Raw genomic sequence first — 59,666 nt, 5'->3', positions numbered from 1 at the left:
CCAAGGGTCTACTGATCACTTATCTCAAGATTGTATTATTGAAGGGGTAAACTGGATGTTAAAAGTCACAAACTCCGGTAATATTGGGCTCTTGATTAGTCTTGCCTTCATTTGGTAAACAATTGCTATATGCCATTATATAGAAGAATCATCATGTAATTCTTTGTTCTTCTGAAGGACGGTTATTTCAGGATTACAACGATGGGTAACTTCTGGACCATAGTTGTGCAACCATTCTCAGAGTTAGTAAACTAGGATTTAACATTTAATCTACGCATTGAGCAACTGAATATCCATTCATCTATATTTATGTTTGTTCTACACAGTGTAATGTTATATACTACTAAATAGCCAAGGTAGTATAGCAGTGTGAGATGCAACTAGGCCTGGGGAAACCCAAATTAATACTCTGTCTAGTCTATTTTAAAGCAATGTTTCAAGAATAAAATAGGGAAAGGCAAACCATGCTATCCTGACCTGTGTGTCAGATTAAAAATGTAAGAGACAGTACAAAGATAACAGGGCATAGATTTATGTTGTGGTACTACTCTCACATTAGCTAGCCATACCCTGTGCCCACTGAAGCAGCTTACATGTTACAAAGAGGCCTTAATATCATGGTCTTAAGTATGTGTTTTCTGCCTCCCCCACTCCAGTTTTTAACATGCAGTCTAATGAAGAATTCTGGAGAACTCAAAAGTTTGCACAGTTGTGTGTCATTTTGATTAGTATTTATTACGTAGCTTTTTGGGAAGAGGGTATATACTATGCGGGGAACACATGTTTATAACCTACATGTTTATAACCCACCCTGATCCTTGAAATAAATAACTTACATGCAGTTTACATGTTACATAGAGGCCTTAATATAAGGGCCTTAAGTATATGTTTTCTGCCCCCCCTCCTGTTTTTAACATGCAGTCTGATGAAGAATTCTGGAGAACTCAAAAGCCTGCACACTGTTGTGCGTCATTTTGATTAGTAATTATTATGTCGCTTTTCTGTGGCAGGGGGAAGGGGTTATTATACTTGGGAACACGTTTGTAACCTACATTTTAATCAGCTACACAGATGTGTTTTCATTTTTATCTCATCTACAACAATAACCAGAAGAAAAGGAAAGTCACGTAATACCCAAGGCATATAATTTTGAATTTTAATTTAATCCAATTAAAAACTAATCTATACAAAGTATGGGTGGAACAACATTTTTCTTACAAATATTGCATTGGAGAGAATATACATCACTCTCGTTCCAGACCAAAGATATCTTGGTAGTTATACCGAAAATTTCTGAGGGGGAGGAGGAAGAGCAGGAAATATGGTATGAATGACCTAAGCAAAAGTAAATTAAGACCAACAACTTTCATGATATTAAGTGTCCTTAAATAAAACTAAATTCTATTAAAATCAATAAGCAATATTTCCAAGTAAATGCCTTTAGAAATTAAACGCACCATGATTTTTTTTCTTTATGTGAAACTGCCCTGTACTGAGTTAAAGAATCATCTATCTCAGGGGCAGCCAATGGTAGCTCTCCAGATGTTTTTTGCCTACAGCTCCCATGAGCCCCAGCCATTGGCCATACTGGCTGGGGCAGATGGAAGTTGTAGGCAAAAAAACATCTGGAGAGCTACCGTTGGCCACCCATGATATATCTAGCTAGCACTGTTACCCTGAGATGCTTTTAACTGGGAAGATTAAGACAAACTATGGACTTTCAGCATATAAACCAATGAACTCAGTTATTGACATGATTAATAAAAGACTCACGTGGTAATACTTTGTTCTATACAAATCCTCAAGAGCAAGTTTCATTTATGAAACAGAAACAATTTCACACATTATCACTGATGATATAAGATAATTTTGCGTAAAATATGCCTTATCCATTCCTAACATAAGAGTGAAGAAGTGTAAAGTGTTTTTTTCAAAGATTAGATTGGTAATACTGAACTTACTTAATGAACCTGAGAAATGCCCAATGAGTTAGTTTCATTTGGATTATGGACAGTGAACAGAATTCCACGGGGCCTGATCCAACTAAAATGAGTCCTAACTAAAGCTGAAATCCTATGCTCCTACTTGGAAGTAAATTGTACTGCATAAAGTTGAATTTACTTCTAAGCAACACATTATCACTGATGATATAATTTTGCGTAAAATATGCTTTACCCATTCCTAACATAAGAGTGAAGAAGTGTAAAGTGTTTTTTTCAAAGATTAGATTGGTAATACTGAACTTACTCAATGAATCGGAGAAATGCCCAATGAGCTAATTTCATTTGGATTATGGACAGTGAACAAAATTCCACTGGGCCTGATCCAACTAAAATTAGTTCTAACTAAAGCTGAAATCCTATGCTCTTACTTGGATTAAATTGTACTGAATAAAGTTGAATTTACTTCTAAGCAACCATGCACAGGATTTCACTGTGAGCCACATTAAAAGCATCGGGGCAACTTGTGCCATTAGTGTCAATGAGATTTATTCATGGCAAATGGTAGTTGAATGAGACCTACAGGAGCTAGTGGGACAGCATATGCTTTGACGAAAGTATTGTATTTTAGTTCCTCTATTCTGTACCTTGTCTCATAAAAATTCTGCACTGAATATGGCAAACAATAAATGAGGTACAAGATGAAAAAGCAGTAACTTTGAGATGGTGTCACAGTGAAGGGCCACTGATGCTCCCACAAAAAACAGAGAAGCTCCAACTGATCAAGAAGTTATTACTGACACTGTATAAATTCCCAGTCAATTAAAAGTTGGTGAGAATACATGAGCCCAGCTATGTCAGACCAAATGGTGACCAATAACGGCCAACCAATCTTCCCAAAAACAATTCTACAAGTATTTCATGCAAGCAAGAGCTCTCCATCATTTCTTCATGAAGCATCCGGTATTCATCTCTGAACATAAAGGTTCAAGTCAGCTATCATGGCTGTATGAATATATTACTAAGTATCAGTAAATGCATAATGACAAAAATATGCAATTACAAATTTCAATCCACAATAAATTACCACTTGTTCCCAGTCTATTATATAACCTTACCATCTGAAAATTTCTTCTTGAAATATGCCAGTTGTTCTCCATTTTTTCAGCACTTTTAATTATCTGAATCTTTTAAATGACTCCTGGGCCACATGGAACACTAAGGCTGTATTGTAGCTCTTGGTTAAGTGTGGCTTTGCTAATAGTGATTGATAAATTGAACTCCAGATATTCTGAAAACTCAAGAGATCCAAAACAAAGAAGCGTGCAATCCAAGTCTAGAAGTCATTAGGCTCAGTGAGTTGCACTGCACACCATTTTATGTCAAGGTTGTGTCCCCTGAATCTACCACCTAAAATAAGATATATAGTAAATTAAAATTAAGATACATTGTGTTGGTTAAAAATGTAAATAATTATGAAGAGACACAAAAATGACCTTTTGATCACTGATGATAGGCAAGCCCACTTTAATGATTGCAGCCTATTTCCCAACTACTCTTAGCATAAGGAGCTGCTGTTCTTTGATTTTAAGTGGCAATGGAGATCAGTAAGGCAGACAGCACTGTTTCCTGTGACTATTCTTATAGTGGTCATGAGAAAGAGAACAGGACCCCAGAACTATAAGACAATTTTAGTCTCAATATGCTGGGCATTTTCATAGCAAGTGTAGGAGACCCTAATAAAATATAAGAAAGCAACTGAAGGGCAGTTCATTTGAGCATGGAGTGATTTTGTGAAAATCCTGTACGAGTTGTATTCCTTCCTGTACAAAGCCAATCATGAGCACTTGCTACTATTTTAACGTGTGTTCACAGCTGCTCAAAAACCAATGTTTGGGGTTGTGTGTTAAAAAGCAAAATTCTGTATATGGTAGTCGCCACACCATAGAAAGAGTCAACATAAGGAGTTTTCTCAGATAGGCACCACATGCTTGATAGTCTTGTTAGGAGGCCTCAAAATGAGCAAGTGGAAAACATTTCACTATTTTATATGAAAAATGGTAACTGAAGGCAAATGCCATTTAAAATTAGTTTTTAAAATGAAAAACTACTCCATCTAGAGGTAGAAATCTGTATTAACAAAGTGGATTGTACACCACAATTCTCTCATTTTTCTACAGACGCCTGTCTGTTAACCTTATATACAGCTCTTAGTTTCTTGAAATGATGAATGATTACAGAAAATGCCCAGTTTTCTAGAAACAAAAGTAGTTGCAATTTTTCCTGTAGTGAAGCATCTTTGTAGACTTAATGGTATTTTTAAAGGAAGAGTTCATCTACTCCCTCTGTACTAGGTTGTCAGCCTCCAGGTGTGATATCTCCCACAATTACAGCTGATCCAGACTACATGGATTGCTTGGTTATTTAAAACATTTATTCCACTTCTCCTGGACAAAACGGCAGCATTAGGAGATGACCTATATGGCATTATACCCTACTAAGGTTCGTTCCCTTTCCAAACCCCACGTTCCCAGGCTCCACCCTGAAAACTCCAAGTTCTTCTGAACCCAGGCTTAGCACCCTCCTCACTACGGAAGACCCAACCACTGGAAGGCTAGCTTACAGGAAACAGGATTTTGAAGTTTTACTTTGCTGCTGCTGCTGCTCTTAAAATCACCATCACTAGGGATCTGTGGAAGCGTTGACTGCAAGGATCTCTTTACCAACCCCCACCCCACCCCCACCCCACTCTGCAACATGGAATAAAATTGTGCATTCAGGAGACGCATTATAAGAAAAAAGTGGGCTTTAACTGCTGAAAAGTCTTTTGCTGTTAAGGAACTTGATGGGTTTTGAGATAAAATGGCACAACCAAGTTGTTCGCTCTTTATTACATTATCTAAACCTAGTCAAATACAAAGCCATATGAAAAACCTGCAGCCAGCTTGCTGCTTCATTAAGATATCCACCTGTAAACAATTTGTTTTTTCAAGGACTTACATATAAATATTCCCAATATTGGTGCAAAATGAATATTTCAGCTGAAACTCAGTGTATATCACCTGAGAATTCCTGCTTGAAACACATACTTGATTTTGAAAGGAATGTTTTACAGCGGGAAGCAGACTGGTTTGCCCAGGAAAACACAATAAGTGGTCTCTGATAATTCTGAAAATATTTTTATCATCTAAAGGACTCACTTTCGCAGCCTACAGAGGGCTGAATGCAACTGGTAGGTTATGAAAGGAACAGGGACAAAAGTATCCCCTTGGTAGCTGACTTGAAAGGGAGACATCTGGCTGACACAATTCATTCAGTTCATCATAATGAAGACAGCTGAATCAGTACATCAGACACAGGATGTCTATTGAAGCTTCTTACACTGGTATTCTTGGTCATCTGTAAACAGGTTTCCATCTCTCTTTTCTGCAATTATACTTGTTTAAAATGTGCAGGATTTCTTTCCATCACAGGCAGCTTGGGTTTGATTTGGCCTCCAAGGGATTGTCAGAACCCAGCAACATTCAGTCCTCAGTCCTAAGACCCCTGTTTACAATTGTTGGCACTTTTACATAAATGTCAAAGACCTTGTCCCTGTTGTACAAACTTGTTTGAAAAGCTCCACAAAGGAAACTTCTATTTTACACCTTCTGGAAACAGGGACAGTTACTATAATCAACATTTACAAAAATTATAAGCATTTTGTTCCCTTTAACTTTCCTCCCAGTCAGTCTTCTGGGTACTGATAAAATCCACAAGTTAATATGAAGGTTTTCAAGACAAAAATGGCAACCAGGCAATCACACAGAAATCAGACAACAGGGTTCATGCAGGAATACTATGACTGCATTCAGATGGGTGATTTGGGCCAACACAGCTATCCCCCCCATCAATTAAAATGGCATGTTTATATGCACACATCTGGGCCCTGCTGCACACTTGCCCTTACCTCACCTCCCAATGCCTCTCTGCCACTTCAGAAAGCCACCAGATACTTCCTGGTGGCAAATAACTGGAGCACTTCCCTAGCACATTTCTGGGCTGTCTGAATGGCCAAGGTGTGCCACGGAAGCACCCTGAAAGTGCATGGGTGGTGTTGCCACTCCTCTGGAATGCAAGCAGCCCAGGCCTCTCTCAGAGGCCTGGTGTGCACCATCAGCTTGCGGCGGGACACCTCAAACTATGACAGCTTTTTTTTAAAGCTGAGAGGTTGCCACTGCAAGCTGCAGTCTGAATGCTTCCTACGATCCTATTATTTGTTTTCTTCTAATGACTAAATCAGAATATCTTTCCAGACCTTATAAAGCCTACAACCATATACGCTTATATTGTGTTATTTGTCTCTCTGAAAACCTTAATATTGAATTGCAAATTTAAGTTAAATGGAGGAAATAAGAGAACATTGAATCACATTTCCAAATTTGTTTTTAGTATCAGGCCACTACCCCCTCTCCCCTCCCAAAATTATGGTATAAAGTTGAGGCACAAGTGGTTAAGTGTGAGACTGGGCATGATCCGATCTAGCAGCAGCTTCTTGCACTGGTATAGTTCCTGGTGGTAAAGGCTGTTTGCTTCCTTCAGGATTGTTTTGAGTATTACCAACTGGTTGTTCCCCTGCTGAAACACAAAAACATGAAGAACTCTGTCAAACAATTGTTTGTTGTGCTCTGCATTTGGATTATATCTGAGAAAAGTGTATGGGAGCTGCAGCACAATTTGATAGGTATGCTGCAGAATGGAATAATTGATCTTCTCTCACACACCTTATGTCCTGCATTTTTCAGAATTTTTCCTAATTCTATATTATACCAATATTTACCTGAAATTAAAATGACAATAAATGCAAGACAGCCCTCTAAAAAGGTTTTGCTACAAAAAATTGTATTTCACTACCTGTAACTTGTATATGAACTTAAGGCTACCCCCTATTTGTCTTAACTGTACTCCAAGGGGGAAAACCTAGTCTTTCCTTCAGGTAAATAGGATGTTTTCTTTATCATTTATCACCTGAGGGGGGGAAAGAGAACATACTCTAATGGCACAGAGTTCCTCTATTTAATCAAAGGCAACCCCCACACATGAAATGTTGCTTCACATGACAGGGCTAGTCCACTGAGGTAAACTGAGAAAGCCCTCTTACGCAGCATCACTGTGTCCCTATTACAGCACAAGCAGAGGTCTGGATAAAGAGTCATATTTTGAAAAGGTAAAAGTGAATCAGCTTATCACCCTCCTTGATTAAGAAAATACATTAACTGAACATCCAAATATAAAACACACAGATCTTGGTCAATAGTCAGGCACAAACTTTTGTAAACATCTAGGGAAAAAGTTCTTCAAGAAACAAATCACCAATTGAGCCTTTTTACATGTCCTCATTCAATAATATTACATGGACAATACTTCTAGACTATAATTCCAAGTGAGGGCATGTACAGATTTGCAATAAACTGGATGTAAATCCTCATTCACTGTCAAATGTACAACTTCTTCCAGAGAAATGGCTTAGGAGCAACCTAGAATTCCATTTTTCAGTAGATGCTAGTTAAGCAGGGCACCAACCGGATAGCAATTAAGATGATCACAAACATTCCCCTTCTCCCACCAGTCCCAACCTGAGCAATGTTTTAGGTGCTTTCCACACAAACACAGCTTTCCCTGTGGTTTCCCTGCCCCAGTCCCTTACAATGGCCACTTCCCACACCCCCTGCCCAGTGTCACCCACGTTTTTCAGGGTTTTGTTTTTTTAAATCAGTCACTGAATATTGTTGTAACAATATGACAATCTGTGAATCAGGTTCTCTGACTTCTCAGCTTATCCTGGGGGGAAAGTCTGCAGAGATCAAAGGGGAAACAAAACAGACTAGAGACTTACTTTTTTTTTTCAAAATGAAAACAGGGAATTCAGAAAACTGAAAACCAAGTGATGGCTACTGTGGGGACTAGATCAGGGAAAATGAGTGCTGTATGGGCAGGACCAGGAAAACCCAAGCTTTCCCATCCACATAGCAGCCAAGCCATCCAGGCTTTACTGTGATATTTCCCAAAACTTTACAGTAAAACGGGCTTAGGGAAGATGGAGAAAAGTCATGGAAGCCTCGGGAGGTGCACAATGCAGAGAGGGAGCCCCATTCCCAAAATCAAACACAGGACACATAACCCATGTTGAAACTGCCTCACTAGCAAAACTGATAAGCTTTTAAGAGTATCTGGATCAACAAGTTAGAGACATGATTTTTAAAAGCTGAATACTTGCAAGAGTGCTGGATTTGGGGCCAGCACAGATGTCATTACAGGGAGAAAAGTGCGGGGGGGGGGGGGACTGACAGACTCCTGTAGACAGATCCTGACACATGCCCTTAAACACTGCAAGAAGACATATGGGCAAGTATTTTATGTAGGGCTCTAAAGGTCAAAAATAGCATCTAGTGTAGTAGGGTGTAAGAGACAATGCCTGACTCCCTGTGTCTTGAGTCCTCCCAGCTGCCACATTCTACACCAACAGCACAACAATGCTAAGACTTTGGCTCACATAATATGTTTAAAAAATTACCTAGAGAGGGGAGTCTTGGACCTCTGACTCTTAGTTTACAGCTCACAACTGGTGCCCTTGGATGAGCCAGTTACTGAATTTCAGACAAACTAAATAGTTTTTTTGTTTATTGTGAGTTGTTTTGAGTGCCGCTTGGGAGAAAAAGCAGGATACACATTTAAATACAGAGAGAGATCCCTCCCTTTGAACTTTTCTCCTTTGGTAGACAGCAAATAAACATGCTAGCAGTTGGTATTCAATTACACATTACAATACATGTGTTCATCGCTTTGGCAGAATCACTGCATATAGATGAGATAGCTTTGAGAGTTTGGCTAGACCCATCAAAACATCTATTTGAAATACATTACTGAACCAACTTACAAGATAGTTTGTCTGCTTTCTAATGGGTTCCTGTTTATAAACCTGCAGAAGACTGACATGAAGAGAACTCTGTACTTACACTGTAACATTACCAGTGGTGATCTGTTTTACTGTTGGGAGATTCACTGATGATGCATCCATATAACATTAATTTCAAAAGAAAACACAGAAACCATTCTGTGTATCCCATTTGTAAACCTGCTTTAGTTTTTGGGGAAATATTTTGAAGCTAAACATAAGAAATTCTTCAAATAATTTCAAAACAAGACCCGTAGCTATAGTGGGGCCCGGGGGGAACAGTTCACTCCATTCAAACCTCCCTTCCATCTGTATGGGCCCTCCATTTGAGGGCCTCGAATCTACCCCCTTTGCTCACCACCACTTGCCGCCGCTCTGAACCAGTCAGAATTGCTACAGCACGGGCTTCAGATCGGCATGCTGGGGGGGGGGGGGAGCCTGCTTGCATCTGGATCCCCCTGGAAAGTTTATTGAGTTAGATGGGGTGGGAGGGCTGTTGCTTTACTTAAAAAGCAGAGAAAGTGTTTAGGGCCAAACCGGGTGGCCCTTCCCCCAAACAAGAATTATGCTGCAGGTCCCACCAAACATGAAATCTTGGCTATGGCCCTGAGAATCCTTTTGAGTTATCTTCTTCACATGCATGGGCTCACACAGATCCTAAAATGACATCAGCTTCCATTCTCTGGCAGCAAGATAAATGGCTAAACCTAGGACACCACTCCCCTAAACTGGAACTACTATTCCCCCTTGTGGTGACAGCCACAGATTACACATTTCGTGCAGTTTCAATGGCCCGACAGGGATTTGATGTTAAATGCTGTGATGCTGGTGCCAGCTTCAGAAATGTGTTTTCTGAAAAATTGTAAACTCTGAACATTTAAGTAGCACAGGGACAGAGTGCCCCAGAGCTCCCTAATTAACTAACAGCACAATCTTAAGGGACAAGGGAAGTGCTTTGGGAGCCAACTTACCCTCATGTTGGTATAAATTCCAGTTATGCCAGCATAAGTCCAGTTATGTTGGCGTAAATGGCACTTGCAATGGTGCAGGGACACTGGAGTGGCCTGTCGCTCATGGGCACCAGCAGAAGGGTGGAGCAGCTGTCAACATGACAGAGGCATACGCTCCCAGGCCAGTGTAAGTGGGGGCAGGGTTGAGGGTGTGGCCAGAGTTAGTTGGCTTCCTGAGCTCTTTCAGACTGGGAACACCCCCTTCAAGTGGCGCAAAGTTACAACAACAAAAAACATGGCATAGTCCATTAGCACCCATGAATCATGAAAATAAAATCTTCCCCCGCTACTGAATCCCCACCCATTAGCCTCAGAAGTCCTCAGGGAGCCGACTGCGGGCTCAGCCAATCCCCTCCTTCCCTGCGAAGGCCAAGCACCCAACCGCAGGCCCGTCCCCATCCTACAGAAACTTCCACTTGCACTTCGCCCAACTCTTTAGGCAGGGTGCACAATACGGGACTGTCTTGGAGCTCCCTGCTGTATGGACTTAGAGTGAGGAATGAGGCACTCAGGTGGTGGGTGATGCACAGAGAGGGCACTTAGCACTATAGGGCAAGCACTTTGACATGTAAGGAGAAGAGCAAGGTCTATACACTCTGGCTAACTTCTCCCATTTCAGAATCCCCTCAGGCACCCAACCTTTGGAGGCTCAATGCACAGGAAGAAGAAGAAGAAGAAGATATTGGATTTATATCCCGCCCTCCACTCCGAAGAGTCTCAGAGCGGCTCACAATCTCCTTTACCTTCCTCCCCCACAACAGACACCCTGTGAGGTGGGTGGGGCTGGAGAGGGCTCTCCCAGCAGCTGCCCTTTCAAGGACAACTTCTGCCAGAGCTCTGGCTGACCCAAGGCCATTCCAGCAGGTGCAAGTGGAGGAGTGGGGAATCAAACCCGGTTCTCCCAGATAAGAGTCCACACACTTAACCACTACACCAAACTGGCTCTCCGCAGGACATGCACTCATGAACTGGTAAGTACAGGCAAGCACCCCAAACTTGCCTCCCCTCTCCCTTCGCTTGAGGCTGGGTGGCATGACAGCATTTCTGGCACTCAAGCCTGGCATTCAGCTCATCATTGCCACAGCCTCTACATGCCATGGGGAAACCTCCCCAGGAAGTGTTCCGTGAGATGGTCTGTCCTTTGTCTGGTTCCCACCGTCGGCAGGACACAGGGTGAGTCTGGGCGGGAGGTGTCTGGCAGCTGCTCCGCTGCTTGTGGTGAACCAGCTCAGCAACTGTCCCTTTCAAACACTCCCTTGCTGAGACACAGTCTTGGGCCACAGTTGCTGTGGCTGATGGATTGCAAGCAATCCAAGAGCACTTCAACCAAGGACAGGTGAGTGTGAGTTGGCTGGTTCCATCATGTGCCTCAAAGGGGGAAGTTGTAGCAGCCCCCTCCTGGGCTGCTCTTGCCAGCACTGTAAGGACAAGACATCCATGGCTGAGGCTGGTGTGGCACTTCTGTCCGGATCTGTTTCACTGTCTTGCAGGGGAAAATTCAACGGAGGGGCTTCCAGGTGTGGTGAGTCCTGCTCTCCTTCACTTTACTCAGTCAGCTGTTCCAGCCCTCCTCTTGGAGTGGAGCCTCACACCCAGCAAGCCTACCCAAGTTCCACTTAGGACACTGTCCCACTTAGGCTCCTGCCATGCCAGCCATCCTCAGTCCCCAGAGTAGAGGTGGATGGTGGCATCACCCCTTACCATGGATTCCAGTGCAATAAAGTCTTTGTTTGGGCCCAACTACATGGCCAGAGCTCCAGACCCCTCCCTGCCCCACTCCCTTCCCACCCCATCAGCCACTACTCCTGCCTGAGGGAATGTCTAAGAGGTTCGCTCGCCTCACAGGCTTCTGTGTAAGGGGGGAGGACCCAGAGGCTGGTCTAGGTGAATGAGCTGCCTGAGGCTGGATGGGGGAGTCTGAGGGTCTGTTCCCCACATGTACCATGGGAGCTGGGACGGGGGGGTTGCCTTGGGGCAGATGCATACCCTCAGCCTGACCGACCTCCTGGGGTTGTTGTGATTGTGGAACAGAGAAGACAGGAATGATGCAACCAAGGGAGGGGGGTTGCTAATTGAAAGGTGCATGGCTGCAGCTCTTAACTCTGTGTCTGTTCCAGGACGAGGTTCCTCTGGCACCTGGAAGGGAGGACATCTGCACTCATAACAAGGCAGGCACTGGATCACAGGGGTTCCCTGAGTCAGTGTTGGGGGAGCCATTGCAGGGTCAGACTCAAAGTATTCACCAGAAGCTAGCTCAAGGAACATGCTGGTGTGCAGGGAAAGCAGATGACTATGATCATGTGCCTATCATTGGCCCTGGTCTCGATCAGTGGGCAGGATGGGAGCTGCCTCTCTGCCCCCAAAAGTCACATGTAATGGTACCTGCCCCAGGACTGGCCACTCCCGTTGCTCCAAAGTGTCCCTCCCCTCCTGCCACCCCTGCCTTGACAGTACGCCAAGAGACCACGCTGCAGTGGGATCACCATGAACACCGCCTTGCAAGCAGCCAGCTCTGCTTCCCCCCTTCCGCCCCAGTGCAACTTGGCCCTAGTGGTGCCTGAGTTCCATGGCGGCTGGACGCTCCACTGTAGGTGTAACTCAGAATTGCTCTGCTCATATGGTGCCTCCGCAGTGTGGGGGAATTAGTATTCTAATCAGTCCCTATTCTGTGACTAGCAGTTGTCCTAATCCTAATCCAGGACCCATCAAAACCAAAAGACTCAGATTTCAGATAAATTCCAACCCACCCACCCTGCAAAACCAAAAATGAAAAGAAAAAAAGCTGAAGTCCTTCATGTTAGACTAGAATGTGTATCAGACAAAGATTTTTCTGACTTTTTCACACTTTAAAGGGCTTTCAGACACTAAGCATAAAGATCAACTGCTTTCAGTTAACAAAACTCAGCAGTTAGAAAATGCCTTCTTTCATGTAGAATACTTATATCCATACTGATAAATTCTGCAGAATATTCAGAGAACATTCAGAGAACAAAACTACTTGTATTTGCCTATTTGTATACAGCTATATTTTAATACTGTCATACAAGAACACTCATGTGTACACTGTATCAGAATATATTTTTCAAATTCTAGTCATAAACTACTAAAGCCTTATGCTGAGCTTGTATATGGATGATTCTGGGTTTTTGCTTTATTATCTGACACAGAAGTATCAAGTTATCTGTTTGGCTCTGAATCATACACAAAGGAATGAGCACTATTAATAAATTAAAAAAACAATCCATCTTCCCTATTCTGTAATTACCATGCACTTTATATAGTTTCTGTAGAACAGCAATTGACTGTTCCACATACAGCACATTCTAAAGAACAAAAAGTGTTCCTTGACTGAAATCAATGGCAAGTTTATTTCTGAAGCAAGAGAAGCTCTAAGAAAGAATAAACTATCCTCTGCCTCTTGTTCTACAAAGTTGTTTAAGCATTTATTCTTTTAGCAAAAAGTCCTGATATGCATTAAGATCAATGCCTGCCTGCCTTAGAGTGTTGTAGAAAAGAACAAGTCTACCTAGTTCTCCAAAAGTGCACTAAACAATTGCAAACATATGCCCTGTTCAATGCAAATCATAGCCTATGCTCGAATGAACCTCACTGCCCAGCGATGGTGTTTGAGCTAGACAGTTTTATCGTTAATACTGCCATTGTTTTCCTGAGCCTATGTGTAGGAATGAGCTGGATAATGTGCTGTAGTCACAGATAGGACATGGTGATGGCACAAGATCCTGTGGACCCCCATTTGGCATGGCTTGTTTCCCCATCTTGTGTACTCCCCACCTTGTATACTTCTGTGTGGGCCTAGGATTGACAGAAGGCGTCTGAAATAAACTAATATCAAATGGCAGTTGAGTCATACCACGAAAAGAATGAATGGAAGCTCCTCTATCAATCACACAAACACCCACACCGTGGACCGTGGAGTCTCTTCCCAGATAATTTGATCTAAACTATTATCCAATAAGCAGTGGGCCAATTCAACCAATTTCCTCCATATCCCATTGACCACACAGGAAGATTCCTGCCCTTCCTCAATCATGGCAAGTATATACTTGCCTATTTAACTTTCAAATCTCTTCAAGGGAACATTTTTGACACAAGGGGAAATTTTCCTCCACAATGCAGACAAGGAAACTCCTTTCAGGACGATCCATTTCCAGAAGATTGAATTTTTATTACTCATTCCAATGCCAAAACCCCTTTAGCAAAAGGCTATAAAGAGTTACCCTTCAGCCCCACTCTTTGCAGCTGAGTTGGAACATTGGTTTGGATGGGCTTTACCTAGAATGGATCACTAAACCCAGGAATTTCAAACACTTGTCTCGTTAGCTTGTCTCAAGATTCCCCCCCCCCATCAATCCCTTCACAAGTCACTGAAATGCTATTTCTCTGAGGTAACCTAATCTGCCTGTCACAGGATATCTAGCCTAATCCTGCCTTTCTATAGATGCTTGACCCATAACCACCTAGCTCTACATCAGAGCCCTGAGGAATTCTTTCCATTATTAACCACTTTTCCGTTCACTTCCCCCCAACACACACACACTTCTTTCTCTGACATCCACAGCCTCCCAGTGGTTGGAAACTTTAGAGAGCTGTATACACAGAAGGGAATCAGGGACTAGTTGTGAAGCTGGAAGGGTGGAACTAGAAGGTGGTTCTGAAGTATCTTACCACACCACTGAGCAAAGTTTGAAGCCTTCCACCAGCCTAAGGAAACTTCCTGCATTAGAAGTGCCTCTAATATTGGAAGCAGTCTTCAAATCTTGCTCAGTGAAGTGGTAGGTAAATACAAGAATTTTACAAATTATACAGCTAGCATTTAAAATATGGGAAAAGAATGAAGAGGTGAAAGACCAGACACTGGAATTCACTAGTCATACATAAATGAAGAAGAATTATTAGGGGGGAAATGCTTTGCAGAGCACTAAGTGCAAGCTCTACCCAATTTTGATTCAGGCTTTCAACTGGATTCACTTAAAAGTCAGCAAGCCATCTACTGGAAGAGGTTAAAGTATATCCTAGCTCAAGACAAGAGCTGACCTAGCTGACCCCCTGGGTTCTTTCCAAACACATAATTCTATCCAACTTGCCTCTCATATTTCTAATGTTTTCTTCGATCATGAACCCTAGATAAAATAAATGCTGATATTCATTCTGGTAGACTGGCAGGCAACTAGAAATGGCTTGCTTATTGGCAGTGAATGGCTGACAAAGGAAACAAGGAAAAGACACATGCCCAGTGGATTGTATCCTTGGATGTTAATGGCTTTAGTAATTTCTGGAAAAGGAAATTCACATAGTTATTTTTCTGAAAAATTAGTTCACATACGTGGCTGGAATTTTAGCTCTCCATTGGGTTTTGAAGGAGGAAGTCCTTGCTGTAACTTCTTGAGTTCCATTTGTTGTACAGCCTGTCAGACAACAAATATTTAATATGAGATGAAAAATCTACTAGCCAAATTGTAACAGAACTATCATACAACGCAATTACATTCTACTTAACTCTGTTATTAAGTCAAAGAGGAAATTTGAACACACATATTAAGACTATGCCTAAAGAAAATACTTTTCTACTGGACAACAAAAATAATTCAGATTCTCAGAAAGTGAACAAATCAGGTTGCTGTTCACAAAGTATTGGAACTAGGCTATGCAGATGTCAGCATCTAAAAAACTAATCGACTGAAAAAATTAATCACAACCCAAGGGTTATAGTGACCGAAAATTACTAAACACTAATATGCTTTACTAAATACACAACTGAGCACACAACAATGCAATACAACAATTTTCATAGAGTATTGGTTTCAATAAAGGCAGATGCCAAACATCTGAATGGAAGTAGAGTGCCAATGTACAGGAGGTTGACTTGTATTCCTGCTTTGAAAGAGTCTTCCAGAAATGGTGTACTCCACTTCTTGTTGCCTCAAAACAGAAAGCTTCAATCAATGAAATTCCTATATCTTTTTCCATTTACATATTAAACACAAGCATGAAGGTGCCAGTCTGAGCGTGTATGCCAGTAAAAAGTCATTTTGAGACTATGTGTCCTTTTTACTGTACATTAATTATTGTGTTTAATATGTAAACAGAAGAAGATATTGGAATTTCATTGACTGAAGCTTTCTGTTTTGAGGCAACAAGAAGTGGAGCACACCATTGCTGGAAGACTCTTTCAAAACAGGAATACAAGTCGATCTCCTGTACACTGGCACTCTACTTTCATTCAGAAGTTTGGCATTTGATTTTATTTATTATTTATTTATTACATCAGGTTTATATCCTGCCCATTCTACAAAAGACTCAGGGTGGCTAACAACAAAAATAAACAGAGGCAACTTTAGTAAACAGTATTGAAACAATAAAACAAAATCACAATGGTGCTACTACATCAGTTATAGGTGGAATCAGGGCTTTTTTGGTAGAACAAGCCCAGCAGGAACTCATTTGCATCTTAGGCCACACCCCATGATGTCACCACTGTTTCACTTTTTTTTAGAAAAGCCCAGCAGGAATTAATTTGCATATTAGGTCACACAACCCTGACGCCAAGCCAGCCGGAACTGTGTTCCTGTGCGTTCCTGCTCAAAAAAAGCCCTGGGTGGAATCATATAGCATCTTCCTCTCTTCAAAGCCACTGAATTCTTGACAGTTAGTATTAATACAAAGAACAGGTTCAGGTGGGATGGCAGCCCTCTCCCATTCCGATGTCATATGCCATCTGGAAGAATTCAGTCTTGCAGGCCATGCAGAACTGCGATAAGTCCTGCAAGGCCCTGATGGCTTCTGGGTGGGTGTTCCAGATTATTGGGGCTGCCACTGAAAAGGCTCTGGCAGAATTTAGCCTAGCCTCTTTTAGCCTAGGGACAACCAAAAGATTTTGGGAGCTTGATCGAAGTGCTCTCTGGGGAACATGTGGGGCAAGGCAGTCCCGCAGATAAATAGGTCCTAGGCCATATAGGGTTTTGAAGGTTAATACCAGGACCTTGAAACAGATTCGCTACGCAACAGGTAGCCAGTGCAGTGCTCTCAGCACAGGCTGAATGTGCTCCTGCCGTGGAAGCCCCTTTAGTAGCCTGGATGCAGCATTCTGCACCAGTTGCAGCTTTCGAATCTGAGTCAAAGGCAGCCCCATGTAAAGGGCATTACAGTAATTTATTCTCGAGGTGACCGAGGTGTGGATCACCATTGCTAAGTCACTACGCTCAAGGTAGGGGACCAACTGCCATATTTGCTGAAGAAAGTAAAAGGCGGATCTGGCAGTGGCTGCTACCTGGGCCTCCATAGTTAAGGAGGACTCCAGGAGTACTCCCAAGCTCTTAACCCTCAGCCCTGGCATCAACAGCGCCCCATCAAAGGTTGGTAAAGGGATCGCCCTTCCCGGGCTGCTGCAACTTAGAGAACGTCCGTCTTTGTCAGATTCAGCTTTAGTCGACTCAGCCTGAGCCATGATACCATGGTTTGCAGCACCGCGTCCAAGTTCTCCTGGGCACAGCCAGACTGGCCACCCATCAATAGATACCTCCTGACCATCTGGGCAAGGGGGCACATGTAGATGTTGAACAGCATTAGGGAGAAAACCGCCCCTTGGGGCACCCCACAAATAAGCAGGTGTCTCCGGAACAACAGTTCTCCAATTGCCACCCTTTGTCCCCGACCTTGGAGGAAAGAGGAAAGCCACTGTAAGGCAGACCCCTGTATCCCCACATTGGCAAGACAGCTGGACAGTAGCTGATAGTCAACTGTATCGAATTCAGCCGACAGGTCTAATAGCAGCAGTACTGTCGAGCCACCTTGATCCATATGCCTCAAGAGGTCATCCATGAGGGCGACCAAAACCGTCTCCATCCCATGACCTGGACAGAAGTCAGACTGGAACGTGTCCAGTATGGAAGCATCCTCCAGGAAACCCTGTGTCACCACCACCCTCTCTATAATCTTACCCAAGAAGGGTAGGTTTGACACTGGCCAATAGTTGGCCAAATTGGTCAGGTATAAAGATGGTTTCTTCAAGAGAGGGTGGATCTGTGAGGGATCTGTTGATGATAGTTCGAAGCAGCTCGCATAGTTCCTTCCGGCAAGCTTTTATCAGCCAAGATGGGCACGGGTCCAGAACCCAAGTTGTAGGGAGGACAGAAATGAGAATCCTGTCAACTTCCTCCAGGCTGAGTGGACTAAAGTGATCCAGAAATGGACCTGAAGATGTGCTAAGGGCCTTGAGTTCACTTACTGTTTCAAGTGTGGCAGGTAGGTCATGGCAGAGTGATGAGACCTTATTTGCGAAAAAACTTCACAGCCGATTTCCAGTTCCCTAGCATTTGGTTTGCCTTGTGGTAAGGCAGTTACTTCATCCTGAGTATTCCACCACCGCCTCTCCAGTCATCTAAGCTGCCGCTTCATCAACCGCAATTCCAGGATATACCATGGTGCGAAGTCATGAGCAGGGGTGAAGAGGGCGCCTAGGTGCAATCTCATCAATGGCTGCAGAAAGCTGGCTATTCCAGGAGTCCAGAAGCTCATCTAATGAGTCACCAGGGGGCCAGGGATCCTGCAAGGCCGTCTGAAGCCGTATTGGGTCCATCAAGCTTCACGGGTGAGCCAAAACACACTTGCTGCCTAAACAGGGGTGTGGTGACACATCTATATGAGCCCTCAGGGCATAGTGACCTGACCATGGTACTGGCTCAGCAGTAATCCAGTCCACTACAACTCCCATTGCAAAGATCAGCTCCAGCTTGTGCCCAGCCTTGTGAGTGGGTGATGTCACATACTGAGAAAGTCCAAGTGTCACCAAGGATAACACCAGGTCCGTCATCTGAGCAGAGGCTGCATCATCGGCATGGATATTAAAGTCACCCAAGACAATAAGTCAAGGGTGCGCCAGTGCCCAGCCGGCTACAGCCACCATCAGAGACAGCAGGGCACCAGCTGGTGCATTAGGCGGTTGGGTACACCAGCCAGATTGCCAAACTCTCCCCAACATCCCACACCAGGCCTGCACACCCAATGCCGGTGATCTCCGGGGGCAGGAATGCCCGAAAGGAGTAAGCCTCCCATATCAAAAGTGCCACCCTTCCCCCCACCTGCTAGTTCATGCTTGGTGGTGAACTGAGCACCCAGGGGGAGCTACCTGGGAGAGAGTTACTGTCTCCCCGTCTTGCACCCAGGTTTCAGTCACGCAAGCCAGGTCCATTTTCTGCTCAAGCAGATAGACCGCAGTCCTTCGAGACTTATTTATGGACCTGGCGTTGCACAGCACCAAGGACAGAGATGAGTACTTCCTTCCACTTGGCCCCCATACCTACCATCATTGGAATGGAACACAGGCTGGAAGGAGAACGAGTCCTCCTGTGTCCCAGACCCCTTCCTTTCCCATTATGCCTGTTCCCACCACTATACTTGCCCCTCCCCAGGAGCACTGGTATCCCTTGGGCTAATTCTCCCATGGTGCCGATCTTCGCATAGCCTCAGATCGACGTCCAGATGGAATTACCTCACAGATATCGTACTCCCAATACTTAAATCAATTCTCTATGAAAATTGTTGTATTGCATTGTTGTGTCCTCAATTGTGTATTTAGTAAAGCATATTTAGTAATTTTCAGTCACTATAACCCTTGGGTTGTAATTAGTTTTTTCAGTCTCAAGTGACCTCTCTCTAGTTTGTCCAACAAGATCAGCAAAACAGAAATCTGGGGGTAACCCAAACACAGCATAATAGAAAGGTAGCACTTAATTATTTTTTTTTAATTATGAGAAAGGTGAACTATAAATGAAATCAGCAAACAAACAGGATTTACTGAAAGAAGAACACAACTCAGTATTTTTAGGTTCCAGCTAATATACCAGGGGTGGCCAAACTGTAATTCGGGAGCCACATGTGGCTCTTGAAGCCCCAACTGCTCATTGCCTGACTTGGAGAGGCATTTCTCTCTTTAAATCACTTTGCCAAACCAAACCAGTCAGAGGCTTGGAGAATACATTTAAAGTTGCTTTCTTTCCGACTCCCCCTCTATCTCCCTCCCTTCTTATCTTTCAGCTCTCTAACATCTGACATTCAGTTCTTGTGGCTCTCAAACATCTGCTGGTTATTCAATGTGGTTCTTAAGTTAAGCAAGTTTGGCCACCCTGTAATATACTAGGCAAAACTGCTAAGATTGTCCCTTTCTTTCTTACAATGAAGTCAGTTGTAAGTTCTTTCTTACAGTCAAGTTGCAAGAATCCTTGCATTCAAGGTAACCATACCTGCTGGAGTTCTTGTCTCTGAGCCTGAAGCTGGTCTTGTTGCCTCTCAAGTTCTTCCTTCTGTCTTTGAAGTTCTTTTGCTTTCTTTTGTAGTTCATCTTCTTGCTGGAAAATGTGACTTTCAAATTCCTTCAGCTCCTCTTCAGTGAAGAGCTGCTGTTGGTCAAGAGTCTTAAGAACAAAAGAAATAAACTCAAAGGTGGCTCTCAATGAGAAAAAGGGAAGGAATAATAAAAGCGAACCAAACTACAGGATCCACAAAGCCAAACTGGCTTCCAATACACATTAATGATGACAGAATTCTTTATGCAAACTTTATACTATTTTAGGGCATGAGCACACTAGCCAAACTTTTCTCAGAGGGAGTAGCAAGCTTTCTCAAGTTTGCAATATCTGTACACAATGTCTGTACAGTTCATACAACTAGACAGCAGCATGGCTTTAAAAGAGCAAATTGCAGTCCTTCTCGTCTAAAACTACTCATAAAGATTCTAGCAAGCAGGCCCTAGCATTTCCCCAAAAGTGAATCCACTGGGGAAAGGGAATTTCAGTCTCCCCACTTTTACCCCTAATTCGCAAATCATTATGCAAAGTTTCCCCTGCCTCCAAACAAATGATTAAAACTGTCAAACAAATCTGCATTTACATTACAGCTCTCCTGACCTGAACATATTTTCCCCCCAACTTCCACTATGCACATTCTAGGACCCAGGAAACTGGACATACACAGAAGTTGTTTCTGCACATGTATTATGCTTTTGTAGCAGAGGTGATCTATAATTTGTTTATTCAATTTTTAGCCTGCCTTTTCTGCAAGCAGGCTCAGGGCGCGTTACAACACACTTAAAATAATACATAGTAGAAATATAAAACACAGTTAAAATGTAAATATAATAGTCTGTAATAGTATAAAATACCAATACAAAACATTCCAAACCATTAGTAAAACATTTGATGGCATCTGCTACAGGACTCTAAGCTGTAGGTGAAACAGTACAGTGCAAATAGATGCTTGAGAATCAGCTAAGGTGGGGCAGAGCTGGGAGAGTTGGGATTAGAGATGAATTGCCATTGCCTCAACTATAGGACAGGAGCCCCATGGCACAGAGTGGTAAAGCTGCAGTACTGCGATCTGAACTCTCTGCTCACGACCCGAGTTCAATTCCGGCAGAAGTTGGATTCAGGAAGCCAGCTCAAGGCTGACTCAGCCTTCCATCCTTCTGAGGTCGGTAAAATGAGTACCCAGCTTGCTGGGGGGGAATGTAGATGACTGGGGAAAGCAATGGCAAACCACCCTGTAAAAAAGTCTGCCATGATGTCATGATGTGACGTCACCCCAGAGTTGAAAACAACAGGTGCTTGCAAATGGGACCTTTCCTTTTCTTTCCAACTACAAGCCTAGTCAGGGGTCATTTTGCAAAAAAACAGATGGAGAAGTTCATCCAGGGATTGTTATGCAGCCGCATCTACTATTCAATGGAGAAGGTAGGTAGGTGGTTAGGAAGAGGGGGAACCCTCAGAAGGATTCAGGAGCTGTGCCCCTGTGAGCTCCTGCTGAATTCAAGGCCTGGACGCCTGGTGGAATATCTCCATTTTACAGACTGTGGAACTGCATCAAATCCCACAGGCCCCAGATCTCAACTGGGAGTGTTCCACCAGGCTGGCACCAGAGCTGAGAAAGCTCTGACTCCAGTTGAGGCCAGGTGTACATCCTTTGGGCTGGGGGTAACCAGTAGATGCTGATCAAAGAAGAAGAAGAAGAAGAAGAAGATATTGGATTTATATCCCGCCCTCCACTCCGAAGAGTCTCAGAGCGGCTCACAATCTCCTTTACCTTCCTCCCCCACAACAAACACCCTGTGAGGTGGGTGGGGCTGGAGAGGGCTCTCACAGCAGCTGCCCTTTCAAGGACAATGTCTGCCAGAGCTATGGCTGACCCAAGGCCATTCCAGCAGGTGCAAGTGGAGGAGTGGGGAATCAAACCCGGTTCTCCCAGATAAGAGTCCGCACACTTAACCACTACACCAAACATGCTCTCTGAGGGACATACTGGGGGAAACGGTCCTGTAGACATGTTGGTACCAGCCTGCATAGGGCTTTAATTAGAACCATGATCATGAACTTGATCCAGAATTCCACTGGGAACCGCCTTGTATTCCTTCCTATCATTAAATACAGGATCCTATAAACAACTTCTATAGAGAGAGCACACTATATGGAGAAAAGTTTCCAAATATACATGACATTTTAATGCTTTCTATCCTACCTTAAACTCAGGATTTGGGGAGAATAGCATAAACACTGCTACATGACTAAAGGCAATTTTTAAAAATAAAAGGTGTTCTCACTCAGCTGCAATTCATTACTTGAATCCAGTGGACTGTATGTGTGGGTGGAAGAATTTCCACTCAGGCAGGAAGAACTCACCTCATCGCCTTTCTGCTGCAGGTCAAAATGTCCCCTAAAATTCTGCTTTGCCCCTCTGGGAGGAGCATTTCAAGCTACAGGAGGATGGGGAAGGAAAAACATTTATTGTCTGTGGGTGGTTTCAACCCAAGGATATATTCCACTGGACTCAAGCCTAAATCTGTCCTTTGTTCAGAGATCTATGGCTGAATGTCTCCTTTATCTCCCCTTCCCAGGTGTCAGCAAAAACAGAAATACTGTCCCAACAAATGGATTATGAACAGTGTCCCTGAACTGGCACACAAGGAAGGGGGAGGGGGGGAAATCAGAAGTTAAAGCCGAACAGGCTACTTGGTGATTTTTGTCAGGTTGGCAGTTGCAGAATATTCCACTTGAAAAATATTATTACCTCCCAGCTGTCTGGCTCCAAAAACTCTCTTTTCTCTGTAGCTCTCAAGAATTCATCCAAAGTTACTAACCGGTCTTTATTGATGTCAACCTTTCAAAAGAGAGACAAGCAGATAAAAAAAAACTTTAAGCCACTATACCTGCATTTATATTCAACTTGACCTAATGTGCTTTCTTGGAAATGTATGAAAAAAACAGTTATATAAATAGTAGTAATTAGTAGTAATTTCCAAATCAAATTAAGTGGGAAAGATGAAGGACAAATAGTATAACGTTGCATTGTTTTTGGATTTTCAAAAAGTTTTATTAGTTTCAGAAAGGAAAAGGGATGGGGAATGGGAAAAAATAAAAAAACAACAACCCACAATACATTCTGGTATTATTTTGCATAGGAATACTTCCAAAAAACTTAATTCTACAATATTTTCTTTACATAAATTGTCCCCTATTATTTTGTCTCAACTGCACAGAATCCATTTTCAAATTTTATAGTATAAACCTTCTGTTGAAATTGTCTAGTAATTTTGACAATTCCAGTAAAGATAGATTTTATAATATAAGATACAGGAAAAAAATAAGAAAAAATAAGTTCACATCAGAGAATCTTAAGAGTCTTGGTTATCTAACCAGGCATAGAATTTCATCCAATATTTTTTTGCTTCTTCTTTAGATTTCCCAGCTAACATCTGGGATAAGAAGTCCAACACTGCTGTTTCTAGAACTTTCCCCACCAAATCCATTTTCGTGGGAATTTCCTGAGCTTTCCATCTCTGTGCCAAAAGGAGCCTAGCTGCTGTATTAAAATGGGCCAACAAATGTCTCATCTCTTTGGAATAGTCCTCAGGAAATATATTCAATAAAAATAGTTCTGGTTTGAAATGAATCTGTGTCTTCATGATCTGTAACATTTTATGCACCAATAGTCTTTCCCAATCTGACATGTCCACCACATATGATAAAAGGAACCAATCTGTTTAGTACATTTCCAACACTTGTTGGACGTATTAGTATAAATCTTACACAGTTTCTGTGGGGTCAGGTACCATCTATAAAACATCTTATATAGATTTTCTTTGAAAGATTCTGACCTAGTTAAGTTAACATTAAGTTTCCATAGTCTCTCCCAGTCTTCTAATGCTATATTGTAGCCAAAGTTTTTTGCCCATTGAACCATACAGTCCTTTACAACTTCATCTTGTGTCTTCATTTGAAGTAGGTATGTATATATTTTGGAGATTAACTTTTCTTGTGGGCCCAACAAAATTTTGTCAAATACATACTGCTCTGTATTAAAACCTGTCACCTTGTCTTTGGCATATCTAGATTCAATCTGCATTCTCAACCACCAATTAGTTTTAATATCCACATTTTCCAATTCTTCTTTGGTTTTCAGTTGATTATCTTTTCCCAACAAGTCTTCATATATATAATTCTGATTTGGTTTTAGAAGGTTTGGATGAGTAAATGCTTCTACTGGAGAAACCATCTTGGAATTTTTTGGTAAATTTTCGTCTTTAACCATGACCACATATGATACAAAGATTTTCAAAATCAATGATTCTTAAAATAGGAGTGGCCTTCGAGTCTTTGATACCACAAATATGCGTGCCATCCCATAGTCAAATCATGTCCTTCTAATAGCATTTGTCTCTCATCATTCAAAAGTATCTAGTCTCTTACCCATAAAAGTACAGAAGCTTTGTAGTATAGCTGCCAATCTGGTAGGCCCATGCCTGCTCTTAATTTAGAATCCTGCAATGTCTTCAGTTTGATTCTAAGTTTTTTGCCTTGCCAAGCATTTTCAGCGACCATCCTGTTCAGTTCTTGAAAAAATCCACTATTTAACAATATTGGAATAGTTTGAAATAGAAATAATAATCTTGGTAGAATATTCATCTTTATTAGGGCTATTCTTCCCATTAAAGATAAGTTTAAATCATGCCATTTTTCCAAGTCTTTTTTAATTTCTTTGAGTAGTTTATCATAGTTACCTGCTTTTAGGTTGCTGGATCTATTTGAAATAACCACACCTAAATATTTAAATTTTTTTCATAAAGAAATCCTGATTTCTGCTGGAAAGCTTGAACTTGTTTCGTCGTCATATTCTTTGTCAAAAAATTTGTTTTGTAATAATTAATCTGCATGATGGCCAAATTGTTTGATCTTGTTTATAAGGCAGATTGCGTCCATTGGTTGTTCTAATATAAAAACTAAATCATCAGCAAAGGCTCTCAGTTTATATTGTTCATCTTTTACCACAGCTCCCTTTATATTTGGATCTTCCCTTATTTGGTTATTCAACATCTCTAAAGATAAAATGAAAAGCTGAGGTGACAATGGACAGCCTTGTCTTGTACCTTTTTGAATTTTAATAACATTTGTTAGTTCGCCATTCACTGTCACCCTTGCATTTTGTGAAGAGTATATTGCTTCTACTACCCTCAAAAAGTTTTCACCACACTCCATGCCTTTCAATTGCTGTAACATTAAGTGCCAACGAACATTATCAAATGCTTTCTCAGCATCTAGACACATTAAGGCCAATTGCTTCTCTGGATGTCTCTCATAATATTCCAGAATATTACAAACTGTTCTAACATTATCTTTCAAACATCTTTTAGGAAGAAATCCCGCTTGATCATAGTGTATTATAGATTGTAAAACTTTCTTCAGGCATTGCGCCAATATTGCAGCAAAAATTTTATAATCCACATTTAAAAGGGAAATTGGTCGATAATTTTTAATATCTTCCAAATCGTTATTTTTTGGGGGGATCAAAGATATTGTGGCTTCTTGCCACGAGGCTGGTATTTGACCTTCATCTTGAATCTTTTCAATGAGACGTTTGAATGGTAAAAGCAGAGCGTCTTCATAAGCTTTATAAAATTCTGCAGGGAAACCATCTGGTCCAGGAGTTTTGCCATTTTTTTGCGATGTCATTGCCTCTCCAAGTTTCCTTATTGTTATTGCCTCATTTAAAAAATTTTGTTGTTCCTCTGTGAATTTGTTAAGGTTATTTTGATTAATGTATTCTTCTAATTCTGTTTTCTGAACTGGCTTCTCTTCAAGAACTTGCTCCACCATTTGCGGTATTTCTTGTTTTTGATTTTTCTCTTTTTTGTTCTCATCTTTCAATGTCATAATTGTTCTTTTGGCCTTCTCTTCTCATCCTATACGCCAACCACCTTCCAGGCTTGTTCGCATGTTCAAAAAAGTTTTGTCTAGCATACCTTAGTTTAATTTCCATCTCTTCCAAAAGAATTAAATTCAGTTTATGTTGCATTTCTTTCACCTTTTTTTGGAATTCACATTTTGTTGGTTATTTTTTAAGATTCTTTTCAGCTTCTCTGGCCTGTGATACTAAATTTTGGAAATTTTCAGTTCTCTCTTCTTCTTGCTACTATATCTAATTGCAAGACCCCTATAATAAGCTTTAGCAGTGTCCCAAACTACTTGCATTTTTACTTCTTGTGTTATATTCTGCTTGAAAAAGTATTCCATTTCCATCTTGGATTCTTTAAGAAAGTCTTTATCTTTCAAAATTGAAATATTTAAATTCCATAATTTTCTCTTCTGTAAACCTTTTAGCTTTATCATTACAGTACTGTGATCTGAGATAACCCTTGTTTGAATTTCTACATCAGTTAGGTCTTTAATCAAACTTGTCAAAATCCAACACATCAATTCTTGACCAGGTTTGATGACTGGAAGAATAATAAGTAAAATCTTTAAAATTGGGATATCTTGTTCTCCATACATCTACCAGATCCATTTCTTCTGCTAATTTCCAAAAACTTACTGGTAACTGAAGACCTTTACTATTCATCTGTTTGTGCATTTGTTTTATCCAGTTGTCCATCAGAAACTGCATTAAAGTCTCCTATTAAACAATATTCTGCATATTCCAAATTTGATAATTTAAGACACAGGTCATAAAAAAAAATTCTCTTGGTGATCATTTGGGGTGTAAATATTTGCAAGTAAAAAAATTTTATTGTCCACTGTGATTTCCACCAATAAAATTCTTCCATCTTCAGAGGCAAATTGCAATTGCGGATTAAATTTATCTTTCATATATGTTGCCACACCCCGTTTCTTCTTATACTTGTCTGTTGCTGTGAATAAATTGCCCAATTTTTTGTTTTTCAAAAAATGTTGGTCTTTTGTTAGAATATGAGTTTCTTGTAAACAAATTACATCTATTTCCAATTTGGCCAAATATCTAAATGTCTTCCTCCTTTTAACAGGAGAATTAAGTCCATTCACATTAATTGAAACTATTGAAGCCATTATGGATTTGGATTATCATTATCTTTCTTATCCTTTTTGAGGTGTTGCCTTGTATGGTATCTCCATGGTTCATTTGGGTTTTTTCCCCCGGAGCTTTCTCCCTCTTCCTCCTTTTTTTTACCTTCTTTCCCTTCATTCTTTCCAAAAAGTTCTGAGCTTTAAAGATGGAATTAATCCTGTATCTATTTTCCTGATATGTAAAAAGAAGGCCCTCTGGCATTGACCAGGTATTTCTCTTCTTCTCAAAAAGTCTGTTAAGTCTTGGTATTCTCTCCTCTTTTGTCTCACAGGTCAGGGAATCTCTCTCAAGATTTTCACCATGTTTCCCGCTATCATCATCGGTCTATCTCTTACTTGTTTTAAAATATCATCTTTGGTCCTCTTTCTTGTGAATCTCAAATGAACTTCACTAGGCAGTTTGTTTCGTCTTGTATAACTCAAAGGTACCCGTCTAACTTGGTCAAATTCTTCTTCCATCTTCTCAGGAGTCACCTGCAAAATTTCAGTCAAGGCTTCACTTAGAATTTTCTGTAAATCTTCATTTTTCTCTTCTGGTATGTTTTGAAACCTCAACATATATGCAGCTTTATCTATTTCCAGTCATACGAGTCTAGAGTCTTGTAAACTGTGTTCTTTTTCCAGCTGTTCCACCTTTTGATTATTCTCTGTCACCTGACCCTCTAATACTTTTAGAGCTTTATTAGTCTCAGCTGTCTGTCTGGCATTCTCTGAAAGTTTTTTTTTGGATCTGTGCCATCTGTTCACCAATGTTATCTACTTTGCTTGTTAGTTGTACTATAGCAGTCATTAGAGCAGCCTGCATCTCTTTCATGTCTCCTGGCATGGTTGTAAATTTGACTGGTCCAGATGGGTTGCTAGGTGAAAGAAATGTTTGCTTTCCTTCTTTGTTGTCTTTTTTTTACAGTGTCCTTGAGACCACTCATTCTTGTTAAAATAAAAACACTCACAAGCAAAAATCCAATCGCACCTCTTCCCCGTTTGTTATGAAACTCTGTATTCCTGTTTGTACCAGATAAGCTAAACTCTACCAAAGAATATCCTTATTATAGAGCAGTTCAAAAATAAAAATAACCTTCTAACTTCTATCAACAGCTTGAGTTAGTCAAAACAGTACTAAAAATAATAATAAACACCCCTTTTCAGTTCACCACAGTAGATAGTCAACAGAGAAAACAATTCAGTTCATTTCACTGGAGCTGCAGCCATTGTCTGTTCTATGAAGCAAAGCTAGTTCAATTGTAATCCAAATCAGCACCAGGCCTTTCCATTAAATTCCATGTATAAAAGCTGCAAAGTATAAATCTGTAATCCAGGGCTGATTACCCTATTTGTATTCCAAGAGTGTGACCCAAATTCAAACTGTAAACCAATAATTCAGACAAGGATGAAAAAAAACCCAACACACAAAAATAAAGGCAAAAAGAACAAATGTATAAAACCAAAGATAAATAACCCAGATGCAGAAACTACAAAATATAAATCTGTAATCCAGGGCCAATTACCCTATTTGTAATCCAAAAATGACCCCCAAAAACCGACAAAAAATCAGTAATCTAGACAAAAAAGGAAAAAAGCCATCAAATCCAAAAATAAAAACATACAGGTGCACAAAAAACGAAATCCCAAACCAAATATCTTTAAAACCATATCCAAAAAGTAATTCAACCAGAAATGTACACAGAACAAAAATAAAAAATGAAATACCAGTTAGAATGATTGTATCCACTAAAATAGATAGAAATCCACTAAAATAGATAGAAAACTTTTTTAAAGTTTACAAAATGCACAAAATACTCTTCTTGCAACCAAAGATCCTACTGTGTCTTAAAATCAATATCAGGTACCCACCAGCTTTTAATAGTTTCTTTAAGTATTTATAAATTCAGTCAAAGTGCTTGAACTTGCACTTCAAAAAAAAAAATTTAAGACAGCCAACTTTCTCATCCAAGTGCACTTGTCAGCAAACATCTTCCCCAAGAAGCAAAACATTTTAATTTCCCAAAGAAAGTTTAATACAAGTCAGTTAGGTTCAACCATCCATTACAGATTGATGAAATCTCTTGCTGCAGGTATTTTCAATATATCAGATTAGGCAAACTTTTACAAGCCTTGGAAAAGAAAGAGGGAGAGTTCCCCCCCCCCTTCTCCTGCTTAACTTGAAGTCTGCTTCTGATTCTCTTTTCTATACCTGCAACTTGCTACCAATCCAAACAAAAATATGGGGAAACGCTTACAATATTGAGAAGATCCGTGTCCTTAGTCTTGAAGATATGAAGCTTGAAGGACCAAAATGTAGTGTGTAAGAAAAAAGAAAACTGGTGGCTGACTCTTTGGCCATTTAAAAATGGCAATCGGGAAGCTGATGCTAGGGAAAAGCAGGATCGGAAAGCAGCCGCCTCCGCTGACATTTCCGATTCACTGCTCCGATTCCCTTGCCTTCTGGAACCCTTCCTGGGCCCCAGAGTCGAGTCTACCTTCGAAGGGCAACCCCTCAACGACCCAATTTGAAAGCTGCTCTGGACGCGACAGTCCAAGCCGCTTTCACTCGCAAGCCGCCGAAACCGGAAGTCCGCGTTGCATTGTTTTTAAACTCTCATTACAGACCTTTCATACTATGTACAGTCCTCCTCCAGAATGGCAGAAGGACCCCTCTAAGGCATAAAACCCCTGCTTCCTTCCATCCTGTACCCAATTTAAAATGGCTTCTGATAGCCAACAAAGGAGTGTTTTCTACTGCTCACATCATTCCAAGTAAAAAATTTCACAAAGTGGTACACAGCAAGTAGTCATACCCCCTCTGCACATTTAGAGTGATTATTCCTCCTCCTCCTAAATATTCCTCCTCCATCCTAAAGCCTCAGAAAGAAAACCAACGGGAGAAAGAGGTTCTCCAAAAATGCAAACCATGCTCAAATCAGTGTTGGGACTTTTTGGAGGACTTTTTTTTGCTACTGTCTACAAATATTTTAAATGCACAAAATAACTTTGCCTACCCAAAAGTGCTGTTTTTATGCCCTAATTTGTTACTTGTGGCTTGGTGATACATAGAGCTCACCTCATTCATTACATGCTCCCTCATTCGGAGTCTTTCCTCTTCCATTTCTACCATGTCATCCTCTTCGTTTTTTGGATCATAGACTTTTTCTAGCTAAAACAGAACAAACAATACACTTACAATATTTAATCAGAACAAAACATCCATACCTGGACTTGTTTTGCTATATAAAAGTAATATGTTAGGATTTAATTTTCATACTATGAAATGAGAAAAAAATTACCACTTTCTTAACCAATATCAGTATGTATTCATGTTTATTTTTTCTTTCATCACCAATAACATAACAAATTATCTAAAGTCCAAGCTTATTCTGTTAATACAACCAGTGGAATCTCTAGATGCCAAAGCTATCAGGAAATTTAAACATTAATCCTATACATGAATAGAATACCCACGTAAACCTCCCTTGAATTCAAGAGATTTTTTCTGTTGAGACGACTATAAATGTAAATATTAGCTATATAATGTTCACCTATGAAAATCAGTGACCTAAACAGAAAGTGGTATCTATTATTGGTAGAGCATTTTATATCATCAATCCTAAAATCTATAGGTTTTTCCAAACCATTGTGAAAGACTATATAGTACCAAACGAATATAAGTAAGGAAGTATTTTTACTACTTTGGATCTGAATATCAGAAATATGGCAAAAATTACATTTTTCTGATATTTCCTATACATAACCAAATATATCATTAACATAATACACCTTCAACCCAGATTATTATTTAATTACTTTGAGGTTATCACCATTTTATATTCTCCCTCTTTCTCTCACTCACACAAATGTGAAAAATCAGTAGTGTTGGAGAATGGTGTGTGTATCTTATTTCTCAATTCACCCATAAGCATCTGAAGTAGTCTCCAGTCTATGAAAGAATGTGATGAAATTAGATCTTATTAGGCTTTCAGGTGCCCATGCTTGGAACAGATGACAGCAAGATTGTAGACAACCTCCGCTCCATCCCACAGAATGCCTCAGCTTTTAGCACTGATTGCACTGATGGCAGGAACCATTACCCAATGCCAGTGTCACTGCAGTCATGTTGGTTAGCATCTCTGTGCTGATAAGACTTCTAACCTAGATAGAGCTGTAGTAGGCATACACAAAGCAGTGTCATGGACTTAAAGGATTTCAGCTAACCTTCTTCCAAGCTTTGTAAGGTTCTTTAAGCCAGTAGCAGAATTACACATTTTGGTATGTTTTGTCATAGCAGATATGCAGACCCATACACTGGATTATTCTTAATTCTGCCTCAACAGCTCCTGCACTACCCTCCTGTAGGCTGCTTTTCCTCTGTATTTTTAGCCATATGCACCTCTTACATAGAACATAGAATTACTCAATTTGCCACCATATTTATAGAAAAGGTAACTCAAAAATCATCAGATAACAAATAAGAAAGGTATGCACTGTTATGGATACAACCAATGAAGAAATTAGCAGGCATAGGTACCAGATGTGCCATCCCAGCGACCCATACTGAGGGTTCAATGTGACTTTGTTTATTTTCTTTGAACACATCTAGGGACTTCAGCAGTTCTGAAAATTCCAGTTAGATATATTTACCTCTTTAGTAAACAAGGCTTCTAGCTCCTGCTCATCTAGAAAACCATCATTATTGACATCTATAAAAAAGCACATGCAAATATAAATGCAGAGAAAATTTAGTATTCATGCTCAATAGGTGCCAGCCAAAGACAACTGTCTACAATAGTAACTCTATTAGCATCTGTAATATAATAGAGGATAAAGTGTGGCATTGAGATTTTGCATCCATTGCCCAATAACAGCAAAGCTTCTACTGGCTATTAACAGATATCAGAAAGGACAACCAAAATGAATAAATGACAGATCAACTTTCCTTTGAGAAAAGGCTAAAGAGTTTAGTATTTCTCTGTTAAAGAAAAAATACTGACTGAAGAAGAACACAACAAAAATTGATAAAAGTATAAAGTTATGCATTATCTGGAGCTCCTGTTTAAAATATGAGTACCTGGGGCATCTAATAAAATGGGTTGGCAATCAGTTCTCCATATAATACATAATTCACTACAGTGAGATGGTGCCTAAAGCTGCTAGCTTAAATACAGACAAACCAGATCCATGAAGGATAAGTCCATCAATGCTATTACGGTAGCCATAATGCCTGAAAGTGACCTTGATGTGATTTGCTGGAGGGTGGCAGCAAGCAAAGACTATGGCCTCTGTGCCCATTCTATAGGACTTCTGTGGATATCTGGTTTGCCATTGTAGAAAACTGGTTCTGGTGAGAGGAGCCATTGGTATGGTCAGTCCAGCCAGCTCTTGAATCCCAAACTTGGGAAAATGTGTTCAGTCTTTTCTCTTTTTTATGTATGAAAGAAAGAGGCTTTGAAAGTCCTCCAAACTCACACTCTTTCCAAATGGGATCATAAAACAACAGAATGCTCATCTTAATAAACAAATGACATCTGGACAAATTTTAAAATTCACAATAAGGTCAGAGGGTGTGTAGAGTGAATGAGACGAAGGAAGAAGTGCTTGAAACAAACTGCCTCATGTGCCCCTATAAGAGAAGCTTTCTAAAAGAATAAATGGAAATGATATTGTAGTATTGCAATATAGGGAAGAGGTTTAAGAGTAAATAATGTCAAAATGAACACCTACTCAGAGTGGCAAAAACTGCCAGTAATTTCCAGAGCATTCAGATAAACACAGGCTGGGTCAAAAATGCCAAGCAGAGAACATAACAGAAGCCATGTTGGATCAGGCCAATGGCCCATCCAGTCCAACACTCTGTGTCACATAGTGGCCAAAATGTGTATGTATATATACACATACACACACACACACAAACACACACACTGTGGCTAATAGCCAATGATAGACCTCTGCTCCATATCTTTATCTAACCCCCTCTTGAAGCTGGCTATGCTTGTAGCTGCCACCGCCTCCTGTGGCAGTGAATTCTACGTGTTAATCACCCTTTCGATGAAGTACTTCCTTTTATCGGTTTTAACCCATCTGCTCAGCAATTTCATCGAATGCCCACGAGTTCTTGTATTGCGAGAAAGGGAGAAAAGTACTTCTTTCTTTACTTTCTCCATTCCATGCATAACCTTATAAATCTCTATCATGTCACCCCGCAGTCGACGTTTCTCCAAGCTAAAAAGCCCCAAGTGTTTTAACCTTTCTTCATAGGGAAAGTGTTCCAAACCTTCAATCATTCTAGTTGCCTTTTTCTGAACTTTTTCCAATGCTGTAATATCCTTTTTGAGGTGTGATGACCAGAATTGTACGCAGTATTCCAAATGAGACCGCACCATCGATTTATACAGGGGCATTATGATACTGGCTGATTTGTTTTCAATTCCCTTCCTAATAATTCCCAGCATGGCATTGGCCTTTTTTTTACTACAATCGCACACTGTCTTGTTTCGCCTTTTTGCAAGTCCACCACATATGGTAGAAAGATCCTTCATGGCGTTTACATTTCCAACATCTATCCGATACCTGAGTGTTCATTTTTGCCAATTTCTTAGGTGTCATGTACCACCTATATAACATTTTGAAGCAGTTTTCTTTAAAGTTGTAACATGTAGATATTTTTATAGAGTTCTTCCATAAGTATTCCCATGACTCCATCTGTATTTCCTTATTTATATTTATCGCCCATTTTATCATTTGTGATTTAACTATTCATCTTCCGTAGACCATTTTAATAATAGTTTATATATCTTTGAAATCAGCTTTTCATTTTCCCCGAACTGCATTCTCTCCAGTTGTTTGTTCTTGTCTTATTCCAAAATTCTTGATGTCCTGTTCAAGCAAACTCTTTATTTGTTGCAATTGAAACCAATTATATTTATGTTGCATTGCCTCAGCCGATTTTAATTCTACCTTTCCTCCTTGAATTTTTAGAAGTTGTTTATATGATAACCACTTCTCTTCTTTGATATCTGAATACAATTTTATTACTTCTGTTGGTACAATCCAAAACGGTTTCCTCTCATCCCCATATCTTTTATATTTTAATCAGGTATTTAACAGATGACTTCTGATATAGTGATGTGAGAAGAAGCTGCCCATCTTATTTTTTCCCATAGCACATGTAAGCATGCCATCCAAAAACATTTCCATGACCTTCTAATGCTAGTAACTTTCTGTTTAATAATGTCATCCATTCCTTAATCCACACCAGGCATACTGCATCATGAAACAGCTTTAAATTAGGCAATTGAAATCCTCCCCTTTCTTTCGCATCTATCAGAATTTTCATTTTAATTCTTGGTTTTTTCCCAACCCATATGAATTCTGAACGTTTCCTTTGCCATTTATTAAATTCTTTGTTGTCTTCACTATTGGAATTGTTTGAAACAGGAACATAGACAGATTCAGTTTGTTCCATTTTATCAAGTCTCCATCGATCTTACGCCAGAGTTTCTCATAATTGTTTTTGTACAAATTCATATTTTTCGTTGATATTTCCACCCCTAAATATTTTACTTTGGAAGTAACTTCACACTCTGTTAACCTCTGTAGTTCTTCCTGTTTACTCTTTAACATATTTTTGTACAAAATTTTCAATTTTTCTTTATGTAAAAGCCTGCCAATTCTCCATATTCTCCATATTCTTATATCTTACGAAGCAACAATGGTACATGAGTGGGATTTTCATTTATAAACATCACATCATCTGCAAATGCTCTGTACTTATAAGAAAAACCTTTCACTTTCAGTCCCTCTATCTCTTTATCTTCTTGAATTTGCATTAGCAAAACCTCTAAAGTCATTATAAATATCAGTGGAGATAGAGGGCAACCTTGTCTTGTTCCTTTATTTATTATCATTTTTTCCATTAAATCTACATTAAATCTACAAATCTACATTAAATCTACAAAGCCGCCCTGAGCCACTTCGGTGGAAAGGGCGAGATATAAGTCAAAATATAAATAAATAAATAAATAAATAGACAAACATTAATACAGAGCACCTTGCTGATTGTTCAAAATAGATCGTCTTTACCATTCTTATAGTCTTCTCCCAATCTAAATTTCTCCATCACTGCAAACATAAAGTCCCAATGCACATTAGCAAATGCTTTCTCTGCATCTGCAAAAAATAATGCTACTTCTTTTTCAGGATGTTTCTCATAATATTCGATGTCTATAAATGTTCTAATATTGTCTCTAATTTGGCTCTTGCGAAGAAATCCTGCTTGTTCTTCTTTAATAAAACTGTTCAAATGCTGTTTAAGACATTCTGCTAAAATTCTTGCATATATTTTATAGTCATTGCTAAGTAATGAAATTGGTCTATAGTTTTTCACATTTGTAGCGTCTCTGTCTTCTTTTGTTATCAAAGAAATTACTGCTTCTTTCCATGTGTTAGGAATTTTCCTGTCTATTCTTATAATGTTCATCAATTTCTGAAGTTTTGGTAATAGCGCCTCCGCGAGAACTTTTTTCAAATTTTGCCGTAAAGCCATCTGGACCAGGTGCTTTTCCTAACTTCATTGAGTTAATCGCCTCCTATTTCTCCTCTCTCAATTAGTTTATTCAACACATTCTCCATGTTTTCTGTTAAGGAATTTACCTTAATTTTCTGTAGATATGCATCAGTTCTTTTTCTATCTACGCTTTGGCTTCTAAACAGCTTTGCATAGTATTTATAAAATTCCCTTTTAATTCCTTCATGATCAACAATGTATTTTCCTCACGACACAATTTTGCTAATTACTTTATTCTCCCTTCTTTTTTTCATTTGCCAAGTCAAGTATTTTCCAGGTTTGTTCGCACCTTCAAAAGATTTCTGTTGGAGCCTTTTTAAATTCCATCCCACTTCTTTATTCAGCAAATGGCTCAGTTGGTTTAGTAATATTGTAATCTCGCTTATGATTTTCTTTTTCCCAGGTCACTTTTTAAGCTCCTCTTTTTTTCCAGTTTCTTTCTGAATATCCATCATTTGCTTATTTTTGGCTCTTTTATTTTTATTGTTAAAAGTAATTAAAATGCCCCTCATTACTGCTTTGTAAGCATCCCACACGATTCGAAATTGAGTATCCTCATTTTCATTTATAAGAAGAGTCTTCACACCAGTTCTACTAGAACTATCAGTGTATTTACAAATATTAACAGATAAGTGCAGTATATATACAGTAAATTACAATCCAGAGCTCCAAAGTGTTACGCCAGACAATCATCAATACAGAGAGAACACATACCTTGGCACTCAGCACTTTTTATAGCTCAGCCCACCAATTAGCAAATATGCTGACTCACTGTGACTACAGGCATTGCATCAGCCTGTCCTGTGATCATAGTCACATGACCTCATCACTTCTGACAGTACTCTGACAGTAGATGATCTAGGATGCAGTAACTTTTAAGCTACTCAGTTACTGACACTCTGGGCAAGTGCCTCCCTCCAGCCTGAGACATTTCATCTCCTGTCAGCTTTCCCCCAAGATTTAGTATAAAAACTGCTCTGCCACCTTTTTGATTTTAAGTGCCAGCAGCCTGGTTCCATCTGGGGACAAGTGGAGACCGTCTCTTTTGTACAGCTCCCGCTTGTTCCAGAAAGCACTCCAGTGCCTAACAAACTTAAACCCTTCCTCCCTACACCATCGTCTCCACACATTGAGACTTCTAATTTGTGCCTGTCTCTCCAGCCCTGCACGTGGAACAGGTAGCACTTCCGAGAAGGCTACCTTGGAGGTCCTGGCCTTAAGTCTCTTTCCTTTTATCTAGTAGTGGTACCTTTCCAGGTTGGTGGGAAATTCCTAAAGGATCACTACAGGCCTCTGAGGGAAAGGCCTTTCCTCCTGGGCAACCACTGTTGCCAATCTCAAGGTGAGGGCTGGAGATCACTCAATTACAACTGCTATCCAAACAGATCAGCTCCCCTTGAGGTGGGGGAGGGAGAATGCCTTCATTTAGGCGGGTGGGCAGCAAGGTTGGGGGGCACTCGAAATTGGTGGGAAATTCCTGGATATTCTGTGGTGGAATTTGAAGAGGACATACAAGTTAGCTCTTCAGAATGGGATCTTCCAGATCCAGGTTCTTGCTGTGGAAGCTGACTGGGTGATTTTGGACCAGGCATGGACTTCCAGCTTAACCTGCCTCTCAGGGTTGTTGTTCAGATCACATGGGGGGAGAGGAGAATGATGCAAACTGCTTTGCCCCCCCCCCACTGTAAAGCTGTAGGGAGGGGGAAGGCAATGGAAACCTGAAGTCATAGGGCTAGATAAAGGAAAGGAGTTAGGGTTGTCAATTCCAGACAGGTACAATGCCATTTCCTTCTGGGGAGGCACTGGAGATCACTCAGATTTACAACTGTTCTCTAGATGGCAGACATTAGCTTCCATTGAGGTGGGGGAGGGTCAATGTCTTCATTTGGGTGGGTGGGAAGACAGCAAAGGTGGCAGGCACTTGCCCAGAGCCTCCTTCTAGAGCCTGTTGTATTTTTCTTCACAATGGGCTTTACTACCAGTACAACCATAAACCACACTGAAGATGAAATGCACTATTTAGAACATTACAAAAATCAGCCCAACCAGGCACTGGTATCATTTAGTATTTTCTTCCCATGCAGAGGACTAGTCCTTCAAAACTAAATCAAGATACACATTCCCATCCTATCTGATGAAGGGAGTTTTGACTCTCAAAAGCTCATACTCTCTGGACCAAAATCTAGTTATCCCAATCCTGTGCATGCTTATTTAGAAGTAAGCCCCCCTTGGTCAACAGGACTGGCTTGTTCAGTATCAGTATTCTTAAATCTGGAGAACAAAATACCTATCCGGTGATGTCTGAATACCTAGATCATTCTGCAACTTCCTTTTCCCCAGGAAATCTTATATTTCTTACCATGCAACTTGAAAAATGTCTTTGGATCAAAGTCATTAGGATCTAGCCCGTCTGCTTCTTCCCATACCTCTTTCAATTGGTCTTTGCTTCCCTATAAATTAGGAATCAAAATCACATAGAAATGTTTTATAATTTGGTGCTAAATCCATTTCATCTATCAAAAAAGACTTCAAAAAATTACTTAATCCTTATTCACATACAAAATACACATCACTTTTTAACCAGAGTACATTGTAATGAAATGCAGTCTGATTTCAGCCATCTTTAGTATGAGCTTTTACAATTTCGCCAAAAGTAGGACAAAAATGCAGAACAGATGCTCCATATTTACTGTTAATAATAATAATTCCACAATGCTTTCATATACAATAGACAACCATTATGTGCTAACAGAGAGGAATTCAATCAGCCATCGTTGGCCACAAAAGATTATTGTGAATCTTACCCTGTAAACAACTAAAATTTTAAAAATGCTTCCTGACACCCTTCTGGAACATATTTTCATTAATTTAGATTTTACCAACGAACAAGAAATTATTTATTGGAAGTCAATAAAATGAGACAGAAATTTTAATACTCCCAAGTATTGACCTTTAGTATAACTAGCTTTAATAAAATCTGTTACAAAAATGCTATAAACTCAACTATAAGGTCAACTCCAAGGGCATCTGAATGCTGTGTTCCACATATTCTTCTGTATTTTTCATGCAATAATAGATATTACTAACAGTGAGTTTGGTATACATATGGTATTGATACAAATAGTGCTCTTACTGGATGGTTAACTTTGGGGTGGTCACCATGCTTTTTCTTCATTTCCTCATACTTAGATTCCTCTTGGTGTCTCTTTTCTTCATCCAGTGTTTTTAAGTATTCTCTTCTTTCATGTTCTTTCATCATCTCATACCTCTTAAATTCATCATGCCGGGCCTTGTCATAATTTTCCAAGTCACTTGTGGCCTGCAAATATGAGACTGAATGTATTGAGTAAGTAGTGTTGCTTGAATGAAGCAAACCATTGCACTATGATGCACAAGCTATTTCTCCCTCCAACATCTGTAGTAACCATTTTTATTCTGAAAATGTCCTTGATATATTGAACTACTTATACTTTCTACACTTTCCCCCTCCAATTTACCCATGAGAAAACAGCGGATACAAAATAACTTATTTCATAAACCATTTTTATGCTGCCTTTCCACCTAAATAGTGGATAAGTATTAAGTGTTACAAGTTCATTCCCTGTTTCTCACAAATAAGCAAATATGAAATACCAACAATAAGTGGTACTGCTCGGTGAGGTCCATGTCAGTGTACAGAATAAACGCGGTGGCACAAAACATTGACATACTTAACAATTAAATTAATTGCCTGGGTTTTCTGTGCCTCTAAATTAAAATTCTCTAGACTGACTCCAGGATTCTGTAGATCCCTTGCACAACAACTAGCCCCCCCCCAACCCACTGAAGTGTAGAATACTTTCAAAGGCTAAAGAAACATTCAAGGAGTAAGAGATATCATCTAAATCCCACCTATCCCTCTGAGCAGCACCACTGATCAAGCATTGCATCTATTTGCTAGAGTGAGGCCAGAACTCTTTTTTTTCAAAGTAGCCTGAAATGCAGTAAAATGGTGCAGCTGCCCACTCCTTAGTGCCAAGGTAAGAAATGGATCCAGTTGCATGCTTGAAGTTCAAAACCTTTATTTTGCATAAATTTATGCAATGCTGGCAACCAAACATTTACTCTCAATCCAATTGCTTCATAATGATAAACAGTAAATTGAACAAGATACATACAGTACAGAGATTTTATGAGGGTATCCGGAATTATAGCAGATGTACAACACAAGTAACGTTAACAAATCTTTGTTGGACCCTATATGACCATTCTGCCAGCAGAGCAGCACTTCCATTAGCAGAAGAGGTGGTAGTGATTTCCCACTGCAGACTCCCACTTTACCCCTCCTGCTGTTTCAAAAGATCCCTCGACTCCCCACCCCAAAGAAGGTCTCTGTGAGCTTCCCTCCACTAGTGGAAACTGGGATCAAATACAATGTATAATGTATTACAACTTCTAATCTGGGTTTGGATATCTATTTGAATAGGAATTATTGGTGAAGATGCTAGATTTAGTAACAGGAATGAGCTACTCAATACATTAAGAGTCTATGGTACACTACTCATGAATCTGATACTGCGCAACTTGAGAATTCTATGTTTTGGGGGAGGAAGGGGGGAAATGATTCAATTCAATGTATTATTATATTCAACAGGAGATGTAAAATTCCCAAAAATGTGAAGGTACAACAAAAAGTGTTTTGGGGAAAATGAAATACAAGTAGGGATGCCAGCCTCCAGGTGGGACCTGGGGATCCCCTAGAATTCCAGTTCATCTCCATTGCCAATACATTGTAGTTATTTTAACACTAGGTTTAACTTGAATTCTTTATTGTACTTGTTCTGTTGTAAGCAGCCTGAGCAGGGAACAGCAGCCTAAAAAAATCTAATTTAACAAATAAAGATGCCAAAATATTATATTTAAACAAAACACCTTGAAAATATTGTACATGTGTAGAGTATAAGAGCATTTTTGTTTAGCACTCCCGCAAATATTCCACTGGAAAACTGATTAAGTTCTTAGACTTTATAACACTATACAGTTGGAAGGAGTGAAATGCTTCATAAGACAAGATTTTTCTTATCCCAAAGGAGAAAATATTTTGTGGGAGACGTTGTTCAGCACTCCTTAGAATTTCCCAACTTAGCCATTGGAAAAGCTGAAAGAGTGCTCAAACCTTTTCATGCTATACATTTTGAGTGTGAAATCTTTGCTTTAAGAAACATTTTGTCTAATGTAAAAAGGAAAATATGAGGGGTTTTTTCAATGTCCTCAATTTTTCCATCAGAAAAACTGGAAAGGGCTCTCACACCTCTATATGCAATGTATTCAAAGGTAGGCTTTTAATTTAAAGACAGAACTCCCACCACCAAGGCTAGAATTCTTTTGACATGCTAGTTTTCCACTGATAGGCCGACACAGAACTACAAGGGCTTTACCACTTTTTATTTTAAACATGCATTATCAGCCCTCAGGGTGAAACATCAGAACTAAAAAAGATCCAAACAGCCCAGCAGAGACTGAATATTCATTCTCCTTTAGGAGCCAGAACATATAAAGGGCAGTTCAGCACTAACCGAAGGAACATGAGATGGAAAACAAGTTTACAGCATGCTGGAGAGTTTAAGCTGTGCACCACTAAAACCCTCCACTATTTAACATAAGGAAAGGAATATCAATGTATGATTCGCCTAGCACTGTACTGCTCAAATTCAGGATTAGATGAGAAGTTTCCTGCTCTCCTAAACCAAGAACATTAGCAGTCATCACTATAAGGTAATTGCCTCAAGGCTTCAGAAGAGTATAGACTGTCTTAACAAAACGTGTCAAGCTTTAAAAAGATCAACCAGTAGCTTAATTAACATTTAAGCTAATTAACTGGTATGTGTTGTTTTTAATCAGTAGGACTGAATGAACAGCAGAGGCTGTTCTAGTTCAAATATATCACTGTAATAGGGAAGAAAGAAAACAAAGAAAGATGGTTTTCCTCCCCTACTGTTCCTGCTTTTGTTTATTATATTGTAAATAGCTTCCTTTATCACAAAACAATCTACACATTAATTTAAATAGATCTGTTCTTTTAAAAGCTATTTAATTGATGATTTAATTAATGGAGCTAAGAATAATGATTTCTATTTAATTAACACAGCTAAGAAGGAAAATGTAGGAGGCTTAGTTGACAGATTAAAACAGAACTAGATTTAAAGGCTCTAAAAAGCATGACTGCTCAAATTGTCACAAACAGAAGTCACAAGAGGCATTATGAGAAAAACAGAATGCATTTAAATGCAGGTGAATATCTTTTGCTGCACAATACTGTATCGCTGAGCCCAGTGAGATTCTCAGATCATGACTTTTGATGTAACTATGCAAGTTATTCAGAGGAGGCCAAGGGAAAAAGTAGTCTTTGTTTAAGAAAAATAGCAAGTAAGCATCTGGTAAAACAACTGTTCTTAACACTCACTGTTCTGATCAGCATGTCTAAATCCTTAGCTTCAAAAGTGTGGGGGTTCTGGTGGTTGAGATGCTCAAACTGCTTGAGAAGAGACTGATGGTCTATGCCAGAATCTGAAAATAATCCAAGGAGAAAAATGTTCAACTGAATGTATTTGATATATACACTAGGGTTGCCAAGTCCAATTTAAGAAATATCTGGGGACTTTGGGGGTGGAGCCAGGAGTCTTTGGGGGCGGAGCCAGGAGACATTGGGGGCGGAGCCGAGAGCAAGGGTGTGACAAGCATAATTGAACTTCAAGGGAGTTCTGGCCCTCACATTTAAAGGGACTGCACAAATTTTTAAATGCCTTCCTTCCATAGGAAATAATGAAGGATAGGGGCACCTTCTTTTGGGGCTCATAGAATTGGACCCCCTGGTCCAATCTTTTTGAAACTTGGGAGGTATTTTAGGGAGAGGCACTAGATGCTATACTGAAAATTTGGTGCCTCTATCTCAAAAAACAGCCCCCCCAGAGCCCCCGATACCCGCAGATCAATTCCCCATCATTCCCTATGGGAATCGTTCACGGAGGTGCATGATGGCTCTGGGGGAGGAGCTTCCCCCGCCAGCCAGTGGCTGGGGGAGGGGGGAAGCCTGTAAAACCGGGGGATCCCCCTCTGGGACCTGGGGATTGGGAAGCCTAATATACACAAATATACATCTAATGAGGTAGGCTCTTAAGGCCTATTCTAGAAAACATTTCTGATCTGAGATCTCCAAAAGTCTATACCTACAAATATATCTTATGAGATTAGAGGATGCCAACAATCACACTATTTTTAAAGTGTTTAGACATTACAGTGAACTTCAAAGACAAAGATATTTCCACCAACCTTATATAACAATTATTCTAAAATTTCAGCAACTGAAACTGATCACAAGTTGTGGGGATGGCAGACACTCTCCCCAAGCTCCTCCCCTTTCCACAGGACACAAATTAAGAGTTGCTAGGTCTGTATTGGAAAATACCTGGAGACTTTGGGAGCGGATCCAGGAGAGGGCAAGGTTTGGGAAGGGAAGGTGCCTCAGCATAGTACAATGCCATAGAGTCCACCCTTCAAAGCAGCATTTTCTCCAGGGTAGTAGTAAATACAACTGGAGCCGGTGTGAAGATAAGCAATATAAGATAACCATCGGTAGCAATAAAACTTTCACGCAAAGTATGTAAACATGCGTTTTTAGTGAAGTAAAACAAAAACAAAACTAAGGAACACTGAACATTCTTGAAATTTTTCCCACAAAGTCTCTCAACAGTCACAAAGATAGCAATGGTCTTACATGAGTGGGATTTTCATTTATAAACATCACATCATCTGCAAATGCTCTGTATTTATAGGAAAACCTTTCATTTTTAGCCCCTCTATCTCTTTATCGTCTTGAATTTGAATTAACAAAATCTCATAAATATTAGTCTTGTTCTTTTAATTATTATTATTTTTTTCTGTTAAGTCTGCATTAATGCAGAGCTTTGCTAATTGTTCAGAATATATCGCCTTTACCATTCTAATAAAGTCTTCTCCCAATCTCAATTTCTCAATCACTGCAAACATAAAGTCCCAATGCACATTATCAAATGCTTTCTTTGCATCTGCAAAAAATAATGCTACTTCATTTTAAGGATAATTGTCATAGTATTCGATAATATCTATAACTGTTCTTATGTTGTCTCTAATTTGTCTCTTGGGAAGAAATCCTGCTTATTCTTCTTTAATATAACTGTTCAAATGCTGTTTAAGGCGTTCTGCTAAAATCCTTGCGTATATTTTATAGTCATTGTTTAGTAATGAAATTGGTCAATAATTTTTCACATTTGTGGTGTCTCTGTCTTCTTTTGGTATCAAAGAAATTACTGCTTCTTTCCATGTACAAGGAACTTTCCCATCTAATCTTAAAGTGTTCATCAGTATCTGAAGTTTAGGTAATAGCATCTCCACAAGAACTTTATAAAATTTTGCCATGAAGCCATCTGGACCAGGTGCTTTTCCTAATTTCATTAAGTTGATCGCCTCCTCTATTTCTCCTTTCTCAATTGGTTTATTCAACAAATTCTCCATGTTTTTTGTTAATAAGTTAACCTTAATTTTCTGTAGATACTCATCAATTCTTTTTCTATCTACACTTTGGCTTTTAAACAGCTTGGCATAATATTTGTAAAATTCCCTTTTAATGCCTTCATGGTCAACAATATCTTTTTCTCCAGATACAATTTTGTTAATTATTTTATTCTCCCTTCTTTTTTTCATTTGCCATGCAAGATATTTTCCAGGTTTATTCGCACCTTCAAAAGATTTCTGCTGTAGTCTTTTAAAATTCCATTCCAATTCTTTATTCAACAAATGGCTCAGTTGGCTTTGTAATATTGTAATTTCTCTTATGATCTTCTTTTTCCCAGGTCGTTTTTTAAGCTCTTTCTCTTTTTTGCCAATTTCTTTCTGAATGTCCATAATTTGTTTATTTTTGGCTCTTTTATCCTTGTTGTTCAATGTAATCAAAATACCCCTCATTACTGCTTTATATGCACCCCACACAATTCAAAACTGGGTATCTTCTTTTTCATTTATTTGGAAGAAGCATTTAGTTTCCTTTTCCAGAGACACCACTATTGCAACAATTAGACCAATAATGCAACAATTAGACCAAGTGGTGCAAGATCAAATTATGATAATGGGAGACTAATGGAACAGTGAAAAATACTATTAATCACCCTTTGGGTGGAATTCACTGCCATGGGAGGTGCTGGCAGCTAAAAGCATAGACAGATTCAAGAGGGGGTTAGATAAAAATATGGAGCAGAGGTCCATCAGTGGCTATTAGCCACAGTGTGTGTATATATATATGTGTGTGTGTGTGTGTGTGTGTATACACCTATATATATATATATATAATTTTTGGGCCACTGTGTGACACAGAGTGTTGGACTGATCCAACATGGCTTCTCTTGTTCTTATGATCTTTAAAAATTAATTTCGGGTCTAGTTCTTGTTTGATATAAAAAAAACTACCCCCTTTTTTTCTCTTTAGCCAATAAAAAAATTCCACACCAAGTTGTTTATTCCATAAAAATTGGTAATCCATTTGTTTGATGTGTACTTCTTGTAGTCAAATTATGTTACATTTTTGTTTCCCAATCCAGTGAAAAGTTGCCCTTCTTTTTTGTGGTGAGTTAAGTCCATTTATATTCTAAGATATTAATTTGTAATCCATAATGGATTTTATTCTTGATCTGATTCCCCAAAGACTTCATGCTCACTCAGAAAGTTTGTCATTTGCTGAATGGTTGTGATGGTAAATCTCCGTCCTTTGAATTTAAAACTCAAACCCTCTGGAAGTTTCCATCTGTATCTTATTTCTTTTTCTCTCAGCTTTTCTGTCAACCTTTTATAGAGTCTCCTGTCACTGATGACTTTCCTTGGCAGTTCTTTCATAATTCTTACTTTACTGCCATCCACCCCCAGTGGGCTCTTAAATTGTTTACTAAGAGTCCTTCCCACCATGTTTCTTGTCACAAATCTTACCACCACATCTCTTGGTAATTTTTTTTTTTGGCGTATTCCAAATTTACCCTGTAAATATAATCATAGTAATGATCAGTTTGTTCTGGGTCTTCTCCTAAAAATTCAGCAATAATTGCAATTATATATGTCTTTAGATCAGTAGTAGTAGACTCAGGCACCCCTCTTAGCTGTAATTGGTTCTCCATTAATTTATAGTCCGCTAGTAATGCTTTCTCCTGCAATTTTTGCATAGTGGAATCTACATGGTCCATTCTCATATCTACGTCTTTCACCTTTTCTTTCACCTTTTGCACTTTCTGCAGAGCTGCTTGTGAATCTTTTCTGAGATCTTCAATATCTTTTTTCACATCTTCTGCACTTGCCTCAATGTCTCTTTTTAACTCTGTTTTTGTTTCTCTAATTATATTTGCCAATGTTGCTTCCGTAGCATCCATTGCTTCTTGCCATCCTGCTTTATCAGTCTTGTCTGGTTTAAATTTAACCATTCTCTCTTCTTCAAGTGATCCAGCCCTCGTGCGTTGCTGCTTTGCTGCTGATCTTAGCTCCATCATAGCTGCTTGGCTATGTTGACCTCTCAAATTCAAATTTTAAGCACACAGTCTTATAGATTAGATCATGCCCTGTTAAATGAGCCCAACACCACTGTTCCCGGATGCTCCTAAGTAAAAAATTTGCATAAAATGGCTGTCACAGTTTTTCTGTCAGTTTAAAAACTTTTTTTCCTTTTTTCTCCAAAACAACACCAAAATTAGTTCTAAGTATATAGTCCAACAGATTTTACCTTTTAATGATGATATCTGCCGGCTCTGCTATTTTCCAAATTTCTTTTTATTAATTTTTAAAATTTTGACCTTCTTGTAATGGCAACTGATACTTCTCTATGGTTTTGAGTCCTAGAGAGGGCTGGAGGACTTGTTATTTTTCCCTTCACATAATGGCACTGTCCTTTACCTTCCTTCCTTTCTTGACACGAATTCTCGTTTTCTATGGTTCTGAAGTCTCACGTTTTTTCAGTGACGACACTTCCTGTATTATAATCACCAGCTCAGCAGATCTTCTAGGAGGGGTTTTCTATTCAAACCGCAGGTATTCCAAACAATATCTATTTTTCCTCTTTTAAATTTGTCTCACAATTTTAAAGTCCCAATTTCAACCCCTCCTTTATACTCCTGGATATACTATTGCGTTTCTGTTTCCAGACCTTTGCTTTTAGTTTTATTTAGTCTTTTATTTGTCCCAGAGTGATGGATATAAATCTTTTACCTTCAGTTCTGATATCCTTCTTCACACTGCTCTCTTAGTTATCAGATGTTAATCAGTCTCATAGAAGCTTTGTATCTTGGTGGATTTAAGCCAATTTAATGGCCTCAGAGATCCTCTGTAGACGATAGAATGCAGTCCTTCTCGGGAAACTCTTTAAAGCCAAAAAGAAACCCCACTGGAGTTCCTCATCACTAAATTCCCTCAGAACTTCACATGCATTTCTTGGCCCCCTCCCTATCTGGAAGGGGTAGGCAGCAGGTGTTAAGATCACCTTCTCTGCCCAGAACAGAGGTTCTGATCTGCTCGTCTGCTGAAGAGCAGCTCAATCCTCCATGACCAAAACCCAGAAGTCCATTTTTTTTTTGCCTCCGTCTTCACTATGGAAGATGAGAAGTGTTTGCCTGCTCCAGAACCATTTATTTTGGAAGGGGTGTTGAAAGACCTGAGTCAGATTGAGGTGACAAGAGAGGAGGTCCTACAACTGATAGACAAATTAAAAACTAATAAGTCACCAGGTCCGGATGGCATACATCCAAGAGTTCTGAAAGAACTCAAAGATGAACTTGTGGATCGCCTGACAAAAATATGTAATCTTTCATTGAAATCTGCCTCCGTTCCTGAGGACTGGAAGGTAGCAAATGTCACCCCCATCTTTAAAAAGGGTTCCAGAGGAGATCCAGGAAATTACAGGCCAGTCAGTCTGACTTCAATACCGGGAAAGTTGGTAGAAACCATTATCAAGGACAGAATGAGTAGGCACATTGATGAACACGAGTTATTGAGGAAGACTCAGCATGGGTTCTGTAAGGGAAGATCTTGCCTCACTAACCTGTTACATTTCTTTGAGGGGGTGAACAAACATATGGACAAAGGGGACCCAATAGATGTTGTTTACCTTGACTTCCAGAAAGCTTTTGAACATAAGAACATATGAAGCTGCCTTATACTGAATCAGATTTTTGGTCCATCAAAGTCAGTATTGTCTTCTCAGACTGGCAGCGGCTCTCCAGGGTCTCAACATGAGGTTTTTTCACACCTATTTGCCTGGACCCTTTTTGGGAGATGCCAGGGATTGAACCTGGGACCTTCTGCTTCCCAAGCAGATGCTCTACCACTGAGCCACCGTCCCTCCCCAAACTTTTGATAAAGTTCCTCATCAAAGGCTCCTTAGTAAGCTCGAGAATCATGGAGTAAAAGGACAGGTCCTCTTGGGAATCAAAAACTGGCTAATTAATAGGAAGCAGAGAGTGAGTATAAATGGGCAGTCTTCGCAGTAGAGGACGGTAAGCAGTGGGGTGCCGCAGGGCTCGGTACTGGGTCCCATGCTCTTTAACTTGTTCATAAATGACTTGGAGTTGGGAGTAAGCAGTGAAGTGGCCAAGTTTGCGGATGACACTAAATTGTTCAGGGTGGTGAGAACCAGAGAGGATTGTGAGGCACTCCAAAGGGATCTGTTGAGGCTGGGTGAGTGGGCGTCAATGTGGCAGGAGGTTAAACGTGGCCAAGTGCAAAGTAATGCACATTGGGGACAAAAATTCCAGCTACAAATACAAGTTGATGGGTTGTGAACTGGCAGAGACTGACCAAGAGAGAGATCTTGGGGTCATGGTAGATAACTCACTGAAAATGTCAAGACAGTATGCGATTGCAATAAAAACGGTCAACGCCATGCTGGGAATTATTAGGAAGGGAATTGAAAACAAATCAGCCAGTATCATAATGCCCCTGTATAAATCAATGGTGCAGTCTCGTTTGGAATACTGTGTACAATTCTGGTCACCGCACCTCAAAAAGGATATTATAGAATTGGAAAAAGTCCAGAAAAGGGCAACTAGAATGATGAAAGGGTTGGAACACTTTCCCTATGAAGAAAGGTTAAAACGCTTGGGGCTCTTTAGCTTGGAGAAATGTTGACTGTGGGGTGACATGATAGAGGTTTACAAGATTATGCATGGGATGGAGAAAGTAGAGAAAGAAGTATTTTTCTCCCTTTCTCACAATACAAGAACTCATGGGCATTCGATGAAATTGCTGAGCTGTCAGGTTAAAATGGATAAAAGGAAGTACTTCTTCATCCAAAGGGTGATTAACATGTGGAATTCACTGCCACAGGAGGTGGTGGCATCTATAAGCATAGCCAGCTTCAAGAGGGGGTTAGATAAAAATATGGAGCAGAGGTCCATCAGTGGCTATTAGCCACAGTGTGTATATATGTGTGTGTGTGTATATATATATATAATTTTTTTGGCCACTGTGTGACACAGAGTGTTGGACTGGATGGACCATTGGCCTGATTCAACATGGCTTCTCTTATGTTCTTATGCTTTTTCTCCATTTGTTAATCTTTGAATATTATAATTGTACAAATGTTATCAATAGTCCTTTAACATTTGTTTTATTAATGTCTAGTAATCTTCTAAAATCCCACCTCTCAAGAAATTTAAACAGTGGAAATTTCTCCAGATAAATCATACACATCAATTGCATGACCAGTATTATACTTTAAATGAAAAACTGAACACAATTTTATTCTAAAAGACATTACACCACTGTTATGCGTGTTACATGGCAGGATATATTTGCAAGAGCACATTTTAGTTAATGTTTAGAAAGAAATTAAATCATACAACTGTTTTGTTTTTCAAAATATATTATTTGTACAGCTTTTAATAACTAAACAAGATACATACTTTATATTTTATCAATAACTCTGTGGTTACCTAGTCAAGCAAGTTAACAATTCTTTGTGAGGAAAATAGATTTGCTAAACTTACGAGGAATTGTTGAGACTCCCACAAAAATATGAGAAAATCCCCCTAGCTAATTTCTTCCTTTAACCCAAGACAAGAGATGACTCTCTAATCACTCCTTCTGTCTGTTTTCTTAGAGCTAGTTTGTCTTGTTCTCCCAGATGTGCAATCTGTGTAATCTGATAAAGGAAAACAAAAACACACACACACTCACTCCATCCTAATTTTAAATTATGCTTGTGATATAAACAAAGAGAAAACAATAATTTGCTTGTTTCATACATTCTCTATGGAATTTTTACTTTGCATTCTTACCTTGAAATGAATCAATTTTGGCTTTAATCAGCATCCTTAATCTTGCAACTTCTTGTCTTTTCAGTTCATCCAGCTTTGTTCTCACATGATGGCTAACTAAGTCTAGCTCTTTGCTTAACTTGCCACTCTGTGAACAAAACAAATACAGAAAGACACTTGTGGTTACTTTTCTAGAATGTAGCTGCAGTACTGCTATATGCTCCATACAAACATGTGAGGCAGTCATATTTTACAAATGGCATATTGCTAATGGAAGAAAATATTAATCTATTTGTAAATATTAATGTAAGTATATAGCAAGTTCAAATGCGGCAATTCCTGTATATGAGAAGAACTTTCCCTGTTACTTCAGGCTTAAGAGAATAATTCAACACATACAACAGCAATGAAATACACAAACTGCACTCCTCCCTGCTAAAGTGAATGAGGAAGCTGTCTATGTAAAAGCTATGATACTGGAGTTCCCTCAAATTCAAGGAACAGCTTATTTCTGATATGCACAGAGAGATACAAGACTGCAGGGTTGTTGGCACTGTTTATCTGCTAACAGAAGCATGAACAACTACAAAAACATGGAGAAAGTTACACAGCAACATCCTCTAAAGCAGGGGTCCTCAAACTACGGCCCGCGGGCCAGATGCGGCCCGCTGAAGACTTTTATGCGGCCCGCCGGGTTATGGCAAAATCAGACCGAAAGTGACGTTCGACCTAAACTCGCGTTAGCAACGCACACTTCCGGCACTGGGCTGAGGCGGCGGAGACAGAGTGTGAGGTGATACCAAGGTGAGGTGAGTTCCCAGGCCGGGGTATGTGGTGTGGGGAAGGGAGAGAGATGCAGAAGACGGAGAACTGACGGCCCGCGGCCTTGTACAGTAACGGCAGTCCGGCCCTCCAACAGTCTGAGGGACAGTGAACTGGCCCCCTATTTAAAAAGTTTGAGGACCCCTGCTCTAAAGAATTACAAACCATTGCACAACACATATATGAACTATCAGAAAACCATTCACATGCCATTATAAAGCAGGACCAACTTAAACTAGAATCCTCTGGTGCCCCAGTTTAGTAGGAAACTTCATTTAGAACTTTTCATTAAGTTAATTTACAGTAAATGGGAAGCCACCATCATTCTTTCAATGGAATTTCATCACGTTGGGGCATGGGAAGGGCAAGATCAGTTAATGCTAGGCAATGACTACTCAGCATCTATAAAATCTAGTGTTCCAAAAAGAGCCACACAATCCAGGCAGAGATCCCCCTTTAAACACTTTCTTTCCTTTGTATAGAAAGAAGTATATCAAGAAGTTAGTGGGACCATGGATTTGGATGTGAAACGTGTTTCAAGATGATGGAGAAAAGACTGGATACATAGAGCAATAAGCCATTTCCTAATGATTCCAACAAAACAAAATTTATCAAGTTCTCACTTTCTCCTATAAATACTACTGCTACTTTCAGGCACCAGATCAAGGTACCAATTCCTTTCCACTCTCACCAACCCAAAGGCATAGATAACATGGATGTCAGAATAATGCAAAATATTTTAGAGCAATGGACAAGAGAAGAATGTGTTTGCAACATATCACATCATTTATTTAGATTTATATCCTGCACTTCCCGCAGGTAGGCTCAAGACAGGTTACAGCAAGATTTAAATAATTAAAACAAGATCAAGATTTCGATATAGACAGCTAAAATAACATAAAACTCTGCTTCAACAGTCACAACCAATCGGGTCCAGAGATCCATCAAATCCCAATCACTGGAGGGTGGGGAAGGCCAGATATCAAGTGACATCCACCGCTTCAACTGAAGACCTAGCAGAAGAGCCCTGTTTTGCAGACCTTGTAGAACCAGTACTTAATAGGCAGCTAGTGCAGTTCTCAGAGCACAAGATAGATCTGTGCCTGCATAGGTGACGAGGTCAACATCCGGGCAGCTACGTTCTATACCAGCTGGAGTTTTCAGATCAGAGTCAAGGGCAGCCCCATGTAAAGAGAGTTACAATAATCCAGTCTGGAAGTGACCGTTGTATGGGTCACTGTGGTCAGGTCATGGGGGGGGAGGCGAGATATGGGACCAACTGCCTGACCAGCCTCAGATGAAGAAAAGCAGACCTGGCAGCAGCAGTAACTTGGGCCTTTATAGTCAGAGAGGTATCCAGGAATACCCCCAAAACTCTTCACCCCCAACATTGGCACCAATGGATGGAAGCCTGATCCCCAATTCTGATGGGAGCCTGATCCCACAAATTGGTGACAACCCAGCTCAAATCTCTGGATAATCTGGGTGAGGGTATGCATATAGATAGATGTTAAATAACACTGTGGAGAGATTGCTCCTTGCAGCACGTATTCTAATAGGTGCTGCTGGGACAACTCTCTCCCAAGTGCCACCCTCTGTCCCCGATCATGGAGAAAGGAGGCCAGCCACTGTTAGGGCGAGCCCCCATATCCCTGCATTGGTGAGGCAGTGGGTCAATAGATCATGGTTAACCATACTAAATGATGCTGACAGGTCAAGAAGTATCAGCAGTGCTGATCTGCCCTGATCCAGATGTATTCGGAGATCATCTACTAAGGCAACCAGTGCCTTCTCTGTCCTGTGAGCAGGGTGGAAGATGGGCAAACGGCTTCCAGTTCCCATATTATATCAAATGTGGCTGAGAGGTCGTGGTGGAGCAACAAGACTTTATCTGCAAAATGGTTTGCAAAAGCTGCACAGCCAATTTCCAATTCCTAGCATTTGGCATGCCCTGAAGAAAGAAAGTTAAAGACCAAATTAACCTAAATAACTGAGCTGAATGCAAATTTGTAGACATGGAGGCTGCATAAAATTCCTTCTTTGTGACCTTCTTACAGGTCTTCATAAACAACCTATTGGATGTTCTTGTCAGACGTACTGTCATCTAAGCACTGTCAGTAAGACATATTGTCAGTAATGTTACAAGGGTTGCTCCTCATACTAATAAGATGTAGTTGGCTGAACAATAATCAAATAATCATGTTGAAAGTTCACAATGAAGAATTAGTAAGTACATCACTCTAAAGAGAAAGTCATTTAAATCAAGTATAACAACAGCCTCATGAATGGAATCAGTTCCATTCTGGTGAATTTATTATTGGTTCTTGAAATGCTGAAGTTGGTATGATCCACCCATGCATTCATCCTTGAGAAAGGAACCAATTGAAGCAGAGCGTTTACTAGAACTCTAGAGACTTATTATTTGTGTGGGTGAAATCTTCTATCATCCAAGAGTCTACATAAGAGCTGTACGAGTGTATGAAGATTTGACTATTAGTTTTATAAATAAAAACACAATGTTCAAAGTAGGTAATTAAATATGGGCAACAGTGTATGTGTAATGTTCTTTTCTTTGTGAGCCATTTTGGTGTAATGATTAAGAATGTGGACTCTAATCTGGGAGAACTGGGTTTGATTTCCCACTCCTCTACATACAGCTGCTGGTATGACCCTGGATCAATCACAAGTTCTCTCAGACCTATTTTCTCAAGATCAGTTCTTGAAAGAGCTCTCTCAGCCCCACGTGCCTGTTCACAGGGTGTCTTTTGTGGAGAGGGGAAGGGAAAGGAGATTGTAAGCTGCTCTGAGACTCCAAGTGAAAGGTGGGGTATAAATCCAATCTCTTCTTGTGCTTTCTGCTTAAATCCAATGGATTTAAAAGCCTAGCCATATTGGAGGTCTTATCTACCCTCCCTTTGGCTAAATCACATGTCACTCAAGAACAACCCCACCCTCCATCCCCAGGACAGACAAGCATTGGATCAATGGGGAAGCTGCTAGGCAGTAGCTGTTGCTAGGCAACCAAGCTTGGTTCTGTCAGTAAAAGGCAACCAAGTTTGGTTCTGTCAGTAAAAGGTGGGGAGAGGCCCTTCTTTATCTCCATTCTGGGCCTCTTTCAGGGCTTTGAGCTAACACAGACATTGCGACACACATGCTTGCAGGGTGGGGAGGAAGCTGACACCTGTTTCAGCTGCAGGGGTGGGGGGAGAGACAGAAAGGGTGGGGGATGAATGAATGTCATGAGTGGGGAGAGTAGTGGAGTGCCAAGGGTGCAGGGACAGTTGAGAGGAAGAGGTGGTTGGAGGGGGGGGGGGTGAGTAGACACCAAGGGTTAGGGAGTGAGTGTCTTCACTAGGTTGGGTGAGTAGACAGCAAGGGTGAGCAGACACTCACCCAAAGTCTCTTTCTAGAGCCCACTATATTTATCTCCACAATGGGCCTTATTCTTAGTTTACTATAAGCCTATTTGAGACATTTGTTTTTGCATTGTTATGTTGTATTTTGAAACACCGTCCTGCAGTTCTCTCTATGGTGCTTGGGCAGTTCCTCTTACTCAGTTTCTTGAGTAGTGGTAGCAGCTGCCAGATATCTGCATCCACATGGAGAACAACAGCTTCTGTCTGGCAATACCCACTTAATGCAGAGTGAGTGAATTTTAAATGTTCTGTTCTACAGGACACACGTACTTCTGGATAAATACTGTGTGAAAAGAATCTCTGTAGCCTTTAGTTTGGCCTGCAGGCTTTTGGTATAAACTCCCCACACCGCGCCCCTCCCTCGGCCAATAAAACCTGTAGTTTAAAATGGCATGAGAATTAGCAGATTTATTTATTAGAAACTACACCAGCTGGGCGAGAGACTGCATACAGATGTTCAATAACATAGGTGAGAAAAGTGCCCCCTAAGGGTCACCACACATTAGGGGATTTCAAGAGGACACATTGGCCGTTTTCCCACTAGCGTTTGCTCCGGCGTAGCGCCCCATTTACCTCCGGATCTTCTCTTGGATTTCGCACATGTTGCTCCGGCGCTGCGCTTTGCTCCGGCGCTTCAGGGATTTTACGCCGGAGTATGTTTTTCAGCAAGTTGCCGGAGTTTCCGAAAACCTCCGGATCCACTCCGGATCCACTCAGCGGAGTTTCCTGTGCGAAATCCATCCACGCCGGATCGACTGCTTTGGGGGCGTCACCCTCTCCCTTTCCGTCCTCCCACCCCATCCACCCGCTTGGCCAATCATCAGCATTTCGCGGCGCTTCCCCAAAGTGCCGGCACGGCCATTTTTTTTTTTAAACTTCACAGTTTTGCGTAATAGCGATATTTCGAAATTAACAAATAGAAAAAAAAAAAACCCTCCTGGAATAGCCTCAATTGGCACTTCAATTGGTTTCGTTAGAATTTTTTTTTATTATTGACTTTAGTTGCGTTATTCCGCTGTTGCGTTATCTCGATAATGCGAAAACGACCATTGCTGGGGGGGGGGGAATGTAGTGCCGGTGCGGGCCACAGCGTCCATGTGTGTGTGTTTTAAGAAGGGAATGCCTCCCTCAGCTGTGCCACCAGGATTTCTGGACCTGCACAAAATCGCCATGTATAAAATGGGAAGTTGGAGTCCTGCATTCTTCTCCCTGGCTACATTCCGCTCGGTTAGAAAGTAGACGCGACCGAGCTCCTCACACGCGCCACAGAAGGGGAAGGAGAGAATGGAGCGGGGGGGGGGAGCTCTGGCAGCAGGAATCAGTCAGGTCCCCGTTGCAAGCGCCAGCCGGGGAGGGGAAAGAGAGCGGAGGAAATTTGGGGGGGGGGGATCTAGTGCTTCAGAATTTGGGGGGGGGAATCTAGTGCTAGGATTCTCCACTGTGAATGCTTCCGTTAATACATAAAGGGCTGTGGAGGATTCTACAGCTGCAGCCAATCCATAAGCAGCAGCAGCACACGTGATGCGGTTTGTCCAAGAAATGAAGGGGAGGCAGCAGCTCGATGTTACGTTAGTACGTTAGTACGTCATTACGCGACCAGACTTGCGCTTAAAAAAAAAATGATTGACAGGGCATCGGACTCAAGCCGATGCCAGTGGGAAAACGATTTGAGCCGGGGCTTCAGGGAAGGCGACGCCGCAAAGAGTCACTAGTGGGAAAACGAGAAAAATGCTCTGGACATAATTGCGCCGCGGAAAAAGGGGAGCAAACGCTAAGTGCGAAAACGGCCATTCTCTATCAGTTCCACCCTCGGTCTCCAACCTCGATCCATCTGTCTATGAAGATTGTCTTTCAAAGCAACCAACACCACTTCTGTCCCATGATCAGGGCAGAAGACTGGAATGGATCTACCACCAATGAGTCATCCAGGAAACCCTGGAGCTGTTCAGCTACTGGTCTCTCAGTAACCTTAACTGGAAGTCAGATCGACATCAACCCCTCCACCCGAATCCAAAGTATGACCTGCTTGATGTGTGGGGCCTGATACAAACTGGGTGAGCCCCCCAGCGCTGCCATGGAAGACATCAGGTCTGAAGTCTGAGTGGAGGCAGCAATGTCATCAGCATGGATGTTAAAATTCCCAAGAATTAATAGTCATGAGAATTCCAAGGCCCACCCAGCTACCAACTCCAGAAGACTCAGCAGGCTGTTGGTCAGAATGCTAGGTGGATGGTACACCAGGCAAGATAGCCAAGCTTAAATCAGCATCCCACATGGCCAATACAATCAAAATTGGTGATCTTTAAGTATGACAAGTGTCAATGGTAGCAGCTTAAGCATGTACTTAGTTCTTCCACTTACATCAATGACAGCCTAATCATACATTCTATTTTAGACTTCATTGTACTGACCCTTGCATCTATTAAGATCTGTTGGCTATTGCACATACCTTTATTTCCTCTATATCGGCTGTCTGGAGCTTCTCTCTGAAATGCTTGTCTGTCTCCAGAACATCTATCACTTGTCTGAGGTATGCATCATAATAAAGCCCGGTATCCTTCAACAAAATAAATGCCAGTATAGTAAAGAAATGAGAACGGAGAGAAAATGAGAAGTGTTTCTTTTCCCCACAGAGATACTTCAGAGTAAATTAGTTGAGATAATATACTTTCATGAAAATCATCAAAATAGTTGTAAATTTTGCTAGCTTTCTGAATAATTTGTCATGACAAAACTAATTTTACAGCTAGGATTTTTTCTACAATTGTCAGGCTTAGTTTGAGACAAAATTAATTACAATTTCATCTCAAAGTGCTCCAGTGATATGTGTAGTGATAACAATCCCAGACACATCTGAGATTAGGAGGCAATCAGAGATAGGTTTGTTTCCTGGTTCCTTCCTTTTTGAAATAAAAAAACTAACAAATTATCCTTTGTGAATTCTGGAACTCTTGCTAAAACATAGCTGGGATTCAAACTGACACCCCCATTCCTCATCCACCAAATAAAATCTTTTGGAAATTCAACAACACAGTTTCAACCAGTACTCAGCAAATAGGGTTGCCAGGAGAAGACGAAGGCCAGGCTATGTCAACATCATTTCACAGGAAGTGATGTTGTCATGCTGTGATGTCACTGCAAATATCTGGTATTTAGACAAAAACTCTTTGGTTAAAATGGCTTCTATCATAGAATTTTTGCCCAAGTACCAGAGTGTTGTCCAGATGTCACTGGCATGATGACATAACTTCCAGTAAAATCCCAGCTACATGGCCTGGGCCTTTCTCCTTCTCCTGGTAAGTCCCCCTGGCCAGCTGGCTGGCGGGAGGAGGGACATGGCAGTGAGGGCCTCCTCCTTCACAGGGAGACTGGCAACTCTATCAGCAAATGATATTAAGGTATCACTTGCTGAAGACTGATCATTACTCACCAAGTATAGAAGGTTAGGGTGCATGAAGAGCTGCCCGGAGCTGAAGCCAATTCTTATGCACTGACTTTGGGGTAGAGATCATCTGAAAATTATCAAAATCTTCCCCTCAACACATACTAAGTAACACTAGGTAGCTAGCTGTCTGGGCTCAACAGCAAGAAAAAGAGCACAGGCACATCAAACCCAAGCCTCACCATCACAATGAGCTAAATACTTGAGCTAAAATTGTTGACTGGTAAATAATAATTAAAACACACTGTTTTAATTACTATTATTATTTTATTAATAATTGTTATTTCCTGGTAATGGGACAGGAAACAGAGAACAACTCTTTCTCCTTGCTGATACTCTGGTAGACGCTTAAGTCATGTCAGCATATGGTCTTTTTTCTCTCTAAATTCAGTTGCCTAGATATTTCTGTACAAACAAGTACATCCTGAAAAAAAATTAAAAGATTTCATTTCCTTGATTACACTTTCTTATCTCTCTGCCCCCACTATGTCAATAAAACTAGTACGAGGTGGCCAACGGTAGCTCTCCAGATGTTTTTTGCCTACAACTCCCATCAGCCCCAGCCATTGGCCATGCTGGCTGGGGCTGATGGGAGTTGTAGGCAAAAACCATCTGGAGAGCTACAGTTGGCCACCCCTGAACTAGTAGATTAAAAACAAAAGTACATGAATGCAGACCCTGTTCTTTCTAATCCCAAAATTACCAAAAGCCAGTACACTTTTTAGGGCGCTGATAAAACAGTTACTGACACTGACGAGGGGAAATATTTAATTTACTTACCGGATTATCTATTTTTGCACTTTCAACTTGTTCTTCCCCTTGCACTTTTGTTTTGTCTACATCTATAGGCACAGCTTCCAGTGTGATTATGAGATATGTCAGCAGCAAAACACATTGTTGTAATAAAAAAGTCTTCCATCTTATCTGAAATAAAACAACATCATAATATCAGAAGGACATGAAATCCTAAAAACATAGCTGTGTCAGAATGCAGACAAAGGAACAATTCCTTCCAAACAAAAGGGGGGTTTTGGAGGTGCATTCCCATGAAAAAACTATAACACGGAGACAACAGCATTACCAAACAGGATAAGAGCAGCTGAAGACTAGTAATAGTTATGGCCACATTGCAAACTAATGATTCAAGAAATGAACATCCTATATGCAATATATTCAGCAGTATTGTCTTCTGAAAATATACAACATGCCTGCAATCTTTTGCCTCACACTCTGTCTACTATAATATGATCCTAAGTGCCAAGGCCCAGCATTAGCTTCATTCAAAGGATGAACTGCATAGCAATTGCTACGTTTATGAAAGAAAGACCACACTAAAGGAGAGCATAAGAAAAGCCCTGCTCATTCAGAGAAGCAGTCCACCTTGTGTCTCACACAGTAGCCCACCAGTTCCTCTGGATGGGCAACAACAAAGCATAGAAGCCCTGATGTTGCCTCCTGGCTCTGGGATTCAGAGGATTAGTGCTTCTGAATGTGGAGGTTCTCCTCACTTACCATGGCTAGTAGCCATTGATAGACTTATGCTCCATGAATCTATCTAATCCTTTTTTAAAACTTATTCCTGTGGCCTTCACTACATCCTCTGGAAGCAAATTCCACATTTGAATCATTCACTGTGTAAAATAGCATTTCCTTTTGTCTGTCCTGAACCTACTGCCCATCAGCTTCACTGAATGCCCTCAGGTTCCAGTATTTTGGGAGAGGGAGAAAATTTCCTCTTTGTCAACTCTTTCCACCCCATGCATAGTTTTATAAACCTCTATCATGCCCCCCTTTAGTCATCTTTTTTTAAACAGAAAAGCTCCAGACTCTTCAGCCTTTCCTCATAGGGAAGGTGCTCTAGCCCCCTTAT

At 40.4% G+C, this 59,666-nt stretch overlaps 1 protein-coding gene across 1 annotated transcript; it reads right to left on the bottom strand.

The window, feature by feature from the left end:
- Positions 1 to 4,790: 4,790 nt before the first annotated feature.
- NUCB2 (nucleobindin 2) lies at positions 4,791 to 58,716 on the bottom strand. The gene is made up of 12 exons (XM_060261103.1): positions 58,577 to 58,716; positions 56,804 to 56,911; positions 50,138 to 50,264; positions 42,262 to 42,365; positions 38,953 to 39,138; positions 38,179 to 38,269; positions 31,898 to 31,956; positions 30,324 to 30,416; positions 22,959 to 23,048; positions 20,144 to 20,314; positions 15,229 to 15,310; positions 4,791 to 6,557 (listed from the first exon to the last, which is right to left on the bottom strand). The coding sequence occupies exons 3-12, from the start codon at positions 50,169 to 50,171 to the stop codon at positions 6,433 to 6,435; spliced, it is 1,035 nt and encodes a 344-aa protein (XP_060117086.1). The 5' UTR covers positions 50,172 to 50,264; positions 56,804 to 56,911; positions 58,577 to 58,716; the 3' UTR covers positions 4,791 to 6,432.
- Between the last annotated feature and the right edge of the window lie 950 nt (positions 58,717 to 59,666).

Source organism: Heteronotia binoei, chromosome 21 (assembly GCF_032191835.1).
Source record: "Heteronotia binoei isolate CCM8104 ecotype False Entrance Well chromosome 21, APGP_CSIRO_Hbin_v1, whole genome shotgun sequence".
NCBI classification, from domain to species: Eukaryota; Metazoa; Chordata; class Lepidosauria; order Squamata; family Gekkonidae; genus Heteronotia; species Heteronotia binoei.
Note: the sequence above shows the minus strand (reverse complement) of the source record. Positions and strands in the feature narration are given on the sequence as shown.

Bases quoted from the DNA above. Each gene is read 5' to 3' on its own strand.
- NUCB2 (XM_060261103.1), bottom strand. From the start codon at position 50,171: ATGCTGATTAAAGCCAAAATTGATTCATTTCAAG. The intron at 15,311-20,143 runs GTATGGTTACCT...GTTGTCTGACAG, and splicing joins AGAGACAAGAACTCCAGCAG to GCTGTACAACAAATGGAACT. The intron at 6,558-15,228 runs GTATGTGAACTA...TTTGTGTTTCAG, and splicing joins AGAGCTAAAATTCCAGCCAC to CAGGGGAACAACCAGTTGGT.